Source organism: Patagioenas fasciata, chromosome 1 (assembly GCF_037038585.1).
Source record: "Patagioenas fasciata isolate bPatFas1 chromosome 1, bPatFas1.hap1, whole genome shotgun sequence".
NCBI classification, from domain to species: Eukaryota; Metazoa; Chordata; class Aves; order Columbiformes; family Columbidae; genus Patagioenas; species Patagioenas fasciata.
In genome coordinates, this window is record NC_092520.1 from 51,927,948 (window position 1) to 52,000,036 (window position 72,089).

The window sequence follows — 72,089 nt, forward strand, 5'->3', positions numbered from 1 at the left end:
CAGTAAATAAACACAGTTGTATGTTGGACAGCGAACATGTTTAGGTAATACTAAGGACATTTTTTAAAAGTAAACTTTACTTTTGAGAAAGAGAAACTAAACAGATTATAATAAGTGTAAGCCAGAACACATATATTTTCTTTTGTGGATTTATACTGATTTAAAGAAAATGGTTGAACTCATTTAGATTACTTCTACTCTGCACTTTGAGTATGAGTGTGTACTTCAGCCCTGTCTGTGTCAAATGTAATGTTCTTACTCTGCAAATTATTGTGAGTGGATTTATCATAGAATTACAGTAGATTGTGTTGGAAGGGACCTTCAAAGAATATCTGGTCCAACCTCCCTGCCGCAGGCAGAGATATCTTCCACTAGATCAAGTTGCTCAAAGCCCCATCTAACCTGTCCTTGAGCACTTCCAGTGAGGATGCATCCACAGCTTCTCTGGGAAACCTATTCCAGTGTCTCACCACCCTCAACATAAATAATTTATTCCTTATATTCAGTCTAAAACTATCGTTTTTCAGTTTAAAGCACTGTGTCCTTTCACTATAGACCCTCTTAATAAGCCTCCATCTTTCTTATAAGACGCCTCCAACTACTGAAAGGCTGCAAGATGGTCTCCCCAAAACTTTCTCTTCTCCAGGCTGAACAACCCCAACTTGCTCAGTCTTTCTCCATAGGAGGGATGTTTCAACTCTCTCATCATTTTCATGGCCCTCCTCCCGACCTGCTCTAACAGGCTAGTGTCATTCTTGTACTGTGGACCCTAGAACTGGATGCAGTATTCTGTGTTCAAGTATAGGTGTTAGAAAAATTACACAGCATCTGAAATAGAAAGTTAGCACTTATGTTTTTGTTTTAGGGAACCAAGAGCAGATTTACAAGCACTATGGATGAGTTGGGAACGGTCACAAATTGCCTGTGTAGCTTTAAGCCATGAACACATATTTTCATAGAATCATGGAACTGTTTCTGTCGGAACAGACACTCAGGATCATAGAGTCCAACCATAACCTAACTCTAGGACTAAACCACGTCCTTAAGAACCTAGTCTAAATGCTTTTTAATTGCGTCCAGGGATGGTGATTCAACCACTTCCCTGGGCAGACTGTTCCGATGCTGAAAATTTTTTTCCAAATATTGAGTCTAAACCTTTCCTGGCACAACTTGAGGCCATTTCCTCTTGTCCTATCCCTTGCTACTTGGGAGAAGAGACCAACACCCTCCATGCTACAGTCTCCTTTCAGATAGTTGGAGGTCTCCCCTCAACCTCTTTTTCTTAAGGCTAAACAGTTCCGGTTCCCTCAACCACTTCTCATAAAAATCGTATTTCCCTTGAAGAAGTGTTGTGTTACTGATGGAGGATGGACAAGCTTTTTTAGACTTTTTGGGCACAATATGTAGACTCAGAGTTATGGGTGTCATAAGGGCTCTATATGAACAGATGGAACAAAGGTCATGGAGCATGCTGTGTTTCAGCCTGCTTTTGAGCCATCCCACTGAGGACCTATAAATATATGTATAAATAAATGTATCTTCATTAACACAAATAAATCCCTGTTTTCCCTGTGCTACCTTCATCCCAATTCAATATTTACAATACAATGATATTAAGCAGAAAGCAATCTATGTGAACACAGAAAATAATGTATATGAAAAAAGCAATTTAGAAATTTTAATTTAAACTGTTCAGAACTACCGTAAAGACTGTTATGATAATTTTAGCCTATTTCTTTAGGTTTTGTTTAAAAATAAACAGATTATGTTAACTGTTTCTCACTGTACACACTAAACTATTTCTAAGATGATTGTCTTTCACAAAATTATTGGTAGTAAATTATGAGTGAATATATCATAAAAAACTTGATTGTAACTTAAATAATCATGATCTATGAAAATACCAACTTTTTCTAATGGAATTATTCTTGCAATTTTTTTTTTTTTTGATAAACAAAAACTAGAAGATGACTTTGATCTCCTAAAATATATATTCATATTCATTTTTACCTTGGTAAATTTACCCTTCCTTCATAGCCCTAAAACTCTCACTTCCTTTGTAATCAATTCTGAACCAGCAGGTGCCAGTGTACCCAATATAAATTTTGCTCAAACCCAAGACCACTCATTACTACATTAGAGAAAGCAGGGTCTAAAGAATTTTCATTGATACTACTACAGATTTTGATAGAAAATCCTTCACTGCAAATCTGACAACTTGACACTGAGGGTGAATGACAATATATTACTATTCTGCTGATACAGTCAGAGTTATTTTTGCTTCCCTACAGCCTGGTGTTTGTTTTTATATTCTTACTTGCTAACACCTGTTGCTGTTGTCATAACCTTAGGTTTCTGTATCTTTGCCTCCAGAAAAAAGTTTTCCTTGTTATACACTTTAATCGTACACTAGAAAAAAATGCAATATCTTCCTTCAATAAATGTATTGAAGAACAATGTCTTTCTCCATGGGCCTAATTTTTTACAAGATAGACTATGACTATATGTCCATACTTGTACCTGAAACTTTTGTGAAATTCTTAACTGAAAAAAGCCAAAACCAAACAAATGGACACAATTCTTATAAACAAGCTTCCATTCCTGGAAACCTTATTAATTGATATATTGACAAAAGAGATCTGGATACAAAAGGCTTTTTATTCCCTCAAGTATTCTTTCCTCTTTGGTAAGACTTTCTGGCTTTTTTTCATATGTATGTTTGTCTCTATCACTGCATCTGCATCTGCGTCTGTATCTACAGCTACAACTACAGCTACATCTACGTCTACATCTACATCAATCTGCATCATCTATTGATAGATTAGTTGTGAGATTCTCTCATATCAGCCTTGAATGGACCAATAGAAGGGAAAATATTTTCTGTTGTTTGATAAAAAGTGCTGAATGGAATACTATCACGGCAGATATTCATAATCCCTAAAAATGTGGTGTCATTTCATCCTCAAGCTAGTCACCTAGCCAGATCACTTTTACTATTATAGATATACTGAAATTTCATATCTGATACTGCAACTCTTCTGACATTACAGATCCTCTGGTCTCAGATCAGATAAGAGAAAAGAGAGAAATTGGGAATATATTTATAGACAGTTATTTTCATTCTGTCCTTGAAGATCTGTTTATGGAGATCAAACTAGCATTCAAAATTCAATCATGCTGTGTTGCTCGAGGCTAACAGTTCTGCAGGTTTGTATCAAGGAAACACCAAATTTTTTGCTTGTTTCCTGCTAGCACATTGCCACTCTTGCTGGAACCCCTAAAGTCACCATCCCCACATTTCCTCTGGGCATTCAGTGGTTGACAGTAGCAGTTACTCATTCAGAAGTTACAGGCAGAGTCCTGGTAGCTCCTGTGTCTTGTTAATGAATCTGGATCATAAATAATGCCACTGCTGACAGATGTAATTACTCAGGAAAATCCACTTTACTGTACCCCTGTGTTTGCCTTATAAGTATCATAAATGGCCTCATCTCAAAAACCTGACATTCAAGGGAAATACAACCTTGGTTGGAAAGAGATATGAGAGCTGACAAGTGATGACAAATATCAGTAGTTCAGCTACACTGTTGACAAATATGGTCTTCTTAACATCAACAGTATTAGTAGAACGGTGAAATAACCTACTACTCACGTGCCAAGGTCTTACTGTTACTACTTCTCCTTCCCCTGTAACTCCCCCCACTTCCCTGCCAGATACTCAGCCAGCACCACTCCAACAGAGGCCTCTTGGATACAACATTCTACTTTTTTTTTCACTGAAATAAAAAGGTCAGTTAAAACATATCTATAGCTATCTCTTTCTAAAGGATTCACACATGTAAAGTTCCATCAAACATCTCATTTACAGAGGTAAATCTGTTTGTTAATGCACATATGAGAAACCTGTAGTTACTACTGACTATACCTGAAGCATGGATTAAGGAGAAGTTCCTCTTAAATGTGAATTCGTAGCTTGCTAGACAGTCATAGGGAAGTGTATATATTGATGAATATGTTCAGTGGCAAAAAAGGTAAGAAAACCAAAGAAAATATCTGAAACATCAAGAAGTCAAAGTGCTGAATGGAATAGTCTTACTCTGTTATTTAACATAAATTACTTCAAGACAAATTTTTTCTAAAAACTTGTGTGTAAAAGTTTACAGATTATTCAAAATTTGCACAGATTAAATGAAAAGGACCTATATATACTTGCAAATAAAGATTTTTCCCTGGAGTTGGATTTCAACATAGAAGCTTTCAGGATACTTCCCCCCCCACACCACTTAACCCTTCATGCCTAAGAATTAGCAAAAGGTAAAGGGAAAGGAGAAATGACAGTTAATCTTTTAAACATTTAATTTCATTATGTTCATTTAGGTAAGGTAGAAAAGTACATTTTATCAATGTTGTCAAAAATGCACAAAGTACATGTCATAAAATCTTCATGGACTGCATACAAATATCTGGCTTCGAAAGGCAAGAATCCTTCAGTTTGGTGAAGTACCTGAGCCCACCTTCTACAAAAATGTTTTAGACTGTCACTTATGCTACTGCTTACTGAAATAACTCTTCTTCTCTGCATGGCATATATACTTTTTCACATGTAAACATGTTGTATACCACTCAGATGGAGCACAAAGAGGAGCCTTGGCCTGTACAATCTAAATCAAACATGACATAAATAGTCAGGCTTATAAACAGACATAGTGCATGTGAAGTGAAAACAAGGCTGAAAAAAAAATGAACGATTGCACTGTTAGTCAGCCATTCACTCAGTTTGGTGGCTCAGTTTCTCCCACCCATACCTTTTTTCCATCTTTCACTGTCCCTCTTTCTTCCCCCCTGCAATTTTAAGAATTCAGAGGTTGAATGAACTGCCCCTTCTTTTGCTGAGCAGGCAGCGAGCAGACGGTAAACTTTTCACCTTTGTGAAAGTTAGGCCATAATCCCATTTAATATGATTACTTCTTAACACTGGCAGATCAGATCAGCCTAGCCCATATTACTTTTTAAGGTGTGTGTGGCTGGGGGGGAGTGGTGTTATTTTTGATACATTTTGCTTGTGTAAAATAACAATGGTCTCCTTAGGTGTAACTGTATCACAGGGCACTGGACTGACCTTGGCTGCCCGCCATGTCCCACTTCTGCTTGCTCTCAATGGAAAAGGCCCATGCCTTGGGTAAGAGCTGCAGTGCACTCCAGAAACACTTCACTGAAGCTGACCTCAAAACACACTGATGCACATAACTATATGTAAAGCCAGATGTCACTTAATGACCTGCCCAATGAAGCAAAGTCTGTGAAGATGGAGCACAGAAAGATTTTGTTATGTGTTTGTACAACCCTTGTGCAAACCCGCAGTGCTAGAGGCAGAGAAGCTGAAAATAGCTCAGAATTGGATAACACACATTAAAAAGACCCCAAAATGAACAAAGTATGAGGAAAAATGTGAAAAGCTGGAGGGATTTGAAAGGCTGAGTCAAAAACAAACAAAGGAAAGAACAGACATAAACAGAGGAAACCAATCCCTTGAGTTTAGCTATGGAAATACAGACCCAGAATTTGGTATCTGTATTATTCAGCAACCTGTACTGCCAAATAAGCAGGTGTTTTTCTCTTTCTGTGAAGGCTCAGGCACACTGACAGTGGAGAGGCAAGTACGCTCACTTGACTGCACTATTTGTTGCACTATAGAGAAGTTTGAATTAAACACCTGAAAACATGCCAGTTTAGATACTGTCTACCTACCCAAACCGGAAACTGTCGATGAATCACAAATCACACTTGAACTTCCATTACAGGAAAGACTTCCATTCTGTCAGATAAAACGGAAAGGTATAAAGATCCTCTTCCTCTCTGTGCCGCTGAGGAAGACAGAAGCTGAAATCTCCCATAGTAAAATTTTTAAAAAGGCTGTTAGGGACTAAGTTCTCCACCTTTTCCTAAGGGACAATCCTTATTCTATGGTCAGACATCATAATCAATCTTCTGAAATGGCATAAACTGAAAATAAATTAAAAAAAAAAAAAAAATTCTCACCAGTGTCAGTTTTAACACTGATCTGTACTAGCTCATCCTGTCCATTCTTGGGAAATTTTGGCTATATGACAAGATATGGTAGTAGATGTTGAGGTTACTGCGAACAAAAAATTACACTGCTGGCAGGCATTAGTTATCCCCATGTCTAAATTCAAGAAGCAGGAGTAATCAGGCTCACAACTAGGCTTTGGCTCTTAAATATTCACAGGTACAAACCTCTTTTTGAAGCTTTTTAAAAAATATATTGTTAATACCCAAAATAATCAAAACTGCATACAAAATTTACTACTTTGACTTCAGCATTTCCTTTTTAAAAAAAAAAAAAATATTATTACGTATGTTTATTACTGTATGATTTTATACTTTGAAAAGGCTTTGTATTTGAGTACCTAAGTCCTTACTTAGGTCTGGACTCCAATCTTTGAAACGACGAGTGGATCAATACAGAAGTAGCTTTAAACATTTTGGACTTTAGCTTTGTGATCTTCAGCTACTGCTGTTTGACTTTGTGCTGCTATATTTTATCATTGTCATATGTATTGAAAGTAGGAGGCTTATTTGGGATTTGATTAATTGGAATGTGTGGAGAGCAGTTCCTAGAACATTTTAAATACTTCATTTTTTATTTATTACTCAATACAATTAAAGCTTGAATTGAAAGGTACTTTTTTTTTTTTTTTAATCTAATTTGTTCTTATTCTCCACATAAATACTAACAGTATAACATTTATGGAAATCCCTACAGCTAATGTACCTGCAAAATACCTTCAGCTGTTAACACAATATGTCCGCCCATATACATTTGCAAAAATATTTATTTTTATACAAATTAATTTTCACAATCAAGTAACATGTTAGTACTAATGTTAACCTTGATCCACTTTGATGGATTCACTTTTGCATGCAATGGGACAGTTCTGCAGAGGAACTTTAGTAGATCTACAGGAATTTTATAGAAAACCGTCACCTCGGTGTTTCCATTCAACTTTTCATAACACAAGATCAGAAAACAATGTTAGACATCAAGTAAGGGTGACTAAACTACTTTCTTTTCTTTGGAAGTTTTTCGCAGATGTTAATAGTCAAAGGAAAGGAACTAGGCTATAGCAAGGGAGGTATCATTTCAGGTCTACAAAAACTCAATCATCCTTCTAAAATTGAAAACAGAAGCTTTGGCAACTCTTTTATAATCTGTATATTGAAACACCCCATTAATTATTTTTCTGCTTCATTTTGCCTCTATATGCAACAGAATGATTGACATTTAGGTAATCTTTTTATTTTCCCTTCTTTTCAACTCCAGAAGAAAATTCATGTATGAAATAATTTACATGAAAACGCAGTCTCAAAAATATTTGGGAGCTGAAAGCCTTAATGGTGTGGGTTGAACTTGACTGGCTACCATGCCACTCTCTCACTCCCTCTCTTTAGCAGGAAAGAAGAATGAAATAAGTCAAAAAGCTCATGGTTTCAGATAAAGGCTATTTAATAAATAAAATCAAAGGTCACACACAGAAGCAAAGAAAAGCAAGATTTGATGACTACTTCCCATCAGTTGGCAATGTCCAGCCACTTCCTAGGAGTCAGGGCTTAAGTATGCCTAGCAGTTGTGTTTATAAGAGAAAGGCTTTAATAATGAATGCCCTTTCCCCTCCTCCTTTCTCTTAGCTTTTACTGCTGACCACTACATCATACGGTATGTAATATCTCTTTGGTCAGCATGGATTAGCTGTCCCAGATGTGTCTTGTCCACCACCAGCCTACTGGTCCTTGGGGCAATAGGGGTGGTTGGAGAGACAACCTTGATGCCATGTGAGCCCGCTCAGCTGTTGCCAAAGTCCAAATGCAAAGCACAGGAGTATCAGGATTGCTGTGGGGAAAGTTAACTCCATCCTAGCTAGACCCAATACACATAATCATGAAACTGAAATCTTAAATATTTATCCTAATTCACCTTTAATTTATTAAAATGAAATATTATTCAGATTACACAACAAATATATATGAAATATTATGTGAACATGCAAGATTCTAGGAATTCTCTCTGTATTTATTTTGCTCACCACTCAGAATATATTATATTTCTCTGACCCTGACTTGTTTAAGGGATTACTGTAGTTTTGTAATCTCTTCCAAAAGTGTCTGTAAATAAATACTCATATTTTAATTCTTTCTTGGGAGCATCTTGTTTCTCAAATTTTTTTGACAGCTACCAAATTCCTTATTAGAAGCAACATTTGTGTTTTTCCAGATCCGTTATTCACAATAAATGAAGACCTTCATAGAATACATTCTACACAAAGCAAAATAAGCTTTCATGCAGCAATTTCAATTCTTGTTTGTCAAAGTGCTTTAAAATGTTCTAAGGAAAAAAAAAATGTTTGTTCAAAAGATGTTGAAATTATAGTGCAGAAAGGTGAAATGACATAAATACTGAAATACAGTATTTCTCTATGCTGTTATCAAAAATATGGCTCACATGAGCCGTGATTAATACTAAATATAACTTGGATCTCTAGTGAAAAAAGATACTAAGATTAGGATCTAACTTTGACTGGTGTAACTCAAGAGGATTTCTTTTGTCTTTAATCTGGATATATTCTTAGCAAGACATGAGTTCTCTGGTATTACTTGCAATAATGAAAAATACAGTTCTGGTCTTCTTAATGATCATTCCCAGGGAAATCTGAGCAAATATGTAATTTACAAGGTGAGCTGATGCCCAGTTATCAGATTCTAAAGTATCAGGAGTACATTTGGGAGTATTTTAATATTGGTTGAATGAGTTTTCAGTAAGAAGTAAGTATTTCAGTCAGAACACTATAAATTATACAACTATATTCAAATACTTCATGCTTTCAGTTATCACACAATCCAGTCAAGGTGAGTAGAGTTATAGGCAAATATTTCCTTCTTTTTGATTTCTTCTGTACATAGAGAGTGAGTCAAAGCATGGGCTTGAGAGAAGAATCAAGTTTCCTGTATATTATGTTTCTTGTTTTTCCCCTCTGCATTGCTACTTGTAGAAGAAACACTTCCCACCCTAAAGAGTACATATATTTGACCCACACTGTAGAAGTCGTACCTTTCTGTGAGTATAGATCTCCCAAAATGCTTACTAATATACCTCTCCATATGTTTCACAGTGTATTTGCAAAGGATATCAATATATCTTATGGGCATGAAGTAGGTTCAACCTGTTAAACTTTTACATACAAAGTATGTAAAAACAGTACCAATCTATTACAGTATAATTGAACATGTAAGAAATCAAACTTTCAGACACTGTCAGCTAAAGACTGCCTTGACTGTTAGAAACGTTAAAAGCAGCGTATCTAGTCAGAATTTGTTTTTAAAATGCATAAGCGACAATCCAATCATGCTCACAGAAAACCAATCTTCATGGAGCTAAGTAAATATAAATAGAGTATTTTTCTAATTACTTTCAGTCAAATAGTATAATTCTGTTTTCAAATCATGGTAGTTACTGTCTGTTGTGTAAATATACATAAAGATAACATACTTAGCATTTTGAAATTATGTATAAAAAAAAGTCTTATGGAAACTGGCTATTTTATGAAAGATCTACTGACCCAGGATATGTCAACCGTTTTATGTTCATAAGAAAACACATTTGTATTGCTATAACCCATCCTGGAAGTAACATAGTATTTTAAACAAACTATATTGAAGTGATTTCAGTGCAATACTGGGTGGTTTCTTAGTTGACTTGAATCAATATACCTCTACTAATGCCAGAAATATGGCAATTTACACATTTCAGTGAATATATGATTTATACTAGCTGAGAACCAGGTCTTTAAAAGATTGTAAATTTGTGTAAAGGTTTATTCATAATCTTGGATAATAGGAAGAAAAGTTAGGAGGATTATTTCAGCCCAATATATAGATTTTTTAAAATGTCTCTCAACAGAGGATTGCTATTTTTAAATGACCATTGTTTATTGCAGGAAGAAATATAATATAATGTAATGTAATGTAATGTAATGTAACGTAACGTAACGTAACGTAGCGTAGCGTAGCGTAACGTAACGCAACGCAGCGTAGCGTAACGTAACGTAATACAGCGTAACGTAACATAACGTAACGTAACTTAACGTAACGTAACGTAGTATGCTATGCTATGCTATGCTATGCTATGCTATGCTATGCTATGCTATGCTATGCTATGCTATGCTATGCTATGCTATGCTATGCTATGCTATAAATTCACCTCACAAGGAACAATTTAGCTACTACTTTACTGTTAAAAATATTCCAGCACACAGGTAGACAGCAACCCAGGTTTCCTATCATGTATACTGATATGTACATTTAAGTCACTATGAGAAGCTAAAAAAGTTCTCAATCACCATTAATTCTTCAAGTTTAATAAGATCTAAGTTCATATTAATAGGATGTCAAGCCAGCTTAGCCCTTGCATTTCTCCATAGTTACTCTTATATCATGTGAAAGTTCTAGCTGTCTTAAAGATTTCTACACATTAGAAGGCATCTTCAGATGTTTTAGACTACCTGAAACTTAAAGTGACATAAAACTTGCTAAGAAAGGAAAAAAATAGTGTGCCTTCTCACAGTTTTTAGTCTTTGCAAGTGGAATATGAAAGATGTGGATCTATGTACCTGCTAACATTTTGTTTATGACACAGCACTTTGGGACCAGAGTTCCCATTTTCAGTGATAGTTTCCTAATGCTAAGAATTTTGAGCACTTCCATTGTTATTTTGCATAAGACCTGACAAAATTAGTTACAAAAGACCAACAGGCATGTCACTAACTCCTTCTATGTGTATAAATTTTTAAAGTTGTAAAAGTACACATATTCATATTTAGAGGACAGATTGTAAGCATTTGTCTTCAAGAGAGATTTCCGGTCCATAGATTTCCTGTTGTCATAAGTACTTTCTTACAATCCTGAGTTAAAGAAGTGATTTAAAATGTAACTCTGACCTCTACATTTGTAATTATCTAGCAGTATGTAACTCCATGATAAGGGCAGCTCTTTGTTCATCAGTCTGTTTTGATCTTAGTTTTGAAGCACCAATTATTTTTACACATTGAAGAGAGAGGAAAATATGTCATATTCAATGTCTGTCTGTGTTTCAGCAGCTGGGTATCTAAGCTTTATAATCAGGTCAGGTTGGGTTTGTCTTCTCCTGAACTTGGGCTTTAATTTCACTTGTATTTCTAATATGTGTCTAAACACTGACACTGAATTTTACGAGAGAAGTAGCCTGGAGCATACAGCAGGAGAAATGCAGGAAAGGCAAACAGCATATCAAATCTCCTCTATAAAGGTTTTTGTTTTATTCTCAGTATCTTACAAGCATTAGTACTTTATAGTAAAGGTCAGCAAGCCAAACATGCACACAAAATGCAACTGTGAAAGTGCTTAAACTAAATTTCCCAGTTCTCCTCACTGTTAAGAAAACCAAATCTGATTGTCCTCAGGGCACTGGGGATTCCTCCTTCTCAGCTGGCTAGAGCTGGATTTGGTACAGTCTCATACTGCAGACAATTCCAATCTGGTAGCTGTAGCTGCTGCTGTTTCCTTCAGTAGATTGAGCCAGTAAACAGGTGTTCCCAAAAGACATATGCATGTGTGTGTGCACACACAGAGCCCAGCACATTCAATTACAGCAGCATGCACATGAACATGGGCAATGGTGAATCCTGTTCCTCTCCTCCAGCTGATAAGGACTGAAGTTTTTTGTTGACAGATAAACACCCCTTACTCCCTAATCCACAGCCATAACCACATTCATAGATCTCTTGAGTATTAGTCCAGGCTTTAAGTTCACCTAGCAATTATGCTTGGATCCTAGGTCCTCAGTGCATTCACTAACTCAGACCCTGGATCTTTCTTAGGCTCCTCCTACCCACTGGCTGGTCCAGCTTGAAGTAAAGCAGAGCACACAAGCAAACACACAAAAAATCCAGACCTATCCAGCAGTTGACAACAGTTCGAGACCTCAGTCTCTCCAGTTGCTGGCTCCTATATTTTTATCTGGCCTAAAGTTCACTAGCAGTTCACACACATGGTCTCAGAGTATGGAGTGCATTCACACAGAAAAAAAGTGAGAAACAAAGTTTAATAAGAAGGTTGGGCAGACTGAAGTAATCAGGTAAAGTCATCAGCAGAAAAGGAAAATGGCCTAAAGTTTTTTTTACATGTTATCAGCCACTTGTATCTTCCCATCTCTCCACTTTGCCACATTTTTTACTCTGCTATCCACACTGGTCTCTACCACTTTCTTCCCTTTTCCTCACTAGATAGTTCACATCTAACTGCTTTTTCCCTTTTAATCTCAGGTCTGCTGCACCTGTACCTGAATTTGGTATTTCTGAGAGTTACTGAGGCACTACTAGCCTTGCAAGGCCCAAGGCCCCAGCAGTTCCTCAATATTCCCCTCAAATTATTCAAGACATTTGTCCCACTGTCATGTAACTTCCCATAACCACACGCAAAATCCTGCCATTTTTCATGGTGTTGTCCGAAACGTTGGTCAGGTTATTACTTTTTTTTTATTTGTTACGTTCAGCCTTTTCTCATGCTAAGTTTATGTTCTCATGCTTTTCATGTTCTGTTCAGTTAGCTTAACATCAGATGAGGGCCCAGTCATCTGTCAGCACACCTTAACACCAGTATTATACATATAAATGTATGTGTATGAGTGTGTTTATTTTGTTTTAATAATCCTGTTTGCTTTGCTTTAATCATCCTGTTTGGGCAGAAACATGAAAGACATTGATGTATATTGGTATTGTACAAGAATAGACATGGTAAAGCTGCTAAGCACTTCTTGAAACAAGCTGTACATGCTCAGCATAAAAGAAGCAGCTGCTCCCAATAATATATACTGCAAGACTTCACTAGCCTCTCTTTCCACATGTGTATGGTGGAATTTTGGTTATAAAGAAAATATAAGAATGACTGAATATCCTTTCTTGTAAACACAATCAGAATTCATTCTTTTATACAGAAAAAAGCACAGAAACTAGCCATCTTATGCAAAAAAAGATCAAGTGACTGTGACTTGAAGCACTACAAAATAATGTTTCTGCTCCTAAGACATGATTTAGGAACTTTGTCCAGAAGAAGGATGCAAAGCCTCCATAAAGAAATTGTGGAGATTTAAGGGATTTTCTTAAGGTTGTTGTGTGGATGGGTTTCTGTTAGATAGAGATTTATTTCTGAACTAGACAAAGCAACTCCAAGGTCGGCGTGAAGGCTGAAAAACAACACCTGTTATGAGAGTGAGGTAATTCTATAATAACAAGACCTGAACGCGGACAATATCCAATCAGCCAATGCATGTTTGGAACGTGGACGCGTGATCAAGAAATAACTGCGTATATAAGGAGGCTTGTCTCTGTAATAAATGGTTTCGCTTGAATTCATATTGGATTGTGTGGAGTCCCTGAGTTTTCGCCCTCACAAGAAATTCTTTTGTGAAGTTTTGTTGAACTCAGGTTGTGAATTAAACATTTTCAGTGGCCAAGTCTAGCAAGACAGAGAGGTGGTTGTATTCCACTTGCAATTTCAATATAAGGGATGGGATGGCAGTTATCTAAGTGAGAAGATAAGACAGAATCTGGGTTGTGGTGATTATGGTTTTATCTTTTTCTAGTACTGTCATGACTATGCAAGTATAGTAGATGCAGTTCTACCTTATAAAACTCCAATAACACTTATTCTGAGAAAAAGTGTATGATACTTGTGAGAAATAAACACATTGATGGATATGGTCCACTCCACAAGATCAAATATTAATTTATAAGTATCTACATACAAATCAAAATAGACACAGATAGACCAACGATTATTAGAATGAGCATAGAGCACTTATGCAGTGCAATTACACTCCTTGTACTCCACTTGTGTCAATATATAGCCATGAATAGTAAGGCTAGACTTATGATGAATTTGAAGACTTCAAGAATCTTCAGTCCCTTCCACTATTATTATTATTATTATTATTATTATTATTATTATTATTATTATTATTATTATTACTAAGTTGTATAATACTTATAGGCATATAATGATATTTGTTTCTATATTAAAAATTTCTTCTTATGTGCATGTGTAAATGTAGGAAAAATGTACCAACTAATATGTCTGAAGGAAAAAAAATCAGTGCAACAGAAGAGGAATAAATGATAGCAGTGCTTGTTTCCAGTCCCTTAGTTCAGTGGTTTGAGGACTCAGTAGTTTATGGAAAGTCTCAATTCCCTTCTCTGCCAAAGGGATTTGAACCAGTATCTCTACTTTTGGGGATTCTAGATAAACTGTTACAGTAAAAAGTGTAGTTACTTCTTTTCTCTTCTTGCAGTGAATACAAATTTATTTCAGAAATACTCCAATACTCTCTTCAAAAGGTCTTTCTCTTTGGGGTGGTGGGCAGAACAATAATATAGACAGCAAAAGGGGAATGCTGCACTACAGCCCTGCCTAAATCCATTATTTAATTATTTGTATAAAGTGGAAAAGCTCCAGCAGTAGTGTTTATGCCAGACTAAGTAAGTATTGATGCCTGTGGTATTGAATTTCTAGCTTAACTGTGTAACCTAAATCAAGGGTCTGTTATGTACAATATCATCTATTCAACAGTAAATATTCTCAGTCATTCTCATTGCAAAACAAGTACAACCTTAAAACAAAAAAAAAAAAAGTGTTTTTTAAATAATTAGTTTAGGTCTTAAATTATATGGCAACCTATTTAAACTGCTTGAATTCACACTCTGTGACATTTTGTGTTGCCTTCAAAGGAATCTGTAAAAAAATTATGCTCACTCTTTCCTTTTTAATATCTACATTTTCTTTGAAGTGTATTTGCTGGGTCTACATGCTTGTCATAGCTGAGGAATATTTTAATCTTACTTGATGAGTAAGATCTTTACCTTTTGCTGATCTAGTACAACTATTGTGCAGGTTTAAAAGTCAAGGTCTTTCATCTGCTTCTGTCATGGTAAGAAAGCTTTGTGAGAGGGTGTGGAAAAAATGTCAATTATTATTATTGCTATAATTAAAACAGATTGAAGGAAGATAGTCCTGAGGAGAATAGTCACCTATCATTACTTTATATCTTACTGACAAGTTAACTTACACCACCTAGATTTGTCTGTAGGATGTGCTTATATTCTTTGTGTTTGAACATTAAAAAGGCACAAGTTATTGTATCCACATTCATGTACATACATGTATACACACACATGTGTATACTAACGTATACCATTTGCCTCAAAAGTCCTGAAGTTAGAAAGGTGAAGATGTAATTAACTGTCTTCAGATATATGTCTCATAAACAAAAACATTTTACTGTTTTAGCATGAGAATTCCATTGCTGGATCACATCTTGATTGCTCCTTGTCACAATCTTTTATGATAAATATATTCACTGGAGAAACATAATTGCTCCTTCACAGTCACATGTTTGTGAGCACAAATTTTGTTCCTTAGACCTCCCTCTCTGACCTTGTTTCTTCCTCCTTAATTCTAGTCACTTATTCAAAACGTATAATTGGGATCCTATACATCATGAACTCACTCTGTCATTAGTTGCAAAGGAAAAAAAAAAGAGATTTTAAAAGGCAATTCAGTCTTAGATATATCAACATCTGAAGAGGACTATCTCTTCCTACTAGTTAGGGAGGAAGCTCAGATAACCATATTCCTGCTCTGTGAATATCAGCTAGGTGATTTTTGCTTGGTGGAAAGACCTTCTATTTATTTTTTTTATTGTTTTTTAATTTTTTTTTAATATACTCCAGCCAATTTATGTTTTATCAGCCAAATACCTTTCATGCTCCTCTAATTATGACATCATAAACATAGCAACCACTCTTTATATTTGGCTTTTGAAAGAGAGAAGCACCATATTCCTATTTTACATGGATAAACAATCATTGTAAATGAAATATATTTCCCAAGATAACAGAGAACACAAATGAGAACTTCAGTACACGTTTTTGCATGTTAATTGAGGGAGAAAAAAAAACAAGGTAAAAAAAGACAAATTGACCACTATACCTACGTACTGTATTTACCTGTTTCGGATTTGTCTCACCTAAATCTCATACAGGAGTTGCCAAGTTGTTTCCCACTTAGGAAATACCTATTTTCTCTCTATGATAGCAGAGGGAATTTTGCTGGGTGGATTATACTAGATGTCTAACTCATATGTAGCTAAAGTTAAGTGAGAATAACACTTCCTCTGATGAATTCACAGTTTTCTTACAGTTGCACATGATGAAAATTTCTTGGTTTTGAGAGCAGGACACTAAGGGTCAACTGTCTGATTTTAGAAATCTTAAGGACAGACATCTGCAGCTGAGGTAGTTATGAGAGGAGCTCTTTACATGATTTGGAAATAACTATTTCTGGAGAGTAAACCACAACAACCCCATATAGATATCAAACTATATTAACTGCACTAATTAGATATTCATTGTAAAATGCAAATTAAGATGACTAGCTCACACATATTAACCTTTCTCTACAGAAAGAGGCAGACAGAAATCGCCAGGTGAAGTAAATTCTATCCTGAAGTCTTATATTAAAATTAGTATAAGAATATTTAGAAGTGTAGAAGATCACTGAAGCAGAATACAGGATCAGGTAACTCACAGTCTTCGCATATATTTCTCAAGCAATTAAGTGTAGGATTCAATCTAGTCTTAGATGTAAAAATGTAGATGTCTAAATCTGATTAAACATGCTAGACTGCCTTTACAGTCAAAGGCAAGAAACAGACACTTCCAGAGAATGGTGCATCTAATTTATGTCATCTTCTCACAAAACAAGATCAATCACTTCGGGAAGGTGCTTATTTCTCTATATTAAAAATAAGACAAGTCTAAGGTGACTTACTTAGGATTAGCCATCTGATGTTCAGACAACCAGGTTAGAGCAGATCAATCCTACCTATAACCCTGAGAAATAAATTTTTAAAATATCTGATATCACCATTATAAAACTCGTCCATATAGTTATGAATGTGTATTTGATGGGGATTCTGAGAGATAATCAAGAAAATAAGAACATTAAGATAACAGTCATAAGCGTCTGTTAGATCTCTGGTACTTCTTACATGTGACTTAGTTCCTCCATTATAACGTCTCAGCACTTCATTTTCCCTGTGAATAAATATTGTCTTGATTTCCACAGCTAGCAAGTGCACTGGATGAGTCTCCTGTAGAAAAATTTCAGATGTAGAAAAGTCATACAGCTGTTTTCTTGCTATCTTGAAGTTCACAAGAACAGAGAAGCGTTTTGCCTTTCCACCATGGCTTGTCAATTTCTCCATTAACAAATTGTTCTGCATAAAGTCCATGAATCAGTGAACAACTTGTAGGTAAGTCACGATCAAGTCAGCTTTACTAATAATACTAATCAAGAGAGAAATAATGCAAAATACACAAAACCAATATTAAGTCTCCTGGATGATCATGGAACGGCATGCCAGGGGAGCTGGTGCTGTGCCAGCAGCTGCAGGGCAGACAGTCAGAAATCCTGGACTGGATTCAGCAGTAGATGGGAACTGGATTCAGGAATGCATGGATTCAAATCAGAGTCAGGAGAACAATGGGCAGGGTCTTCCTCATATACCAACCATGAAAGAAAAGAACAAGAGTCTTGTGATCCCTCAGCTTTAAACTGATGTATATGGGATGAAATACCTCTTTGGTCAGTTTTGCATCATGTGTTGTGTCCTCTCCTCCTGCTGATACAACCCTTTTTACGACCCTTTAGTTGTGTAACATAGGAGGTCTATCAGCGAATTTATCTGCTATGGTAGTAAGTATAAAAATGAGTCTCTTTTGCATACCATTTCTACCATTAGTCCAGTAGAACTGTAAACAGCAAGTGTTATCAGTTCTGGAAGCAAATACTATCTGAAAAACATGTAGCCAGCTTAAAAAAATGCAATACTTAAAAGAAACTTTTGGAGTGAATGCAAATTCTTGCAACCATTTTGAATTGTTTTCATTCTGTAACCGTTTAAGGAAACAAAGATTTCTGCATTCAGTCTTAGAAAAATTGCCATCATAGGTTTTGAATATTTCCTGTGAATATTTTTTTATTCAAATAAACAGACATTATTTCATTTTTCAATAATCAGCCAGCTCTATTACTGAGTTACTAAATGACTGATTTGTTACCTTTTTGTAACAAAACTGAATTTAAAAAAAAAAAAAAGATACAGTTGAAGTTTTGCGACTGTTACTGATTTGAAATTGGCTTGATAGAACACGTTGAGTTTTTTTTGATACAGGTATCTGATCTAGCTTCAGTAAATAAATATCACGCAGAAAAAGTTCACAAGCAATATATCAAAAGCACAACATCAAACGGGACCTCTTGCAGAGGTGTTCTTGTTAAGTGTCAGTCTAATTAATGATTACTGAGAATTTAACAGTTACTGAGCCCAGAATTTAAAGACTGCTACCCTTTATTTTAAAATTGCTATCTTAAAAATAGCTTTTGTCAGAAATTAGAGACAGAAATAGAAATTCATAGCTCACTGAAGGGCATATCTTTTTATCAAATATGTGGTCAGTCACGATTGGTGCGTTGGTTTTTCTGTGTTTATATGTCAGACCAACATTGGATTAGTCACCATGGCGACTAATAGTGCTACTCTTTCAGGACGGATGAAGTCATCACATTGTGATCCTGGTGTCAGCAGGTGACCATGCTGATTTTATTTTTCTCTGTGTAGTTCATGTTCCCAAGTGAACTAGCATTACTACTGTGTATAATCCTACATTATTCTATTGTTCCCAACGGACATGTTCCTCAAAGAGTTTGTCCCCACCTGCAGAAGTGGTCTGTTTCTCAGTGGGCACAGCTCAGCAAGAGGCAGATGGTATGGTAAGTGTAGATGAACAAACACTGTTGATGTTCACCTGTAGTTATAAAATGGAACCTTCAAACAAAATTCTGACAGTCTGACTGTACTGAAATGACATAAACAGAAAGTGTACAAATCTAAATAGAGGAATAAAATTATTTTTGGTGTATATAGATCCTGAAATATCTTTTTAAAAATCATGTCTGCCTTTCAGTAACCACCGAATTAAGTGAAACACAGAGGTGGAGTAAAGGCAACCTTCTACCTCACACAGGTATTTTATTTTTAAAGACATAAAAAGGAAAAAAAATTAATACGTGAGATTTCTACCAACAACAGTGACAGACGCAGATTGCACAAATTACATTCTCCTCAGTGTGCAATTTCAGTGTTTCTTCAAACTCCAAACTTTTAATGTCTATGTCTTGCTGGTAATAACTTGGAACTCCCGTATGAACTTAGTGTGTAAATTAATACGTATCAGATGCAAAACAGTTTACTGTTGTTTGGTCTCATTTGTGGTAATTTGCAAGTTCATTTTAGCTTTTAGGTTCAGTATTTTTAAATTACTGTTTAATTTAATAATTCCTAACTGTGTAATTTTAGATACTAGTTATTTTCTGTCATCTTACATCTTACTTAGGGAATGTGTAAGAGAAAGATGCATATGTTTGCAACCTGCCTACTGTAGAACTAAATGTCGAGTATTCATTCACTTTTTTCAAGGATGCACAATGCAAATGAAGACTATTTTTCAAAAACAACCCTAAAATTAAATGAAATAACTTATGTATTCATTTATAAGAACATAATGTATGTTATGATGGAATGCTAATTGGATATCTGATTCAATTCATATTTTTCTTGAGTATCTGCTATTATTTCCCTTGGTTGACATTTTCTTGCTCTACTTTTTGATATTTACTATAGAGACATTTAAAGGTATGATGCAAACAATGAAATTAATTTGATTACATTTAGTAATACTTCATGATATATGCCAGATTGTCAGAATTTCTTCATTGCTTTTTTGCGATAAAATGGACATTGATCTGAAAGTTTGAGAATGTTAACTGCTTGCTTAGTCACACATGAGAAAAAAGAGGAACAGATACAAGCAGCTTGATATAATTGAATCAATACAGAAACACAAACACTCTGGAAGTAAAGGGTAAGAGAGAGAAAATGGACTGCTCTTCTGAGATTTCTGGGATAGGGTAGACAAATACAAGGTTTTTTCAAGTGTTGTCTCATCACAGATATAACAAAGTCTGAAAGACTATTGATCATCTTTTTTCTCATAGGTGTGTTCATTTTCTGTGCCTTTTTTTTTTTTTATTCTCTCATTCCACTCTTCAGAAGCTACTTTACTAGTAACGTATTTACTGAGCATTTTTTCCTTTTTTGTTGTTTTTTTTTTACTAGTTTTTTTCCCCTTTCCATCTCTCTCTCTTCTTTTTTTCTTTTCTTTTTTTTTTTTTTAGTTCCCCACACCATCTTTTCTGTTACTCTATTTGTTTGTATGCTACTTAAAAATTGAAAATACTTTATAGATAGCTATAACTCCAAAACCAGCTAACACATTCTCTTCTATTTTTCTATGTGTTGTGGTTTAACCCTGGTAGGAACCTAAACCTCCCACAGCTTCTCTCATTCCACCCAAGTAGAAGGGTGAAAGCTTACGGGTTGAGATAGAGACAGATTAATAGGTAAAGCAAAAGCTGCACATGCAAGCAAACTAAACAAGGAATTCATTCCCTGCTTCCCATCAACACGCAGGTGTTCAGTCATCTCCAGGAAAGCAGGGCTTCATGATGGATAACAGTTACTTGGGAAGACAAATAACTCCAAATATCCCCATTTCCTCTTTCTTCACCCCTCCAAGTCTTATTGCTGAGCATGATGCCAAATGGTATTGGATATCTCTTTGGCCAGTTAGGTTCCGCTGTCCCAACTGTATCCCTTACCAACCTTTTGCCCAGCACCAGATGGCTCTTTGGTGGAACAGTGTGATGAACGGAAAGGGCCTTGACATGGTATAAGCACTCCTCAGCAATGACTAAAACATGAGAGTGTTATCAACACTGTTGTCAGCACAGATCCAAACCACAGCATGATAGAAACTGCAATGATGAAAACTAACTCTGTACCAGCCCAAACCAGTACACTATGCAAAGGAATGTAACAACAAAGAATACTGAATTGTAAGAAACAAGTTAAGTACATGGGAACTCTTCACAAAATGTCAGAGATCCTCTAACAGCTCACTTTATCTGCATACTTTGCAAGTGCTTCTAACAACTTGAGTTAACAAAGATGAACTTCAAATGTGAAACTACAGTCTAACTACAGTCTTTCTGCTGATTTCCTCCTTCTTGCTCATGGATACTCTAATTCCTGGAAAAGTTTTTCTTTTGTGTTCATTGATACTTCTCCATATTTCTGCTGTGCTCTACTCTTCAGCTTGCCTGTCTTGATTGCTTACTGACTACTCTAAATGTTCTTTCAAAGGCATAAATGATTTCCCAGTACATATTCACAAATTACAACAATTTCATCTAAGCACACTACTTAATTTCACTGAGTTAATTAATATTTGGAATGAAAATGAAGTGTATAACAGTGTGTCAGTTATCTTTTTAATGTATGTGTGAAGTACTATGAATGATACATATTTTATAAATTCATACTTTTCCAAAATCGACCAATTTTTTTTTTTTTTAAGTTTAAAAGATCTTTACCCTACAGCCTGGATTCTAAACACGAAAGTTTTTTCTCGTACAGTGCTAAACAGATCAGTAAATGTATGCTGACGGTAGGAAGAATATACTTCCAGATCATGAATTCACACAAGGAAAAATGGACTTAAATATCCATATAGCTAATACTTTAATTGAAAACATTTGTTTAATACTATGATCCTTTTCCACAGCTACTTCCAAAATCGCTTTAACTGACAACTGTAGTGACTCAAAACAGTTTCTTAAAAAACCTTATATACATCTACGCATTCCAAGCCATATGACTGCAGCTGGGAACATTGTAGTCAAATTTTTTTTGATTGATTTTGTGCTTTTCAACAATTTACTATCTGAAATTCACTTCTTATCCTATTAAGTGATAATCACTAGAGGCCAGACTGTATCATGAGATTTTTGAGAAGGCTCATCATGCTTAAAAATTAGTGATCCTGCCTGTCCTTGATTGCTGAAAAATGTCTTCATGTTTTACATTGGTGGTATAATTATTATTGTTATTATTATTACTACTACTACTATTTGTTCTTGTTATTATTATTATTTTTGCATGTTTTCATTTTGAAACATTCATATCACTGGCTGGAAACATGGATACTGAAACAAAGAGTTGTTTTGAATTATGAGAAACTTTAAGATCTATAGAATATCCCACATTTGATAAAAACTCAGTGGCTGATATACAACAAAATATTCCATTTTTTATTTTAGAAAATTTTAACACTATTTTTTCCTCTACTGACAGATATGATTGTTGATTTTCCAGAAGAGAGGTAATTAGCTAAACCTTGGCTGAAAACTCACAGAAGAAATACTGTCCTTTATTTAATTTTTACTTTTCCTTCTATATAATGTTATGTTTTATTACTTTTATGCAAATGTATTAAGAAAAATCAAATTATTTAAAAACATAATAAATTTTGCAGGGTAACAAACTATACAATTTTAAGAAGACTTTTTCAACCTTTTTATTTCTTTTTGTAAATGGTAGATACCAAAGAAGCCTGATATTGTCTCTGGTCACACAGAAGCACTCAAACTGCACAGTAGATTGTGTTGAGAGTAGCACTTTTAGCAGACTGAAAAATATGTTCAAGGTTATTCCATTTAGTAAGCACATAACCAAATATATATTTATCACAAAGAGAAGATTTTAGCTGGAGGTAGAAGTGGTAAACTGTTGCGACATGTTTTATAAAGTATATTTGGATCTGATATTATTTCCTTATTTAAATGACTACATTAGAGAAATTCAGTGTGATGTGTAGACATTTTATGTAATAATAACTCTACCTCACTTTCAGATGCTTTCTGAATACTTTCATCATTTTCATATGCAGTTATCCTATTATTTTACAGCAGCAAAAATCAATCTACTGGTGTCATTGCAAAAGCTTCCTAGTAGAGGTCCTTGTCCTTTGAACTTCTTTGTGAAGAAAGAGACCTTGAAATTGGCCATAAAACTCTTCATTGCAGATTTTGTTTATTTGCTGATGGTTTGGCTTTTCCTTTGAGTTCAGTATTACGTATTATTAGATATCAGAAGGAGTTTTATGGTTTTAAAGACAGATTTTCTTTATCCTAGCACAGCTTTCCATGATCTGAAAACAGAAAGAAACCTTAAAATATGTTTATAATGAGATAAACAGGTATTAAAGCATGCAAAATTGAAAATAAACTCTGTAATATTGGGTAAAAAAGAAAATTCTCTAAATCTTCCTTTTAGTTCAGGAAGTATTGCTTTAGCTTCCAGCTGCTATTGCTTATATTAAGAATTTGAAAGTCAAGAGGGAATGGATATAGTGTTCATGTAAAGTCAGAAAGAGATTTTTTAAAGTATATAAGCAGCGAATTTTAAGATATCTGCTTTAAACATATATAAATATTTATAAATTAATTTGCTACTGAGCATAGACTTTATAACTGCAAAGCCTGCAGGGCTCACCAGAGACAGGAAGTATGACTCCAGGACCTGCAGAGTGAAAGAAAAAGTGTTTAGAAAAATATCTAAAATGAGTTTAGGGAAGTATATAGAGGAGATCACGGACATAACTGTGAAAAAAACCTTATGATTACATAGAAGGAATATGCCATATCAAGCTTCTTGACTTTTGCTATTGAGGCAAAAAAAAAGGGAAACAGGACACTGGGGAAAGTATAGTGTCATCTATGGTTCTAAGGGCTTGACAGAAGACAGAAGGAAATGTATCTGGAATTTAGGAAGGCAATACAAAGTTGGAAGTGGGAGTATAGTGCAAGATTGGATGGGATGCTGAAGTGAAGGTGTTTCAAGAGCAACAGAAATGGTAGTAGAGATGAAAATCACAATATTATCCTTGAGCAGTCATGAGAAAATGAAGAATAACTTAATAAAGCATAAATGAGCAAGAAATAGGCACAAACAAATTATTAGATGATACTTCAGCGATCATTCCCAAATATTCTATTTTGAGTTTAAACAGAAAAACGTATGCACAGCTTTTACAAAGCTGTTGGTAATCATGACAAAAAAGTCTGGAGACATGTAAAAGTAAATAAAATAAAGCTTCTTAGAGTATGAATGGAGGCTAGATGTAATTTAAGGTTTAATGTAAGCATATTTGATGGCAAAAGCTGAATATTTTTCGCCTGTTTGTTTCTATAAAATTACATTTAACTTTAAGGTCTTTCTTAGCAAAAAGGAAGAAAACAAACAAACAAACAACCCCCCCCAAAAAAAACCAAAAAGCAAAAAACAAAAAAACCTCCCAAACAAACAAACAAACATAGTCTAAAATTATATAGCTCTTCAAAAAAATCTATGAACATTTTTAATTGAGTAGCATTTATGAAATCTGTTTAATGATACGCTACTAGGTAAGATTCTGAGGACAGATTTTAATGATGACAGGTTATTGCAGTGTGATAGCATTCTACTTTCATCAGTCTCTCGTATCTTGAATAATGCCTTTTGATAGTGCCATATTAGCCAGCCTCACAAACACTTTTTGTGACTGGTGTTTGTGACTATGCCAGAAGCTTACAGGTATTAGATGTTGCTCATCCGTGTTCTCTGAAGGTTTTGTACATATTTTCTGTAACCTGGATTCATTATTATACTTTTACAGCAGTATTTTTAATCATTGTTTTTCAGCAAGCTTCCATGACGAAACTGTGTTTGCAAAGCAAAACATGTCTCACTTTTCAAACAACACACTCAAATGTATTCAGAAGTCTGAACTGAAAACAATTTATATAAAAGAAAAAATCTTCATGATAGATAACTTCAAATTTTATGAAACGTATCACACACACACACAAAAAATTGCTATATTGAGTACTGGAATCCTGTGCAAGTTCATTTACTGAAACAACCCTTCAAACAAAACCACACATATTTTATCATACTTCGTTTGTGTCTAAATGCCTTTGGGTACGCTTCTCAGACTGATCCACCAATTGCTCACAATAGGGATTTGTTGGGTAGTACACTAACTTCTAAAGAGCTTGCATATTTTATTTTTCCTATATTGAAAACAAGTAATGAGAAAATGGGAAGGAACTGACATGTGATTGAGCTATTCCTGTCATGAAGCTAGGATGTATATGCAGATCAAAGATCTGACCTCATACAGAAAGAGAATTTTTGCTTATGTTAACAAAGTGCATATATATCTTATGACTTTGTCCCGACACTACTTCTGTTAACTCGATGAAAAGTAATGGTTGGTATGATCCCTCAGCTTGTTTCCAGTGAAAAAGAACCTGTGATTTTTAAGTATATATCTTAAGTGTGTGTATGAATGTGCATGTGTGTGTGCTCACATGCATCCGTCTTTCTAGCTGTCTCTATGTGCGTGTACGTGTGTGAACATAAATAAATAAATTCGTATAAAATTACATAGGAGGAGGAGGAGTTACAGGTAACATCTAGAAAAATATTTCCCAAAAATCTAAATTCTTACATCAATATCCTGCATCTACAAAGATATTTCAATTGTAGTAAATAAAATCTAAAATAGGTTTGCATCTATCTGATATAGTTTCCCTCTTTATCAAAAAAAAAACCAAAAACAAAAACCAAACCAAACCAAACCAAAAAAAGGCAGGGGAGAATTCTGTGAATGTAAAGAAATAGTTAACAATACTCAATTTCTTGAAGGATAAAAACCTCGTCTCACACTACTGAATAGGACACCACAAAAAGCATGATCTCTGGACAAAAGAAAATGAAAGGCTGAAAGACTGGTTTTCACAAAGATCCAGTTTAGAGTCCTTGTCTGCCTTAAAGATGTTCTGACTTCTTAAAGTAAAAAAAAAAACTAGTCTATGGTAGCTTCCCAAATAGAAAGATAACCAGATCACTCCTGTTAAAGTCAGTTTTTAGTGGAATATCTGATTTGCAGTGTCCACATAATTTGACAAGAAACCTGTCAAAATAGCTGCTGACATTTTTAGTATACTAAATGGGCTTAGACAATTTTGCAGAAATAGAGACTCTTACTACTATTTCTTTATGTAAAAAATATGTTATCTTTTTGGATGAAAAGGACAAAATGTTTAATCTTTTTAGTTTTGAGACCAATATTTTGAATTCTCCTTCCACTTTTCTTATACATATTTTTATGTTGTCTTCCCTCAGAAGTATCAGAAATCAATAAGAAATACTCTCCTCATTTGCTGTACTATCAATGCAATGTTTTGTAATACATTGCCAAAGGCTTTCTTTGATTGCTATCTGAACCAGATTTTATCATCTTCTAGGCACTTGGACCACGTCTACACTTTTTTATTAATATACATCACAGTGCTCCACAGGGCTCTGATCTGTGATCATACTGCTGAGCAGCTGCTTGGAGCATGCCCTTATCACTATCTCAGCTGTTTCCCTGGATTTCATTTCACCTCATTTTAGATTTATACAATACAAAAATCTACTGCTAGAATGAGTTTTCTAGATGTGAAATTCTACTACCAAGACATCACTGGTGTCTACAAAGGATAGATCGAGTTTCTAGGGTCACTAATAAATATTGGCTCAAGAGACCACTCAGAAACCTGGGAAAACAAACTCTCTTGATACTCAATATTTTATAACTCTCAGTTTGAAAAGAAGTAAAAAAATATATATATATATATACTGTATGGAGGGAAAGAATAAGTACACAGTAAGAAAGAAAATAAATTGAGTAATATATAATAACCACACAACTAATTTTTAGTATAAAATAATGATCAGATTAATATTAAATTCTTGATAAACCATTTGCTAGAACAGCTCCTTAACTTTTACATTTTTCAGTAAAGCTATTGTTGTTACCAAAGCACAGAGCTCAATCACCTGTCTTGCTGAGTAGCAAAGGCTCATGCAGTCTACTGCTGATAAGTACTGTTAAACTGCTTGCTATCCAACCCAGAGTTGCATTTGGGTTTTAGTGTTTTGGTTTTTAAGTTGAAGCAAGTAATTACATATAGTGTTTGCTGTACAAAGTCTTCTAAAATAGATTTTTTTATATCATCTTTATACTTCTGCACTCTGAAACTGCAGGTTTCTCTTTGTAAACAAATTTAGACATATCTACTCTGTCCTGACTTTTCGTATAAAATGTTTTCAACATGATCACACTGATGATTCTTCTGAAAAAAACAAAAACAAAAACAAACAAAAAACAACTGAACAGTATTTATTTATTTATTTATCTATCTATCTATCTATCTATTTATTTATTTATTTATTCAGTCATTCATTCGTTCATTCATTTATTTATTTATTTATTTATTTATATTTTTTGCCTTTTTCCTTTCCCTTCTGGTTTACATTACAGTATTGTTCCCCTTCTGGGTCTCCAATATTCTTGAACTCTAAAATTCATTTTTTATATCTCAGCAACTAGACTTCCACAGGGGAAGTGCAATTCCTAGCCCAGAGTTTTTCTGTTTTATATACTTATTATAGAACAAGGTTAATTGCACAAGAGAACTGTTTGCTACTTTCTACAGACTGCAAAAGGAGTCTGTCTGATGAGAACAAATGCTAGTGCCCTCAACTTGATAATCTAAAATTGCATAATATGAATTGAATCCAGATGACAATGAAATATCTTTCTTTAATTTGCTCGGGTAAAACATATAAACAAAAAATATTCCAAGACTATCAGATACAGATGTAAAACTGTAACAAGGAAGAAATGCGCTGAATTAGAAGTCCTGTTATCCTGACATCTGAGATTAGTACTATTGTGGTTTTTTTTTTTCTTGTCTTCTACCCTGTATTTCCTTTCCATTTACACATAAGGTCTTATGTATTTTATTGTACATTGTGTAGAATGGAAACTTGTGGATCTCTTACTACTCCAGCAAGAATACGTTATAAAAACCCTCAAAATTATATTACCAATGAAAGCAGTAAGGTGTTCTTTCTTTTTTCTGGCAGCAACTATAACACATTTAACTTACAATACCAATGAAAAAAATAAAAAAAAGCAAGTATCATGACATCACTATGAATTCCATATAATTGTACTTTTAAAGCAAAGAGATATAGAGTTTGGGAGATATTTTAAGTGGAAACAGTTATCTTTTTTTTCTCTTGCTTATACTCTACTTGTTATTAAGTTCAATCTCTCTAATAATGCAAGAACTTGACCGATGCAACAGGGCACAGAGTTGTGCAAATGCTGAGTACTGGGATTTTCTTTCCCATACTTGCACCCAGACAAGTTCCTCCTTCCCATGAAACTTGTAGCTCTGCTCAGACACATTTGAGTGGTTAGGGAGTAAAACTGCTAGCTAGAAAAGAGAACACTGGAAACAAGGGAGATTACTTCTTGTCTTCAGTTCTTTGTCTTCCCCATCACAGGGTGGCAATGTCTTGCAAGAAGCACTAACTAGGGTGTATCTAAGTAGGGTTGAGGCAGGAAAAAATTCAACAAATTTGGTCTCTGTTATTGAAACATTACAAATATGTATGTCTTATCTAGTGGAGGAGTAATAATTCATATACGTAATAACGAAGACCTTGTTCAGAACAAAATTAAGTACTTCATTAAAAAAGTCTGCAATATTCCATCTATTTTCCCCAATCTCTTGCAGAAATCAATAACTTTTAAGAGGTAAGTTGTTAACTTACATAAGACGAGACTTTTATAATGATTTATGTAAACACTGTTGAATTTGTTACAAATACATATATTTATATATTTATGTATTAAAAAAAACAAACAACAAAACGCAACAGAACAAAAACTATTGTGTTTGGTTGTTCATTTGACTGCACCTGAGGTGATACAAAGCAGTTTTCAATCTTTAATTTTTAACTTGAAATTGCATTGGATTACATATTTGAGATTTTTTTCCTAACTCATCTTCTGGTTTTGGTGTGTCAATCAATCGATTTTTTTTTAATCAGTGAAAACACACCTGAAACTCAGAAATATAATGATCTGAGGCACAAGAATCTTTCAGGAAAGTATTTTTATGCAGTTAATCTGTAAATCTATTTAATCTATAAACACAGAGATATTACAGTTCCCTGCTCTAATACTTAGAAATTTAGCCTACTTTCCTCCCTCATATTCACTATTAATCCTGCACAATGTTAATTGTTAGAGTCAATCTTTTAACTTTGTCAAAATCAGTAGGTTTTTTTTTCTCCTTACATTTTACTTTTCTCTTATAGTCAAAAATAATAAAGCAAAAGTACAATAAATCTTTAGGCTATTACAATCAGAAGAAAATGCACATCACTTATAGTAGTTGATTGTTAAAAAATACATGCATATGCTATTTGATTTTCTGTTCACTAGAATGAATTTGTTTTTCCCTTAACAAAAAAAAAAAAAAAAAAAAAAAAAATCTTATTTTGATCTTATTCAGAAAGGCAATAAGAGTCTTTTTTTAGGAACACTTGAAACCCTCAATAGATGCTGATTTTTCTACAACATCTGCCATGTTTCTATTTTTCCGTGCTGAACAGACATTTTTAATGGTAAATGCAGAGCAAAACAGATTTTGCTAAACCTTAATTAGCATTTTTGTAAAATACTTCACCCACAGAATTTAATATGAGAAGATTCTGTGATTCTGTAACTCTTTATGCCATGACTGGTTTAGCCCAACAGTAAAAGCTATATTATCATCTTATTTGTCTACTGGGTAGAAACTGTAGCCCTGATTTAACATTTCATATGCTTTAAAGCTAAGTTTTAAACCACAGCTATTGTTATTGTTCTTTGAATTGTATCAGTACTCATTTAACTTTTTACAAAACCAAGACAGTGAAAGCCTCTTACTGTCATGCACTTGTTACAAGAAATACTCAATAATGAATACATCATGCAGTATATTATGGAGGCTTTGTAAGTCAAGGGGAAGGTTTGCAGTGAGGTACACTGAAACAGATAACTAATGTTCATATTAAAAAAAAAATTGTCCCAAAAATGTATCATGTAAATTATTTAGACAGAAGATTATACTAACAGTAAAACTTTTTTGCTTCAAAAAGTAACACCTTTCTAAGAATCATTTCTCTGTTAATATTAATAACAAAAGCTCCCTAAATCTTCACAAATACAGTACTCAGATAAACTTTTTTCCCAATTGAAGCTGCTGTAATAATTTGAAATATGTTTCTTGATCTTCACTTTTTTTTCTCACTGTTGCATGTTCCCACATTCCTCAAAAAGTTATTATGGTGACCGAGCTTCACCTATCATAGTATGAGAAAGGCAGATATTAGGTCTCGCTTCTCATTAAAACAAAAAAGTTAATGGGGGTGTCATCTCAGGTCAGACTCTTTTCTAATGGCAAATATGAAATATAAAAGAGCTCAATGGTGCTCAAATGAGTTACCACTGAAGTATTCTTTAAAATGCAGAGGTATATTGTTGATATGATTGTTGGGTGGAGGTGGAAATTACAAGGCACTCATGCTGAGGGAATATTTTCATGTTGATGCCTCTTGCAGATTATATTGGTTTTACTTGGTTATTTTGAAGATCAAAATAATATTTCAATTCTCTACAAAAACACAATTTCCTTAATGAATCATCCATTGGAATATCTTTGTGATTTATTTTAGTTGTTGTAGAGACTAGTGATCTTACGCTGGATTAAAGAAGCCAAAAATATAGTTTTCTTAATGTTATTTGAGAAAATATAAATAACACCAGACATTAAGAGGATAACTCAAAGCCAGCGAAAAAAACTTATAATAGATATGTTTTCAATATTTCAGTTTTATTACCCCTTAATCTCTGATCAATTGCTAGAAGAGGGGGAAAGTTTTGTTTCTACTATTATGATGATGTTAGCCATTTTAACTGACACAGTTTAAAATAACACAAAGATAAGGAAAAGAGAAATCTTTACATTCAGTTGATGAATTCTCATCAAATTGCATTGTTCCTGACAGTGAATGAATATTAAGCATATTCTAGCAGTTCTATTATTTTTTTTTACTTATTTAGCATACACTTACCTAGCATAAAAATACGCTAGAATGTAAATTTCATAATGATGATTAAAAGTTATATTTAGTGTTGCCTCAGCTTCCATAATTTCTACTTGCATTAATATTTACTTTTATAAAGGTGTCTTAAACATGGGCCTTTTTTGGTATTTTCTTTTCCTGGCAGTCTTTTTGTATTGATATTATATTATTGAAAGGAGGCATCCCAATCCTGAATCTTTCAGAAGAGGTAACATTTTTAATGTTTCTTCATATCTGCATCTCTAAAAGATATTCTCACCAAGTTAATTCAATTTCTCTACTGCAGAATAACTGCATTCATTTTCTTCCATCAGTTAGACTTTGGCCAAAAGTTGCTTTTTATCTCTAAATTATTACTGTTCCTCCCAGTTCATTTCTTTTTCCTTATAGAAGCTGTCTCAATATACATCATATAACTTCTAGCTAGCTGATTTGGTATTCAGTTCTTAAGCACTCATAGATCCTTATCTGTTCCTAAATTCCTACAGATCAGGTCTGCTTTACTATACTTATTGAGATTTTCAGGACAGCTAAGGGATGTGCTTCCGTCAGCATGTCCATAATATCTAGTACAGCCAATGTTATGGCTGTGGGTTACCGGACTACAAGACCTTTTTCATAGTTTATAGTCGTTAGTAATTGCTTTTGGTTGATTTGGGTTTTTCAGTGTTTGATTTTTTTTTCACTTTGTTTTGTTTTTTCCCACAAAGATTTTCACCTGATCTCACATGGAGACCATGAAAAAATAAATATTACTCTTTTTCCTATCTCCCTGGAACCACTGGGGAGTCACTGGGGAAGGAATTAGAGTTCCCTACATTGGGAAATACCTTATTCAGTTGAACGTTATTCAGAAATGTCTCATTAAACAAGTTTGCTCTCTCCACAGCTCAGCACAAAACACAGGTATTTATTTGCAGTTCATAGAATAGTTTGGGTTGGAAGGGACATTCAAAGGTCGTCTAGTCCAAACCCACTGCAATGAGCAGGGACATCTTCAACTAGATCAGGTTGGTCAGAACCCCATCCAGTCTGGTCCTGAATGTCTCCAGGGATGAAGCAGAAGCATCTACCACCTCTCTGAGCAAATAGTTCCAGTGTTTCACCACTCATTGTAAAAAATTTCTTCCTTATATGTAGTCTAAATCTACGCTCTTTTAGTTTAAGACCGTTACCTCTTGTTCTGTCACAATAGGCCTTACTTATTCTCTGTCCTCATCTTTCTTATTATCTCAGAATTTTTTACTTATTTTTCAGAACTATCCACATGTATTCTATATTTTGTCTTTTCCTCATCTCCAGATCCACCTGCCCTCTTTTCAATTGTATCAGGGGTTTGCCACACCTACATCTAACACAGTAAATATGCAAACATTGTAAGATACTTCGGTAAACAATGTTTCTTAAATATTTAGTTGGTCCACTTTGTTAACATGCTTAGGACTGAAGTGATCAAAAAATGATTCATTCACTTTTTCACCTGAGTGAAAAAGGCCGTTTTGTGAGCTTTCTTCCTTTATTTGCAAACATCACCCTGTCTGCCTTCTGAAAAATAAGGAAGCAACTAATTACCAAAATAGTAACAATTAAACATTCAATAATTACAGGCCTTTATGAAGACTTAAATATCTAGCAATCTATTATATTTAGAATTACAGAATAATAGAATAGTTTCAGTTGAAAGTGACCTTTAAAGGTCATCTAGTTCACCCCCACTGTGATGAACAGGGACATTGTCAAGCAAAACAGGTTGCTCAGAGCCCAGCCCAGCCTGGCCTCGAATGTTTCCAGGGATGAGGCATGTACCACCTCTCTGGGTAAGCTGTTCTAGTGTTTTGCCAACCTCATCGCAATTTTTTTTTTCCTTACATTGATCTATGTAAGTTTATCTGCTTTTATAAATAGGGATTTAACTGTAAAATCTATCATTTAATACCATTATTTACTTAGGCAGGGAAAAATTGTCTCTATAGTTGTTCAGATGCAAACATCTAAAATGTACATGTCTACCATGGAAAGAGAGGAATCTCATCCTTAAAGATTAAAACTGTTAATCTAATCACAGACTTAGTCGTAATAGAAGGATATCCAAATTAAACATAATCATAGCATCATATCTTTATGTGGAGAGTTACTGGCTGTGTGCTGTGAACAAGCCAGGGCTTGATGCGGCTGTGCTACACGGAAGGATTTCCCTGAGACACCAGAGACAAAAGGACAGTAAACAGAAGCCGGTCTGCTCTCGACCCAGGCTGCAGGAGGGGCGTTGCCGCTGCGCATGAACAGTCTGTGAACAGTGCCCTGCAGCCAATCACCATAGTGGGGGGGGATGAGTGACTGTGAGTGTAACCAATTGTAGCCTGCACTTGCCGCATGGCCTTTTGGTAGAGAGTATATAAGGCTTGGAAAAACGTGGTCTCGGGGACATTGATATTCAGTGTTGTTTAAGAGTTCATTAAAGAGTACGGATGGTAAATTCACATTGAATTAGACTCCTTACTCTCGCCCGGCCCGCCCGTTCGATCAAAGAGCTTATGCCGGCGTCTGGATTCGTCGAATTTGCTACCGCCACATTTGGTAGCAGAGGATGGTTCGTTAGCAGAGCATCACGCTTCAGATCTACATATGGTAGCAGATGGATGGATCGTTAGCAAAGCATAATCGCTCCGGATCGAAATTACTGCGGTGAGCAGCGTTCATAAAAACGGAGCCAAGCCGGGGTGTGGGATAGTGTGCTTAGTCCGGTATCAAAAGACGGGCACCAGTCGAGCTGGCCACTCGCATCCTACGTTAAGACCGCGCTGATAAGATAATGGATATTGAAACAGCCGCGGCACTGCTGACGACTATTCTCTCTAAGAGAGGTATTGAATCGTCACAGGAAAAGCTAATCACATTGATTTTTTTTGCTCAGAAGTGGGGGACACTATGTGGGACAAAACTATCAGAGGGGAAGAAGAGAAAGAAATTAAAGCTGTGAGAGAATTGTGGAAAACCGTATTAGAATCATTAGAAGTTTTGAAATCGGAACAACGTGCCGCCTTAAGAGCCGCGGAGGCGCTTGTCCCAGAACAAACCTGGACTGATAAAACTTGTCGTCCAAAAGAAAAGAGGGGCCTGTGGGCTACTCTGTGGGGTCTGCCTGCCGTTCGGGGTGGTCGCGGGGTCCCGGCTCAGCCAATACTTTCACAATCCGATCTGCAACGCGGATTAGAAACTGCGCGGCTCGTAAACAAAGAACCGGAAGTTTCCCCCTCCGAGTCTCTGGGGCAATGTCCCAAGAAGGCGGAAGTGCAACTAGTCGACTGTCCGGATGTGGGAGGCCCTGAGTGCCGCCCTCCTCCTACCGCTCCGCCTCTGCCCTGCCCCGAGCCGGACGCCCCCCCCTGCCTCCGAGAAAAGCGTGGAGGCCGGGCCGGCGCCGCCGCCGGGGCCGGGGCCGCCTCAAACTTTGCCTCCGCAAGCACCCGCGGAAGTTTTTTGTGAGCCTCCTCCTACATCATTGGGCTCACCCCAAGCAGTAGAGCAGTTACTGCAAGTCATTACCAACAAGCTTGAACAACTTAACTTAAGAGTGTCAAATGTAGAGAAAAATAAGGAACAAATTGAGTTTCAAAAACCAGCTTGCCCTTCACAAACAATGCAGTCAAAGGTGCCTATAGATTCTACTGACCAGCCACAGCCCCAACGTGGCAGATGGTCAGGGGTCATCAAAGATGCCATCCTAGAAGGTGATTGGTCTCCAGCAAAATTAGCCCTACCGGTAATTCAAAATATGAACACTCAGACAGCGGTATGGGAACCACACGATTGGAAAATTTCGCAACAAGCAAAACAAATAATCACAAGCTATGGTATACGTTCAGCAGCTACCGGACACAAAGAACATCTCCGAACCTGTATCCCAATCAGCGACCAACTGTGAACCAGGCTTCTTTCACCTCAACAAGCCAAGCACCGCAGGAAGCCTCGGAGTTGATGTGGAGACAGCAGTAGATATAACATTGACCAATACTGCAATTCATAGAATACCAACTAATGCTAAAGGACCTTTATTTAGACAAGATAGTCTCATTGGAGGCCTATTGATTGGCCGTTCTTCTGCTAGTATCAAAGGTCTTATAGTAATACCAGGTATAATTGATGCAGATTTCACAGGAACTGTTCAAATCCTGGCCTACACTCTGCATCCGCCAATTTTTATTCCTTCTGGGAGTAGAATAGCTCAGGTAGTAGCACTGGAAAACTGCCTACCAATGCTTCCAGGAGTTCCTCCAGCATCCTCAACAGAAAGGCGTGATAAAGGATTTGGATCGACAGGTCCTGCAGTTTGCTTCACCTCATCAATGACTCAGCGTCCCATGTTACGTGTGCAACTATTTCAATCTGATTCTACTGTTGTTGTAGAGGTAAATGCAATGCTTGATACTGGAGCTGATGTCTCCATCATTAGTCAATTCAAATGGCCACGAAATTGGAAACTTCAAAAATCAATCTCTTCCACTGTAGCTGGAGTAGGGGGTCAAACTACTCCAAATATAAGTGTTGATCCCATTTCGATTAGTTTCCCTGAAGGTCAATGTGTTACCCTTAGGGTGTATGTAATGGAATTGCCAAGCAGCCTTGAGGCGCTTATTGGCCGTGACGTCTTGGGGCAACTTGGTGCTGTGTTAACTACTTCACCTTTTCCTTAGTGGTCACTGGAAAGCAGTTGCCCAACCCTCCATTGACCTGGTTAACAGATAGCCCAGTTTGGGTTGACCAGTGGCCATTAACAGAAGAGCGACTGCAAAGGGCACGTGAATTAGTAGAAGAGCAATTAATTGCAGGCCATATCAAGCCTTCTACTAGTCCATGGAATACCCCAATTTTTGTAATACCAAAAAAGAGTGGAAAGTGGCGATTATTACATGACTTGCGAAAGGTAAATGATCAAATGCAAGCCATGGGTGCTTTGCAGCCTGGATTACCATCACCTGTAATGTTACCAGAAAATTGGCATATTCTAATTATAGATTTAAAGGATTGTTTCTTTACCATTCCTTTACATGAGCAAGATACACAGCGTTTTGCATTTACACTGCCTTCAGTAAACAAAGCGGAGCCAGCTAAAAGGTATGAGTGGGTAGTGCTACCGCAAGGTATGAAAAATTCTCCTACACTGTGCCAAATGTATGTTGCATGGGCACTTCAACCTATTCGTGCATCATGGAAACAAACTATTATTTATCATTATATGGATGATATTCTGTTCTGTCAACAAGCTGAGTTCACAGAAAGTTCCATAGTCCAAATTACAATCAAACTCAAAGAAAAGGGGTTGGTTATAGCTCCAGAGAAAGTTCAAAAGTCTGCACCTTGGAAATACCTTGGTTGGTCCATTTGTGATGCACAGATTCGTCCACAAAAAATTGAATTACATACTGATTTACAGACATTGAATTATGTCCAAAAATTGTTAGGGGACATACAATGGATTAGAAATTGCGTAGGCATTACTAACAATGATATAGCACCTCTTACTTCACTTCTAAAAGGAGGTGATCCAGCTAAGAAAATAAGCTTAGAGTCCGTGCATCTCAAATGTCTTTCTGATATTATACAAAAAGTACAGACAAATTGGTCTAGCCAAAGACTTTCTGATCGACCAATTTCCCTCCTTATTAGCAATCTAGAACATCCGTGTGCAATCATCTGCCAGTGGCAAAACAAAAACGGGGAATTCCCCATAGATGTTGCTACAGATTCTTCCTTTTGTGCCACTGTCAGATTGAAAACAGAAAATGATTTACGATTATTAGAGTGGATTTTTCTCAGTGTCCAACCAAAATTCAGTATTCAAACGAGACCAGAAGCAATTGGAGAATTGATTCGAAAAGGAAGATCTCGAATATTAGAAATTAGCGGTCAGGAACCAGATGACATCAGTATTCCGATAAATGGAGCCGATTTAGAATGGTGGCTGAGACATTCGATGCCTATACAGAATGCATTATTAGGATTTATAGGCAAGGTACATTCACGACAACCAAAAGGTAAACTATGGCAATTCCTTAGAACAAATCAGTGGTTAGAGAGAAGCAAAGTAAAAGCAAAACCTGTTGAAGGCCTTACAGTATATACAGATGCAGGAAAACGAAGACACCAGGCAGCATGTGTCTGGCAAGAGAATAGTCAATGGAAACAGCATTTAATTGAAGGTTCAAAAGAGGATTCATTGCAGACTTTAGAGCTCACGGCAGTAATATGGGCCTTAAATAATTGGCTGAAATCTGCTTTAAATGTTGTCACAGATTCTTTGTATGTAGCAGGTGTAATACCCAGAATGGAAAATGCCCTGTTAAGACAATCGAATAATCCTCGATTAGGAAAATTGTTTGTACAATTGAGAGCTATTTTAAATCAAAGAAAAGAACCCTGTTGTGTGATTCACATCCGCAGTCATCAATGGAATCTTGGTCTAGGTGAAGGAAATCAAATTGCAGATAGTTTAGTAAGTTCAGTACAGCACATGCCTCCAACAGATAAATTCCAACAAGCGAGACAAAGTCATGAGAGCTTTCATCAAAATGCCAGAGGTCTCCAAAGACAATTTGATTTAACTTTAAATGAAGCAAGAAGTATTGTACAGGCATGTCCTCAGTGTGGAAGCCAGATGTTAGGTATAGGAATCGGTGTCAATCCTCGAGGTTTAAAAGCCTTAGAAGTATGGCAAATGGATGTGACACATGTGCCAGAATTTGGAAGACTTAAATATGTGCATGTCACAATTGATACTTTTTCAAAAATGATATGGGCTACTGCTTTACCAGGAGAAAAAGCACTACATGTATGTAAACATCTCACAGCTTGTTTTGCTGTAATGGGTGTCCCAGAAAAGATTAAGACAGACAATGGCCCTGCCTATGTTAGCCAGAAAGTTAGAACTTTTCTAATGAAATGGGGAGTGAAACACATTACAGGTATACCTCATTCCCCAACAGGCCAAGGAATCATCGAGAGAGCACATCAAATGATTAAAGGGTATTTGAGCAAACAGAAGCAGGAAGAGTTAGATTGTCAACAGCGTTTAGCAAAGGTGTTGTTTACCTTGAATTATTTATGTCTAACTGGAGACCATGAGGAGCCTCCTGTGATCATTCATCATTATCAGATCAGACTAGGAAGGAAAAACACTTTACCGGAATTCATGGTGAGATATCGTGATCCCACCACTGGATTGTGGAAGGGACCAGTACCTGTTATTTTTAATGGTAGAGGGTATATGTGTCTCTCCACAGATCAAGGTCCATTGTGGGTTCCAAGCCGAGCAGTAAAGCCGGAGTTGAAACAAACTCAACCAAGTCAACTCCCTGCAGCAGAACCTTCGGAGGTCACAGAGTGAGGTGTAACCTTTGCATTGATTTAGCTGTGACATGTATGCGTACTATAGTTATATAAGTAGATCTTTAAACACCACTAGCTCTTGAGTAAGTTTATCAACACCCAGCACATCGTTTGTTATAAGTTGAGTATCTTTAAACCAAAGTTCTTGGAATTTGTTTAATCAATCCATTGCGATATTTAAACGGCAATGGAATACCTCAGGTTTATTGCAAAGTGCACTGTTTACGTTGATTGTTGTTGTTATTTATATGTTATGTATAAGTTGTTTTTTATCACATATCAAAAAAGGATTAGAACACACAGCTAATCAATCCTGGCTTGTCCAAAAAGAAAAAAAAAAAAGGAGGAATTGTGGAGAGTTACTGGCTGTGTGCTGTGAACAAGCCAGGGCTTGATGCGGCTGTGCTACACGGAAGGATTTCCCTGAGACACCAGAGACAAAAGGACAGTAAACAGAAGCCGGTCTGCTCTCGACCCAGGCTGCAGGAGGGGCGTTGCCGCTGCGCATGAACAGTCTGTGAACAGTGCCCTGCAGCCAATCACCATAGTGGGGGGGGATGAGTGACTGTGAGTGTAACCAATTGTAGCCTGCACTTGCCGCATGGCCTTTTGGTAGAGAGTATATAAGGCTTGGAAAAACGTGGTCTCGGGGACATTGATATTCAGTGTTGTTTAAGAGTTCATTAAAGAGTACGGATGGTAAATTCACATTGAATTAGACTCCTTACTCTCGCCCGGCCCGCCCGTTCGATCAAAGAGCTTATGCCGGCGTCTGGATTCGTCGAATTTGCTACCGCCACATCTTTACAGAACGGTTTAGCTTGAGTAGGGCCTCTGGAGGTCACGTGGTTCAAACTTGTACTCAAAGTGGGACTAGTGCCAGGGTGAATGCCTCAGAGCCATCTCCCAGGAAATTTCTAAGATCTCTAAAGATGGAGTTTCTACATTGTCTTGGAACAGCCCATGCAATTTTTTATTACACTCACTCTGAAGAATTTTTCTTGTCTAAATAGAATCTTCCTTGCTGTAAATTGCAACTGCTGCTACTTTCCTTCCTCTGTGCACTTCCAGGAAGAGTCCAGATCTTTCTTGTTATTCTAAGAACAGTCACTCTACTACCTTCCCATTAGCTGAAGACAGGCATTAATACTTCCCTTCAGCCTTCTCTTCATCAGGCTGAGAAAACAAACTCTCCTAGCCTCTCCTTATGTCACCTGCTCCAGTCCATGACCACTTTGCCATCGTTCTGTATTTATCCTAGTTTGTTCAGGTTTGTTTGTTTGTTTGTTTGTTTTTTCTGAAGACCCCAAAACTGGACACAACACTCTGGATGCAGTCTCACAAATATCAAACAGAGAAGCATAATCAGTTTTCTCAACATCCTAGCTTCGACCTTACAAATGCAGCGGAGTAGGTGACTATTCTTTGTCATCACAAGGACTTTCTGCTGAACTGCATTCACCCTGTTATTCACATTGACTCCCTGGCTCTTTTCTGCAAAGCTGCTTTCTAGCCAATTAGCAGCTTTCAGCTTCAACTTTCACAGGGGATAATCCTGCACCAGGAGCAAGACTTCCTATCTGACTTTGGTGAACTTCTCACCAGCCCATTTCTGTAGCCTGTTGAGAACCCCCTAAATGACAGCCCTGTCCTCCAGCATGCAGACTACTCACTCAGCTGAGCAGAGCTAATGTTATGTCAAATTGCCCAGGGCCTTCTGACAGAAGCTAGAATATGTCACACACAGTAAAGAAAGCTTTTTGTTTATTTTGTTTTATCTTTTAGTGAGTTTAATACTTGAAAACACAGCTTGCAGGTCAGATAAGTCTTTGGAGGGTTCATATCAAATCTTGCCTTAGTCCACACTTATTCCAGTTTCATTTTCACTGAATAATTCTGTTTTATTATGTATCTACTAACTGGTATCAAAACATCTTTCAACAGATACCATCTGGGCCCAGATGTGGGAAGCCTGAGAATGAAACGCCTCCCTTTCCTAGCTTCCAGAATTATAGATTCTTCACGAAAGCACTTCCACCTATTAAAATATGTTACCCAACAAAAGCTCGTTATAAGCAGGATGACATAACTCCCTTTATTGCGGGGAAAAGGACTGAAGAAGGCAAAAGCCTAAGGAGCCAAGTACCCATTACCCATCTTGTAACTGGGAATCCAACTTGTTCTGTTTGTGCCTAGAACTGCCTAGAATGTCCAAGCAGAAAACTGTAAGCGCTTTGTAGCTGCTGATTTGATTTCCCTTTGATTCAGGTCACACTGTTTCAGGAGTCTGCAGGCATTTTTCTTTCTCATTATTCATGTTTGATGTTGTGTTAGTTGCATTTAAGTAAAAAAAGGGGATCAAAGAGGAAACAAAATATAAATAACTTTTAGGTATGAATAACATATTAATATAGGTATAATTGATGATTCATAGTATGAGACTTCACCCACTTTCACCAGTTCCTTTATTTCATTTTTTTGTTCTATGACGGTGTCTCTTTCGGTCCTAGTTCTATATATCTTTATTTTCTTCTGTATTTTTCTCATCCCCAAGTGTAATTGTTATATTTATTACATTAATTTCTCTCATACATAAAACTCATAATCATAGTTTTTTTCTATCACTCAGTCTCTTTGATGTCTGAAAGCATATATAGACCTGATTTGGAACATTTTAGAAGTCAGCAACAATCATTCATTGCCAAGTTAACAAAAAAACCTACTTACTCTGAATTTCCATGTACTCACTTATTAAAGAGTGTTGACAGAATTCTTATCTTGCATTATAAATTCCAAGGACTGTGTTTCTTAGCTGTCCTTTCAGTTCTTCTTGCAGTTCCACATGACATGCAGGACAAGTTTCTCAAGGTTATAAATTTGTTACCTGCATAACAACAATAATGCAGGTAGACAGCAGAAGAGATTTTTCACATTTTAGAAATATAGAAATTCAGCTGCAATTCTGATAGAAGTGGATAACAAGGTTGTGCTGTGTGCACACTCACTGGGGTGGTTCAAGACCTCATCAGCCAGTTATCTGCAGACATGAGCTAAAGGACTGGCTTAAGACAATGGGCAGACTTGGAACTGGGTGACTGATTGGATCCTCCTATTGAGTATTTCAGTCATTGTTACAGCAGCTCTACAGGGGATAAAGTCAGGCAGCCCTAGAATTCACACACGCACAGTTCCTTCTGTGCCCAGCCCAATTTGCATGCTTAAACATCTTGATTAACATCCTAAATGGAGTGTCTCAAATAGTCATCATTCTTATTGTATTCTATTTCAGTCAATAAAGAAAGGCTTCAGCTCTCTAAAATCTGATTCTTGGCTTATCCAAAAGGATGAAAATTTTCTCTAAGTTCTGTTTCATATTCATCATTCCATGTAGATATCTTGGGTATCCAGAAACATCTGAAATAGTGATAATGTTTTGTTATCACTGTAAACCAGAGTGTGTGGAGCTTAACTGAGTTTCAAATGTTCAAGGTTAAAGAGTGCTATGTTCCTCCACTCATGACTTCTATCTTTAACTGTATAAATACTTCTTTTCCCATTATGTTGGAAAACATAGTGATAGTACATTCCTACGTATTCAGGGTTTTTAACAATATGAAAATTTTTTAGTATTCATATTTAAAAATCTCATAAATAAAAATAATTTTTTAAAAAACCTCAATTTGGCATTTATTCCCACCCTATTTGTTTTCCTTAAGACGTCTGGTCACAAAAGAGCACACACATAATGCATTAATCATCTATTACAGAAAATGTTTTGTAATGACAGAGTATTTATATGAAGGTTAGAAAATTACAGGTGATTTTATTTTTATTATATTAACTATCTTTTAATATTTAATCTTGTATGTATATTTAATACTAAAACTAAATCATCATGAAATAATGGTAGACTTGTGATTTAGTCTTGCAAGAATTATGTGTATTTCAAAGAGACGAAAGTGTGCTGGAGGCAGGTTCTGTCTAGTACTTACAACAGTATGAAGAAAGTGTCACGTGTTTAATTCCCTTCTCTATAATTAGGCTTGTGGAGTCATCTAAACCACTCTGGAGTTTTCAAGACATATGCCAGCGTCTGACAGTTATGATACAGAAACTATGGGAAACCAAGCCCTGCTGGATCAGCACCTAGTGGTGAGGAGGAATGCTTAAGGGCATGACATAAGATACCTCTCTGTGGTCAAATAAATACTTAAAAGGTTACAGATAAGCAACACATTCATATGAAACAAGGAAAATTCCTTCATCAAAGCTTTTTGTAAGTATTCAGTCAAATTTTGCAGGTATTTTTTGTTGCAGATCTCTCATTGCCTCTCTCCGTTATTGTCACAGAGAGATTTTAATTATATAATTATCTAAAAGGAGTGTTTAATAATGTGTATTGTTAAAATGTGTATATTATTTTACTGCTTTGTGTGACTGTATTACTCCTACACTACCAAGGATGCACTCTTCCAACAAGACATGAATGAGTTTTCCATCTCCTCTTTTTCACAGTAGATTTTTTCTGCCTGAGGGTACTACAAAGTTTTAAGCTATGATTAACCTTTCTGGTAACAATTACACTGTTTTCAGTGACAGGAGAATTTTAACCATATTTCATTGGTCCCAAAAGGAAATCTTGAGCAAATTTCTAAAACCAATCAAGCCTTCATACCCTGGCAGATGGAATTTTCAGTACAGGACTGATTGCTCTTTCAGTCTCTTTGCCGAGTTCATCAATAGATGGCAGCAAATAGCTCTTTTACCTCTAATCTTCATCTCAGAGGGTTACACGCATTTATTTATTTAGTGTTCTTTTCTATTTCTGCCTTTCTTTCTAAAACGGTCGTGTACCTGATTGTATGTGACAATGCGGTTACACTACAGAACATATATAACTTTAATAAGTAACTTCACCAGCTCATTGCTAGGGAGAATTCATAGGGTTTCCCTAGGACCTGTAAACAATTCTTGCCAAATCCAAGTTAGCAAGGACATGTGTACATACCTTGTACACAGAAATTCATTAAAATAGTGGAGTCACAGATAGAAATATCCCATACTTAAGTTAACCGTTATTAAAGAACCACAAAATTCAGGTCTAAAACTCAAGGTTCCAACATATCCTTCTGATAAGGTTTTTCTTTTGTTCTTCAGTTTCAGGTTTTGGAAAAGGTTTTGCTCTACTTAGATATTCCCAGTACTCCTTGTGCAGCTTGTCCTAGAAAAGCCCCTTGGGCCTAGTCAGACTGCATAGAAAGGATGTGCAGTTATCTCTGAGGCAAAAAAAAAAATGCTTTCTAAAGCTGCAGAAAATATTCGCAGATTCCACTGTATGTACTCAGGAACAATTTTTCACTTCTTACAACTATGTCCTCAAAAGATTTTGCTTTCAAACTTCAACACTTTCTGTCTCTAAAAAAAAAAAAAAAGAAAGAAGTGAAAGTAGACCCAAATGCCTCCTTGCCACCAGTACTTTATAGAGAAAATAGAAGATATGGTAGGGAAAGCTTCACTCAAGCACTGGTGAAATCGCCTTTGAGTTTGCAATATTTCAAATTTTCATATTTTAATAGTATTTTGCAAATTAAAATGAAAATATATCTATCTTTAAATGAAAGCAGATATCTCACCCAACGGACAGAGTAGTCCCTAAGAAAAGCCAACAAAATGAAAACGAATCAGTAGAATATGTGCAGAAAACTTTGCTGAGAATCTCTTCTGTAATCTGTTTGCTGATGCCTGAGTTAACAACACTCCATTTACCTCATACTGCAGTAAGAATACTCTTTGTCACAGTGTGTTGTCATGATGATCCCCTTGGTATATAAAAGGAAGATGGTAAAAAGAGATTAATAGATGGTTAAAAATATTTTGATGCAGTGTAAGTTGTAAAGTGAAAAGAAGAAGAAAAAACCAAATCAAAATGTCAGATTTCATGTCACCTCTATATAACAAAAGTAGTTAATTGCTTTCTACCGAGAAACATGGGCCAGACTTATCACTAATAAAAAAAGATAGCTGGAAGAAACGCTGAGTGTTCATCTGAGATCTCATCTGTTTTGAGGACTTCATTTCCTAACTTAATAAAACCTGGTACAGTGAAAGTTATAATTTTTTTTTCTTTCCCCTGACAGGTATGTTTTTAGTTGTTGTTGTTGTTTTTTCTTTTTTTTAATTTTCTGTTATGAATCTGAGTTCAGCTTAGATGGCTCTGCAAAAAATGTGTATGATTTTATCCCAAAGAAAGGCAGATATAATATCAGAAATGAAGAAAGAAAGTAATCAGAATATATGACATTTAAAATAGTCTGCAAATGATAGATGTTATAAGTGCATTTAAAAAATCACTGATGTGAAAAGAAATTAACACAGGTTGTGTAATTTATTAAGTCTAGCAGTGTTCAGTTACTTCAACCAATAAAATTATTGAAATTTGGAAAGCAAAATGAGATTTGTCTTCATTCACTCAAGATATCTGTATTTGTTATTAAGGTTTTAATTTACACATAATGCAGTTTTTATAAAATTGCTTTGCTACATTAGTTACAATTTTCACTTTTAAGATTTAACACATCATATGTGAAATGAATTACAAAAGGTCACATTTCAGTGCCGCATCTTGAGCTGATGTTGTGATGGAATTGAAAAACACTGTTTTCAAGGTTCAAGTCACTAGAGTTTCTGTCCTTCCTACATTACCTGTGTTGCCAGCAAGGATGTTACCAGCATAACAAGGACTCTTGTATGAAATTAATGAGGTTGAATTGCCCGTGACCAGTCCACCACTGCCAGGTAAGTTTGTTTGTTTATTTAAATTGTCATGCTTGAATTATTTTTGGTGAAAATATTATGTGAAAATCCATCACCTGGATATTACCATGCAAAAAAAAAAAAAAAATTCATTGTTACAAAGTTCAAGGATACTGGCATAGGCATTATATAAAGCATGGACAACTTTATTTTAATATTTCTGTGTAGTGCCATCCATTGCAAAAATAAAAGACCTTAACATCTGTTCACAGAAATGATAAATATATTGCTTTATTTTCTTTTTCCCCTTAAGAAAGAACTTTGTTCTATTTGGGGCTCAGCTATATAATTAGCATTGTACTGTAAAACATTTATAATGTGTGAAAAGTCAGAGATGAAGATTTAGTATAAGGTATATAACTTAGCTGGAATATTCAGTAGTTGTTAATTTCATTTTTTATATTGGCAGCCGATGAATACTACATGTATTTTCAGCTGAAGGAGCTGTGTTGCTATACTTTTAAATAAAACCAAGGAAGAAATATAAGCTCTATTATACTTAGATACTTTCTGTGATTCGGGAAGGAAAATGCAAAAATTACTTCATGAGGACTTTATGCTTACCCATATTTGGGATTCATGACTTAGTATGAGATAAAACAATTGGAAACTTAATTTGTGTTGTTTGGCCACAGCCTCAGGAGACAGAATGGAGGACCACAAAGCAGTAGCAGAGCTCTGTTTTCCCTGGGTACACCTGTATACATGATACTTCAGCTACTGCTTAGCAAGATATGGAGGAGAGAGGCCTTACTACAGCACTTTACTTCCGTTTTAAAACTACGACACTTGAAGGTGTTCTCCTCCATGGCACTGTGATTCCTGTGGTGTCACAGATCTGGCAGGGGCAGGAGTGGTCTCTCTCATGGGACAAGGATTGACTTGGCTGGTTGGAGGTACCTTGGAGTCATTTGGAGCCCTTTGGAGCCATTCCCTCCCCTCCCCTTCACTCATAACACTCTCACTCATTACTTTATTACCTGCTTCTAGTAAATTATTCCCTGTTCTTGAGGCTTCTGGAAGTATTTGTGATGTGATGGTCTCTATATGATGGTTCTCCTTGTTAAAAAGAAGCAGAGGATGGTGAATTTCAGGACCCAGGGCCATTCTCCTTTCTGATCTGTTAGAATAAGGCTGCTGTGATCCCCTGACACTGGGTCTAGGCAATGGCAAGGCTGAGCAGGTATCCCTAGGGTACACACACACATGGTCAGCCATTGATAGATAAATGCAAACACAAGCACGATGCCTTTACAAGTATCACACACAAAACCATCATTAAAATAATCACAGACAATATAAATGACCTTACCTTGTTCTTACTTGCTGTTTTCAGCATAAAGTAGGACAAAATAAAAGTAACAAGGGAACAAGGCAGGGAACCCAAGGAGATAAGGTGTGAATAAAAAGGAACCAAGGAAAGGTCATATCTGAACAGAGATGAGGCCAAAGCAGAATTGAAGCAGAAGCATCACAATAGGAGAAGGTCTGAAAAGACAGGTCATAGTAAAAACAGGAAATCTCCTTAAACAAGTATCCTGTTGCTTCCTCAGCTAGATGATCTACTCAGTCATTGAGACTCTACAAATGGTGATTCAATTGGCCCTTTCAAATATTGTGATTGTGTGGTCATATCACAGTAGGAACAACTTTAAACTCTGTGTTTTAGTTTTCAGAAGTGTGTACCTTTCTGCATGTACCTATTTTCCCTTTCTAAAGCCAGTTTCCCTCTTTAAATAATTTTCTCTTTTCACAAGAGGCTTTGTCCTTACTATTTGTGTTCCAATGTGTCAGGATTACATCTTCATCACAAATAACTGTCCGGGAAACTAATAAAAAAAAATTTGTGCAGCATGATGCTCATTGAAGGTGGCCCACTTCCAAGAGCACCATAAGCTTTAGCAGATGTTGGTCAGACTGTGCTAAATATGTGTTTGCCACTTTAGGAATCTCCAAACTCTTCAGTTAATGACCATGGACTACTGTATTCAGATTTCTGGTTTTTTTGAGGTTCGTTATTTTATTTGAATGTCAGAGAGAATATGTAAACCCACTGTAATAAGCAGGAACTCAAAGTAATTGTTAACAACAGTACAAAGTATCAGTAAGTAGAGAGGGGCACCTGCTCCCTAATGGATGGGTATTAGAGTGCAGTGACATGCCAACAGAGTGGGGGCCTTGACAGTCAGGATCCTGTCCTACAGTACATGAGCAGAGGGAGAGCAGAGCATAGTCAGGGGTAAAAGTCAGGTTCAACCAAGAGTCCAGATCATAAGGTAAATTCATAGTGACAGGACGGATCTGAGGTCAAGCCACAAGATGAGTCAAACCAGGGTCAGAATCAGTCACACCCCACTGATAAGAAGGCAGGTCAACAGTGAAAAGACAGATATGAGTTCCAAAGATATTAAGGGATTGGAACATCTTTAATGCGAGGAGAGGCAGAGAAAGCTGAGATTATGTAGCTGGGAAAGGAGGGCTCTGGAGGATCTCATCAATGCATGTAAAAGCCCGATAGGAAGGAATGAAGAGAGTGACAGACTCTTCTTAACAGTGCCCAGATAAAAGACAATAAGCAATGGGCACAAATTAACATGAAATTCCTCCTAAACACAAGAAAGCACTTTTTTACTGTGAGGTCAGACAGACACTGGAGTAGGTTGCCCAGAAGTATTGTCAAATCTTGTTCTAGCTGACCCTCCTTGAGCAGGGGAGTTGCCCTTTCTGACCTCAATGATTCTATGATTCTGATGCAAAGCCAAGAAATCAGTCTGCAGGTCAGGAGTCAGAACAGTTGGGCCCGTGTCTGGTAGGGACACAACTGTTGGCTAAGGTGAAGACTGGCACTCATACAGTGTAGGTGAGGCAGGGACAAATAATGATACAGTATGTAACCAGGCACCCAGCATGTGACAGGATTGTCACCAGATACAGGAGACACTAATGTAACATCTACTGCAAATAAGTGAAGATGTGAGATTTGATCTAATTTGAAGTGTCACCAGTGAGGAATCCAGGGTCTTGGGTTACAGTAGAATAGTTCCATTTGGAAGAGACCTACAATGATCACCTCTTCCAACTACCTGTCCACTTCAGAGCTGACCAAAAGTTAAAGCATATTATTAAGGGCATTGTCCAAATGCCTCTTAAATACTGACAGGTTTGGGGCATCAACCACCTGTCTAGGGGGTGGCTCTAGGAATCCTGTTTGACCACCCTCGCAGTAAAGAAATGTGTCTCAGTAAAGAAGTGTCTTTATCAAGTCCAAGTCTTGTCCCTTCATTTTTAATTTTTTTATGTTGTTCCTCCACTGCTACCAGGCATCATACAGGTTCCTAGGTACCATGCAGAGCTAATTCCTTCCACAATCTCCTCAACTAAAAAAAAGTCTCACTTCACATATTTTCTGATTCATTGTGCTCTTCAAAATGCTTCACTATAGTTAGCAGTAAGTCAGGTCAATACGCAAGTAATACATCTTTTGTTATAACACCAGCCTTTCCTCACTTCCTTGACCGACTCCTCTTCAATGGGTTGTTTTGGAACCTCTAATTCTTTGGATAAAAATGCCTTCCATTGATTATGTAAAGCCTGTTTGTGGCTTGTGAGCTGCTGGAAAGATTTTCAAGAATTTCTTCTCTCAACTTCTGTATCCACAAAACACTTTAAGCATATTTGCCTAACATTTATTTTATAAATAGTTTTGCAAATGCAGAAAGAATAAAGTTGCAACTCATTCCTGTAATATATACAGCAATATACTTCCTCTGACTCTGACATACAAAACTTCTCATTATAGTTATGGGTGGATTTTATTTAAACACAAAGTTTCTTTGGAACTGGTGGCAAATTTTTGGCTGCAGCCTAACCTGCAATTTAACTGCCTGAATAGTAATAAGAAACATGTGTTACATTTAGTTCCAGAGTATTAACTTTCTTACTGATTTTATTAACAGATATCTACAGAAACTTCTGAGTTCAGTGCACAAATGTTTATCACAGATGCACCATTGTCATCTTGTCTGCACCTTCTTGTCCTTATGTTGAAGGCTGCTATAGGTACCATAATCCTGTAGACTAGATTAACATTGGAAAAAAGGCAGACTTTTGCAATATGATCCTGGGTTTCCATCTCCTCCTTAACTTAAATGTCAGGTTTTGAAATTCTTATATTCTAAACCCAGAGGTACTGAACATCCTTATTTATATTACCAACATGGCTCCTTATCACTGTCATGGTGTCAGTAACTCAGGCTTCATTGAAGTGTATGAAGCTATGTTATAAGGAACACACTACAGATCTGCTAAGAAAATAGACTGAAAAGCAGTAGAATGTGGAAGACTTCTTAATGATGTAAGTGATAGCTAGCAGTTTAAAGTTTATATTACTGTGATTCTAACCACTCAAGCCAGCAGCTCAAAATCAATGAAATATTTTCTCTATGTTTAGTATCTATCTCCTAATATGAACTTTTTTTTTCTAATTACTAATATAAAATTCATTATAGCAGTATATTAAATTTGAAAAGGTTTTACAATTATAACAAAGTACTATTTAGACAAAATACTTTTAGTAGTCAGAAATTATGACCCCTTGGATAACAGGTCAGAGGAGACATGAGAGGGATTGTAGCATTGAGATACCAAGAAATAATGGCATATAACCTTATATTTTTTATATTTAAAAAAATAATTCTAATTTATTAGATTCTGGGTATAATTTGGACCACTAGATTCAAGATAATCCATGCATAATTAAAAAAAATGCCCTGTTCATCAAATATTTTAATTGTTCATTAAATGTTAGCTGACTATATAACCAGGTAATGATTTAAATGATAGAATGAGTGCAAATGTGTAAATCTATGCAATTACTTCTTACACTTCATATTTTGTTCCAGTGAAATTAGTTCTTTAGTGTCTTTAAAGAAAGTCACTAGTACTTTGGGTTATCTTGTCTTGGGTTTCTAAAAGTGAGCTGTCTGAACCTTTGGTAGTCACACGCTTACTTTTAGTTAGTGAAGAGAAACAGATGTCTCCAGCAGAATATTCTTCTTATTGTAATCCAACACATATGAATAACTCTCTATGTGCATGCATTTCTCCTCTGATTGCAAAGGGTGGCTATGAGGATAGCTTAGATTCAGACATACAGTTTTTCCTTTTGTGAAGCTAAGGAAACAGACCAAAATGTACTCTCAATAAAAGAAAATAAGAAACAATACAGTTGTGCATGTGTGTAATTCCCCCTGATAACGGGAAGAAGGGAAATATCACACCCATTTTTAAAAAGGGTAGAAAGCAGGACCCTGGGAACTACTGACCTGTCAGCCTTACATCTGTGTTTGGGAAGGTCATGAAACAGATCCTCCTAGCAGCTGTGTTAAGGCACATGGAGGACAGGGAGGTGATTAGAGACAGCCAGCATGGCTTCACCAAGTGCAAGTCTTACCTGACCAAAATACTGGCTTTCTATGATGGAGTGACTACAACAGTGGATAAAGGAGGGGCTATGGGTGCCATCTATCTGGACTTCTGTAAAGCCTTTCACAAGGAACCCCACAACATCCTTCTCTCTAAATTGGAGATATGGATTTGACAGGTGGACTATTCAGTGGATGAGGAACTGGTTCTGAATGGTTGCACCCAGAGAGTAGTGGTCAATGGCACTGGATGGACACTAATAACAAGTTGTGTCCCTCAAGGGTCCATACTGGGACCAGTACTGTTTAATATCTTGATCAATGACATAGTGAGATCAAGTGCATCCTTAGTAAGCTTGAGGATGACACCAAGTGGTGCAGTTGACACACCTGAGGGATGGGATGACATCCAGAGGGACAAGCTTAAGAAGTGGGCACATGCAAACCTCATGAGGCCACGTACAAAGTCCTGCACCCGGGCCAGGCAACTCCAGGTATAAAAACAGGCTGAGGGAGTAAGGGATTGAAAGCAGCCCTGAGGAGAAGGACTTGGGGGTATTGGTGGATGAAAAATCAGGCATAAGCTGGCAATGTATGCGTGCAAACCAGAAGGCAAATCGTATCTTCCATTGCATCAAAAGGAGCATGGCCAGCAGGTTGAGAGAGGTAATTGTGCTCTGCTCTGGTGAGACCCCACCTGGAGTCATGCATCCAGCTCTGAAGTCCTCAGTACAGCAAAGACATGGACCTGTCAGAGAGGGTCACCAAGATGATCAGAGGGTTGGAACACCTCTTCTACAAGTACAGGCTGAGAGAGCTGGGGTTGCTAAGCCCGGAGAAGGGTCTGGGTAGACATTATTGCAGCTTTCCAATATTTAAAGGGGCCCTATAAGACAGATGAGGACAGACTTTTAACAGAGACTGTTACAATAGGTCAAAGGGTAATGGTGTTAGACTAAAGGAGGACACGAGGCTGGACACGAGGAATAAATTTTTTGCAATAAGGGTGGTAAAGTAGTGGAACAGGTTGCCCAGACAGGTAGTAGATGCCCCACCCTGGAGACACTGAAGGTCAGGTTGGACAGGGCTCTGAGCAACATGATCTGGTTGAAGATGTCCCTGCTTATTGCAGTGGGGTTCGACTAGATGACCTTTGAAGGTCCTTTTCAACCCAAACAATTCTATGATTCTAAGACTCAAAGAAATGTGTTTGTCTGTAACAGGAACTGTTTTTCAGAGGAAACCAAGGCATTTTCAGAGGAAACCAAGACATTTGCCAGAATAATATGTATGAGTGCCATATTTATCTTTGAGCAAAAAGAATTTATTAGAAATTATAAGAAGGATATTACCCTTATGAATGCTGGAGCGACCTCACAATAAATTTAACATATATGTTAAACATATGTATCTTTCTAGGAGAGATAAAGACATATATCTTTATTGTTCATAATAAGGGGCTGAAACCACTGTTTGGATACTTTTTCCTGGCCTATTTCCTATGCCTCCAGTGAGCTGCCCTGACATTTTAAGCTGTATTTCCAATTATGTCAATAAAAATTTCAGTCTTCAACTGCTGAGCAGGTAGGCAGCTCAATCCTACACAAAACCTTTCCTCATTCACATATTACTTATTCTCTCACTTCTCACCAATAGCCCTATGGTAGGCTACATTTTTAGAAGGGAATTATTAGGTGGGTTTCCTCAGTAAAACTTCTTTAGGGAAAGGTGTCCTTTCATCTCTCTGATTAGTAACCTCATGCAAATTGCAAGCAACCTGACTGAAAGTTTTACATCTCTGTGAAGAGAGTTTCCAAGCTTCTAAATTGTAATGAAATATGTTGATGGACAAAAATTCTCTAAGACAATAATGTGCAGCAGTTGTAAAAAAGTGTACTTAAGGTACTGCAAGGAGAACTGTCTGCATAAGACAGGTTTTACTGACTTAGTCCATGTACTTGTACTTCTAATTAAAGTACAGAACAGGATCATTGAAAGCAAGACATCAGAATGTTGTGTTTGTGACCCTTTATTATAAATAATACCTTGAATGATCTGTGAGCTTTACTTACAAACAATATGAGTATGATTTTACAACAATTTATTTAATTATGTCTTTTTGAATGTTGGTAGAAACCTTGGACAGAAATTTTGTACTAAATGCTACTAAGCATTTAGTAAAATGCCAAATGCCTTTTTTTTATTTTTATTTTTTTAATTATTTTTTCTAATTAAATTTGTTGCTTCAGAAAACAAAAATGGAGTAATTTTACCTGAAATATAGCTGAAGGTCAAAATTAAGCAGTTTTCACAGGGAGTTTTAATTAGATAAGTTTAAAACCCCACAGAGGTTCTCTGTCTTCTATCTTTAATTCCCACTCTGTGGGAACCTTCTGAACTTGCCCTGCTGCTTTATTCAGATGTGATCAACACCCTTCAATGAAACTCTAATTTAAGGATAATTTATTATAGTAGGTGACTTATTTAAACAGACAAAAATGAATGTCTCTGAGTATAGAACTGCGTGTTCTAAAATGAAGGTGAAGTCTTACAGGTAAGCTACAACAACACTTCTCCCAGTTGAACACAATTTATGTCTGTAGGTAGATATACATATATATAAAGAAATATATAGATGCATATATAAATAAAAGTTATGATAAAGTCTCTCAAAGTGTTTTACAGTCGCATTAGAAGTGTCCCTTGAATACTGGAAGGTAAGTGAATATTATTTCACTTTATTAAACTTCCTTTTCTAGATGAGTATTAAATATAAGAAACCCAGGAAAGTCTAAGTTGCTTATAGTCATATAGTGACTCAAAAATAGGTATCAAAAAAAAATAAACTGGGTTTCTTATTTCATACTCTGTGGCTGCAATTAACAGGATGCAACAGAACTGATTGTCGATTATTTTACACTTGATGTAGTCATGCATTCATGCACTGTAGCTGTAACCCTCTAGCTTCTTTTTTTTTTTTTTTATTTGATGACATTCTAAAGCGTATTTTTTCTCATCCAGGTCAATATATCAGTGACTAAAGATATCGAACACCCTGAATAAAGAGACTGAAGCACAGTATCAAAACTTAGTGGTGAAATACATTTAAATTTAAAGCTCTAGGACAGTGGAAAATCAATCCTTCTGTCTCCACTGGGTGTATCAGTATTGTAGTATATAAAATGAGACAATGTTTGTAGGAAAATATATACTCCTTCGTTAGACCAGTGTATTCAGAAAAGCTGAGAAGTTTTCAGTTCAGTTCAGTTCAGTAAAACATCCATTCTTTGAGCTGAAATAGAAGGAATAAATTTGAAATTACATGAGAGTTGAGAACAATTTGTTCTGAGTTTGATTTAAAAATATGTTAATCATTGAGGTAGTTTGAGAGAAGAGTTCATCCATAGCCATGCAAGGGAAAGAAAGCGTTTTTAATAGAAAAGATGAGGATATCATTATCTCTCATGAGACACTATCTGAATAATATAATAGTAGATGTTGGCATCTGTGGCACACGGGGCATACTGTAAAATATAAACCTAGTGTCACTGAGACTTCATTTACCCATTTGTTTTATGAATATAGTTTCTGGTCTGTCTTTGTGCCTCTTGAACATGGTTACTGAGGTCCAATACTGAGTGGGTGCTTTATGAAAAACAGTCTTAAATTTCTAACTACATGCTTGGGGTCTTCCTATTTTCTTAGACTTAATTATGCTGGGTAAATGATTTCTACTCCATATTACACAGTACTTTGTGGAGTCGTATGAAGATTCTGTAGAATATATTGCCCCAGTCATAAGAAAAAAACAAGATATCTGTCTTTTTCTGAATGCACTTCTTTACAGAACTGAACTGCCTCGCCAACTCCAAGACTACAGCAGTGAGAGAAGCACCACGAGGTAAACGAAGATCATGGTTGGATAAAAGAACCATAATGAAGTTTATTTAGATACTGAAGTATGTGGAATGTGAAAACGTTTGAGTTTTTATTTTTGAACTGGCAGGATAGGGAAAGGGATGGAGACAAACACACAGAGACATAAAATGTGACCAATGATCATTAACAAACTGTAACCAGAAGAAAAACTGGTCTGTCATTATATTGGGTAGGCTATCAAGAAACTGTAGGCAAACTGGGACTTTGAAATTGACAAGGATGGAAACCTGAGGGTCATGTATTTTGGAGGAGATCAGTAGGACTGTGCCAATTGATGAGGTTCAGGGGAAGGGAGAACAGAGAGGGGGAGAGGCATAAGGGGGTACAAAAGGTGCCAGTTGTGTGTAAAACAGGACTAGTCAGTACAATTGTGTGTCTTGAACTCTGTACCTCACCACTACAGTCTGTCCGGTCTTCTTATATCTTATTAAATCTCTTCTTAAGAGATCTCTTAGGAGCTGTTGACACTGTGGAGGGCAGACAGGCCCTGCAGAGGGATGAAAACAAATTAGAGGATGGGGCAATCACCAACTGCATGAAGTTTAACAAGGGCAAGTGTCAGATTTTGCACTTGGGACATGGCAACACTGGCTGTACATACAGACTGAGGGACAGGATGCGGGAGAGCAGCTCCATGGAGAGTGATCTGGGGGTTCTGGTTGACGGCAAGTTGAATATGAGCCAACAGTGTGCCCTGGCAACCAAGGCGGCCAACTGTGTCCTGGGATGCATCAAGCACAGCATTGCCACCCAGGCGAGGGAGGTGATTGTCCTGCTCCCCTCTGCACTGGTGCGGCCTCACCTGGAGCACTGTGTGCAGTTCTGGGTCCCACAGTATGAAAAGAATATAATACTGCTGGAGAGTGCCCAGAGACGGGCCACAAATTTGGTGAAGGATTTGAAAGGGAAGCCATATGAGGGGCAGCTAAAGTCACTAGTTTTTTTTCATCCTGGAGAAAAGGAGACTGAGGGGATACCTCATTGAGATTTACAGTTTCCTCACAAGGGGAGGAAGAGGGTCAGGCATTGATATCTTCTCTCTGGTAACCAGCAATAAGACCCAAGGGAATGGCAGGAAGGTGTGCCAGGGGAGGTTTAGGTTGGACCTAAGGAAGAGGTTCTTCCATCCAGAGGGTTTTGGAGCACTGAAACAGGCTCCCCACGGAGGCAGTCACTTCCCCAAGCCTGTCAGTATTCAAGAAGTGATTGGAGAATGCCCTCAGACACATGGTGTGAATTTTGGGGCTGTCATATGCAGTGATAGGAGTTGGATTCAATGATCCTCGTAGGTCCCTTCCCACGCAGGACATTCTATAATTCTATGATCAATTTGCTGTGTAATCTCACTCCCTGTCCTCTGTGTGTGTGTGTGTGTGTGTGTGTGTGTGTGTGTGTGCTGCAGGGACTAACTGCAAGCTGCTGATGAGACAAATGCATGTTGTGAGTGACTTCTGGTGTCAGCTACTGGAGTCAGACCAGGGGCATGGGTATTCCTGGTCCATGATGTCAGCTAATGGAGTTGGTGGTGTCTCAATGTCAGCAACTGGGGTGAGTAGGGGTCTTTAACCCTTAACCACTGGGTCAGGAATAATAACTACTGGGGGGAGCTAGGTGAGTGAGGCTGTGGTGGATTGACTGTGGCTGGCTGCCAGGTACCCTATCACCCTTCTCAGCTGGGAGAGAACATTTAATAAAAGCCTTGTGGGCTAAGATAAGTACAGGGAGATCATTCAACAGTTACCATCATGGGCAAAACAGACTCAGCTTGAGAAAAACTAATTTATTTTTTTACCAATCAAATCAGACTAGGAAAAAGAGAAATAAAAACTAAATCATAAAACACCTTCTCCCAAGCCCTCCCTTCTTCTTGGGCTTAACTTGACCCCCAGATTCTCTACCTCCTTCCCCCTAGCGGCACAGGGGAATAGGGAATGGGGATTGTGGTCAGTTCAACACATGTTGTCTCTGCCACTCCTTCTACCTCAGGGGGAGGACTCCTCACACTCTTCCCCTTCTCCAGATCAGGGTCCATCCTATGGAAGACAGTCCTCCATGAACTTCTCACGTGCGAATCCTTCCCACAGGACTGCTCCAACATGGGTCCTTTTCATGGGGTGTAGTCTTTCAGGTGCAGATTGCTCCAGCATGGGTCATCTGTGGAGCCATAAGTCCTGTCATCTGATCTGCTCCATCATGGGCTTCTCTCTTCATGGGTCCGCAGGTCCGACCAGGAGCCTGTTCCAGCATAGGCTTCCCATGGGGTCACAGCCTCCTTCGGGCACGTTCACCTGCTATGGCATGAGGTCCTCCATGGGCTGCAGGTGGATATCTGCTCCACCATTAGTCTCCATGGTCTGCAGGGGGGCAGCCTGCTTCACCATCGTGTTCACTATGGGCTGCAGGGGACTGGTGCAGCTCCTGCCCCTCTTTCTTCACTGACTTTGGTGTCTGCATAGTTTTTTCTCTCACATATTCTCCGTCCTCTTCTGACTGCAATTGTCTTTGCTTAATTTTTTTCCCCCTTAAATACATTCTCTCAGAGGTGCTACCACCGTTGCTGATGGGCTCAGCTTTGCCCAGCAGTGGGTTCATCTTGGAGCTAGATGGCATTGGCCTATTTGACATAGGGGAAGCTTCTAGCGGCTTCTCACAGAAGAACTCCTGTATCCCTTCTGCTACCAAAATCTTGCCAGGTAACCCTAATATAGACCAGGACCACGGCTAACAGCCCACGTGCCTGGTGTTGGCTGCTGGAGAGCATCTGTATCTTCCCCAAGCTGAGTGTGTGTGGGGCACGTATTCACTAGTAAACTCTAGGCTATAGTTGTTAGCAAGTATGGGAGCCTGAAGTCTCAAACAGGGGGATTAAGTGGGTATGGGGTCTATGCTGCTATTTGAGGGGACACCCACAAGTATGGGGTGCCCATGCGGTGATTGTGTGAGGGTAAGATCCAGGCAGGGGTGCCAAGCAGATAGTCTATTCTGGTATTCTGAGATATACAAGTGGGTGTGTGTTTGTGAACCTGGAGATGTCACTACTGGTTGAACCTGTAAACAGTAAAGTGGCAGCTGTGTCCCTCAGCCTGGACAGAGACCCTGAGCTGGGCTCCAACAGTCAGGCAAAGAGAATCCTGGCACAAGCAACTGGAGGAGATGGCCACTCCTAACATCCCTTAAGAGGAAGTATCCCTTCATGTGTGAAAACCTATAAAGAACTTAGCCAAATTAATAACTTTACGGATCTTAAAATTGAGGTTTACCAAAGAATATTTTGTTTCATGAGACACAGTTTGTTTGAGAATACATTTTCAGTTTGAATAAAAATAATTTTTTTTAAAGATGCTTCAGTGGAGAAAAATCACAACTGGCTCTATCTACAATCTGATCCTGAGTCATCTGTGTGGATCAGAGCACAGTTACTGCATAGCAACCATGCTAGGAAAATTTGGGAAATGTACTTTGTTTTCAATATAGTGGGGAAGATTTGATAATCAGCCTTATAAAGTGACAGCAAAGCTTGAGGCACGTATATGTTTCTTGAGTTTTTCTATCCATAAGTCCTTTGAGCCTAGGAATACGTAACCTACCTCCAGCTGAGGCTATGCATTGCTGTTTACACATGCATAATAGTTAACATCTGTTCCATAGTTCTATTTACATATTATGGAATTCTTGTGTTGAAATTATTGACTTTTTTGACATTTTAAAATAGATTTTATAAAATACAATATTGGATACAGTACTGAGGGAAGAATGCAGTTTATCTACTTACAGATACTGTAAATTAGACAGGACTTCACTGAAAGCATCAAGCTTGTTTAAAGGATTCACAAGTTGTTTTTATTTAAAAACCAAACCAAAACAAAACAAAACACTTTCTCTATCTGAAATATACAATTAGAATTTCTCCACAAGGGAAATAAGTCATTTGTTTTAGAGATCATTCATTTAGAATGCATGGTGATTTTTGTGGGCTTTGAGTATATTCTATGTACTCACTCACAGAAAATATAATAAACATCAAGCCAGTGAACTGGAAAATCAGAATAACTACAGTATATAGAGTATAATATAACTGTCCAGTGGGATTTTTATTAGCCACTAGCTGTAACAAAAACTACTGCAATATGACTTCTAGCATTTATGATTTTAAGCGTTCAGTAGTATTCTATAACCATTAAGAAAAAGGTCATAAATTTTGCATGGCTGCACATTGGCACTCAAAATTTCTTTCTATAAAAAAAAAACGAAAAAAAAAAACTAATAGAATGGAAATTAGTCTTGACGGATTGCAAATGGTTAATTCAGAAATTGATTCATACAAGTCAGGGACATAAACATTCAAATTTGTTTAATCAAACATTTAATCAATAATAAACAAAGCTGAATGTATATCCAACACCAGGTGATTCAAATGAGCATTGCTACAGGAGATACAACAATATCAATGATCTGACATTTGAGACACAATCTACAAATCATTCTGAATCAAAGTCAGACAAGACTTTACGCATTTTTTCTCTTGATGGTTGCAGAACTGCTACTTAATTTCTTCACTCACTGCATACTTACTGATATTAAAGCTTAATTCAGATTAAATGTTGGTCTCCCTGAGTACTATTTTCTCATAGTACTTCTAGAAGAATACAGATACACTGTTTTAAATGCTGGCAAATAATCTGTTTCATGAATACAGAGCTCCACACTAAAGCATATTCAGCAATATAAATCTCTTGGGTCTAAATTCCTACACCTCACTTGTACATTTGTAAAGCCCCATTCTGCTGTTCTCTTTGCATACTGCTGTTAAAATAAGCTTCAAACCATTGGCAGATTCTTTGAATTAAAGCTTTTAAATACCAATTAACTTCTGACCATGTGGGATTACATGACACCATCACGTTCCATCATCTCACAGATTCTGAAATACTGAAATAAGCCTAGAGTAGAATACCAAGAGAATAGAATGGTAAAAGTAGGATTAGCCTTTTCAGAGTACTGTTATATATTTCATGTAATGTTAATCTGTGTTCTTAAGTGGAAAATGTGTTGCGAACGATGCCTTTAAGCAATCAAAGACAACTACAAATAAATAAGACCCAGAAAATTATTGTGCAAAAACATTGTCATTTGCATATCGTCAATCAATCTTAGATATATCTTTCAATTTAGATACATCTCTCATCACCAGAACCCTGTACCTGCTCTCCACATTAATGTTTGCAACTGTGAGGAAAAAACAAACAAACAAACAAACAAAAAAAGCAAAAAGCAAAAACAAAACAAAACAAAAAAAAACCCAAACCCCAACTTCTAGTTTTGTCTTTTTTTTCTGCAGATGAAAAATACAAGAGTCCACTCTTTCTGCTCACCAAGGAACTGAGAGACAGTGACGGCCAAGACAGGCAGCTGACTGCTGACTGAGAGATAGTTGACTGCCAAGCAGGAACACTCTCAGAATAGAACAAAACTATTTATGCTCAGTTTTTTATTGAAAATTGATAATGGGAAATGCAAGCAAAACAAAAGTTCTATAAATACATTGTGTGAAAGAGAGTTAGGTATTCCATACAACTGTTGGTGTAAATAGAGTAACACCAAATGCCCACAATGCTGCTTGAGGCTACCAGTCAGCTCAGCACAGTGATACAGGAGGTCACAGTCCAATTCATGTGAAGTGTAGATTAACAGAGGCAGTGATCTAAAAGGGACTTCCAAGGGTCAGGTAATCATTGAGTCTTGGGCTACAGGTTGAACTTGATGCTCTTTTTTAAGGTGAAAACCGGGTGTGATGGCGATTTTACCTGCAAGAGGTATGCTCTGGTCAAGCTGCTAAACCACAAAAGGAAGGAGACAGCAGATTCTACAGCATCAGGAAAGATGTGTGGAAAGTGAAAGATTTTTGCAGAGAACTGGGAGAGTCCAGAGCCTAAGCCCCATGTCACACAGAAGGAGGAACATAAAGAGCTTTGCTTGAGCAGGGATAAGACAAAGATTCCCAGGACCACAGGAGTGGGAAGTTCTGGACTCTTAGGGTTGGATGAGGTTGGATGAAAGGGGCAAGACCCAGGTAGTGATATCCTTAATCATACTGCTAAAGGAAAAGGAAAAACAAACATATGCATCCTACAGGTCAACTCTTGGCTGTACAGTTGTTGTAATGTTCAGGGCTTTGTCTCCTATAATCATGAACCCACTGAAAGGAATAAGAGCTCCTAAGGAGTGACAGGATTCACCTCTTGAAGTGAAGCAACACAGTTGCATCTTGCTAACTCAGAGCGGAGAGCTTTAAGCAAAGTTAATCAAAGAAAGAGATCAATTGCTGAAGATAAGTAAGAGAACATGGGTGAGAAAGGGAAATGGGGAGATGCTCATGTTCTCCTTGAAAGAATGAAGTGAGCAGACGTTAATTTGAAATGCCTTTGCTCTACTGTGTGCAGTATGGGAAAGAAACAAGGAACCAGATGTCAATAAGAAATCACAAAGAATTTTGAATATATAGTAGGATAGCAAAAATAACTGGAGTATTGTGATATATGGATAGTAGGTCTTTAGAAAAGATAGGCAGAGGAGGTGATGAGGGGTGTAAGTAGCAGCTGAATACAGGTCCTAGATGAGCCAACTTCAGGTGCTTCTGTGCTTGTCCCACAGCTGATTAACAAAAAAATAGTTGGCTTATCATGATGATAGCAAATGGCAGCTCTGACTACAGTAACCATGAGATTATAGAGTCTGAAGATGCTAAGGGAAGAAAAGAAGGCAAATATGAAAGAATTTGGACTTGAGGAGAACAGGCTTTTTCAGGGATCTGGTAAGCAAAGTTTTGGTTTCCCAAACAATCTGATGGTAGACTTTTTTCTGATTTGGCTTTCTCAATGAGTATACTGCCTGTATGTCTGTAACAAGCTGTTTTGGCTTATACTCATGGTTTTATCTTTTATGGAACTCCAGTTTAGTACTCTTCATTTAGAAGACAAAGTGTTAAACTAGAGACCCCACCTTTTCAAGGGTATGTAGGCATCTATCTGCCAGTTTATATATCATCGCTATCCCTTATAAGTTCTGACATTCTATAAGCATACATAGTTAACCTTCCTGTATTAATTAGTTGGAGCATAAGTTCAAGTTGAAGCCTTACTAACAGACCATAGCTAAGACAACCTAGGCAACAATAGCGTGTGAAAAATGCCTACTATTTAGGGAATTGTGGTTTAGGTAGTTTTAAAATCTTTAGCCTAAAGTATCAGGATGGGTGCTCGGGTTAATCTCTAGTTTAGCTGCTTTTAAATCTATGGTCAATTTAAAGATATAAGTGCCTTAGAGGAACAATTTAGAGCACCGAAAAGAAACATCTACCTCTTTATGCATTGAGTTATTGAGTGTAATAGGCATTAACACCTCTGTAGGCAATTTAATGCTCTCTAATAATAGATCAAGAGCTACTTAGAATCAGTTATTAGGAATATAAGCTGTACAGATATGTCAAAAATCACTCCCCTCAGAGCTGAGTGATCTTCACATCTCTTCACCTGGGACTCGAAATGCAACATATTTTGTTGTGGCTCAGTTCCTCAAAAGGTAGAATGAAGAAGTTACACTGTAAGATTTTTTTCATAGCAGTATTTAAAAATAATTTTTTAAATAGTTCTTAGGTACTGACAGAAAAACAATTTGTTGGGAAACTGTCTCTTTAGCCTATTGATGAGACTATTTCTTTATGAGACTATTGATTTAGGAGACTGTTACCTGTCCTCTGGAGATCTAGTTCAACCTTCTGCCTCTTCTGTGTTCTCTTACCAAGTCCCCTGCCTGCTCAGCATCCAGTTTTGACTTCAGGGAGTCAAAGAAAGAGATTGACTGGTGCACTCACACTCTACCATCTCTGAAGCAGATGCAGAAGCCAACCATGGCACTAGAGACAGAAGACTCCCTACCATCTTGCCATCAGGCTGACAGAGGAGACCCAGGAGATGGGGGAGAATGAAATCAGGTTATTGCTCGCGCAGCAGGCAAATATACCTTTAGTCTGCCCCACCTTCTCAGGTTCCTGTACACAACAAGTATGTGGCCCTGAGATTCGATGGACAGACATATGATGTTGCGGATTGAGGCCCTTCTGTGATGGAGGGGCATCTAGGCAACCTGTGCCCCACATTAAACCCATTAAAACAACTCATGTTAAGACTAAAAGAAAGGTAGTTGTCATAGGTGATTCCCTCCTGAAGGAAACAGAGAGCCTGATATGCCAACTGGACACAATCCCCAGGGAAGTCTGCTGCCTCCTTGGGCTTAGGGTAGGAAATGTGGCTCAATAACTCCCTGAGATGGTAAAGGTCCTCATGCTATTAGTCAGTATTGGTTCTTCATGCTGGTAGTGAAGAGGTCACAAAGAGGAATCTAAAGGCAGTCAAAAGGGATTTCAGAGCCTCGGGGCAGTTGGTTGAAGAATCAGGTGCTCAGGTAGTATTTTCCTCAATCCTTTCAGTGGCAGGCGAAAACATATAATAGAACAGGCGAGACCAGCTGATCAACACGTGGCTCTGAGGCTGGTGTCGTCAGTGGAACTTTGGGTTTTTTGACCATGGGTTGGTCCATTCTTCACCAGGTCTACTGACATCTGACGGGTGCACCTCTCACAGAACAGGAAAAGGGTTTTTGCGCAAGGGCTAGCAGGGTTGATTGAAAGCGCTTTGAACTAGGTTGGAAGGGGGCAGCACCAGGCTACTCAGTGATGAGCAACCAGATGACACACCAAAGCTTGAGTAGCTGTGTGATAGTGAGATTCTTCAAACTGCACCACAAGGTGAAGGGCACAATGAACCACATTTAAAGTGCTTCTACACTAATGCATGCAGTATGTGGAAAAAGCAAGATGAGCTAGAAGCCTTGGCCCAGTCTCAGGGATATGACATCATTGGCATTAGAGAAACCTGGTGGGTTGACTTCTGTGACTGCTGTGTCATGATGGATGGTTACAATGTCTGCAGAAGGGATAGGCAGGGCAGGAGAGGCGGGGAAGTAGCATTGTATGTAGCAGAGGGGCTGGAATGCATGGAACTGGCAGTTGATGATAGCGAAGTTGAGAACCTCTGGGTAAGGATTAAGGATCATACAAATACAACAGATGTCACTGTGGGAGTCTGCTATAGGCCACCCAGCCAGGATGATGACACTGATGAGTCATTCTTTAAGGAACTAAGTGAAGCTTACAAATCATCTGCCCTTGTCTTTATGGGGGACTGCAGGTTCCCAGGTGTCAACTGGGAATATCACACAGCTGGCACCAACAGGTCCAGAAGATTCTTAAACCATCTGGATGATAGCTTCTTGGTACAGTTACTAAGGGAACTGACCAGGAAAGGTGCCTTGCTGGATTTACTCCTAACTAACAGAGTGTGAAATGGTGATTGGTGGCTGCCTTGGCCATAACAACCATAAAAGAGTCAGGTTCAAAATCTATTCAAACAGGAGGAAAACTGCCAGCAAGACCTCATCTCTGCATATGAGGAGAGAAGATTTCTGGCTGCTCGGAGAACTACTTAGTAAGGTTCCCTGGCAAGAAGTTTTTGAAGGTGCTGTGGTTCATGAGTGTTGGTCACTTTTCAAGTGCCACCTCTTAAAAGCACAGGACCAGGCAATTTCAAAAAGTGAAAAGTCAAACAAGTGGGGCAAAAAGCCGGCCTGGCTGAGCAGGGATCTTCTTGACCTATGGTGAAAAAACAAAGTACATGGTCAGTGGAAGCAAGGTTAGGCATCATGGGAGCACTACAGAGATGCTGCTCACCACTGCAGGCACGAAGTTTGTGTGGCCAAAGCTCAATTAGAGTTGAAGCTGGCCAGTACTGTGGGGGACAATAAAAAGGGCTTTTAAAATATGTTAATGGCAAAAGGCAAGCCAGAAATAACAGTGTCCCTTTACTTGATAAGCATAGTCACCTCATTAACAGGGACATAGACAAAACTGAGACATTTAATACTTTCCTCACCTTGGTCTTCAACACCAAAGGTGGACTCAGGGGCCTCCACAGCCCTGGGCTAGAGAACCTTGTCTGCAAGAATGATAAACTCCCAATCAATCCAGAACCTGTATGGAATCTACTACTTCAGCTAGATCCCTACAAGTCAATAGGGCCTGATGTGTTTCATCCAAGGGTGTTTAAAGAGCTGGCTGATGTCATAGTGAGGCCTCTCTCCATGATTTTTCAGTGCTTCTGGGAATCTGGAGAGATCCCAGTTGACTGGAAGCTGGCAAACATTGTTCCAATCTTCAAGAAGGACAAGAGGGATGGCCCTGGCAACTACAGGTCTGTCAGTCTTATTTTCATGTCTGGCAAAATTAGGGAGAAGATTGTTCTGGGAATTACTGAAAAACACCTGAATGACAACACAGTCATTGGTTCCAGCCAATACAGGATCATGAGGGGAAAATTTAGCTTGAAAAACTAAATTTCTTTCTACAACAAGGTTACCCACCTAGTTGACTGAGGGAAGCCTGTCAATATGATCATTTTAAATTTCAGTAAAGCCTTTCATACTGTCTCTCACAGTATCTTGCTGAACAAGATGTCCAACATACAGCTGGATAAACACAATGCACTGTGTGCAGATTTGGGTGTCACAGGATAAAAAGGATATAAAGCTGCTGGACAGTGTCCAGGCAAGGGCGACAAAGTTGGTAAGGGGTTTGGAGAGGAAGCCGTATGAGGAATGGCTAAAGTCACTAGGTTTGCTCAGCCTGCAGGAGACTGAGGAGACCTCATCATGGCTACAGCTTCCTCACAAGGAGAGGAAGAGGGGCAGACACTGATCTCTTCTCTCTGGTGACAAACAGTAGAACCTGAGGAAATGACAGGAAGATGTACCAGGGGAGGTTGGACATTAGGAAGTGGTTCTTCAACCCAGAAGGTGGCAGAGCACTGAAACAGGCTCCCCGTTGAGGTAGTCACAGAGCCAAGCCTGTCAGTATTCAAGAAGTGATTGGACAACACCCTCAGACATATGGTGTGAATTTTGGAGTTGTCATATGCAGTGACAGGACTTGGACTTGGTGATCCTTGTAGGTCCCTTATAACTGAGGACATTCTATGATTCTGTGATTCTATTGTCTCAAGTAAACTGTGCAACCTATAATTATTCCTATGAATCAGTGACTTGGTTCTTTCTGTGGGCCACAGAGGTAGGAATCTTTCTAACATATTGACATATCTTCTTTGCTTCAACAGGAAGGATGAAAAATAAATATCCCCAAATACATTCTATGGTTTGGCTAAGATACCCTTTAACAAGTGAAATCATGAATTTAAATATCCATGGATGGAAGAGGAACTGTTACAGTTCTGTTTCATATGGGAGTACCTAAACTGTTCAGCAGCTACATATAAATTTCGGACAGTTTCATGAGCTGAATTTAATACTATCATTTATTTAAGGCATGGTTTAAGCATATATAATGGATTAGTTTTTCCAGGAATTAAAGCTGAATTTTGTCTCTTCTAGCCTGTCTTTGAATCAAATTGCTCTCAGTCATCCACTGGCTTAAAAAAAGAATGTTTATGAGCATGTCTAGGAAGCTGCGATTAGGTGCCTAGAGAACTTTGACTAGGAAGACTGAAAAATAATATATGCATCAGAGATCAGGAAACCACAGATAACAGAAAACCTAAGACAAAGTATTTTGCCTAAATTGGAGTGAAATAAAAAGTGGGCTGAATTCTTCCCATAATGTCTTTCTAGTTCAATTCATAATAAGTTATTTACATAAAATGGAAGAAATGTGTCTTCCCCAGGAGACCTGGAGGAAAGTAATTTCTGGATGATCAGTATGGTGTGGTCTATAATAGTATCTTTCAGTAGAAACTGAGTTTCTAATCTGAATAAAACAGAGAAAGGATTTGAAATCATCCCACTGAAATCATCCCACCAAATTCATTAGCTTTAATCCATTAGTTGCCCTCCCTTCTTTTATCTTGTCTTGTCTTTCTGTTTCTCCTGTTTCTTCTCCTGCTTCCTCTTCTTTCTTCTCTCCTCCATTTTACACAGATTTCTAAATAATTTTTGCAGCACATCACAAGTCACAAATGGTCTTTACATAATTAATGGGAAGCATTGTAAGTAAAAGCTATTACAAGCTCCAAAACAACCTAGTGAAGAACTGTCAGGCAAGAAACTGAGACAAGGCTGACCTTGTAACACAGAAATCAGTACTTGAGAAGCAAAACAGAAGCCTGGATTCCCCACTTATGATGCCTCTAATTGGATGAAATTTCACATCTTTGCTTATCTTCAGCAAATGTTATGTTAATGTATCCTATATTAGTGAAAATTACACATTGTGGTCCTGGTAACATAATTTGTCACTATTTGAAATTTTAAATATCATGGTGAGCTAAGCTGGCTGTTTGCTCTCTCCATGGTGATTTCCTTGCTGTCCCATCCCAACAGATGGGATGAGGGATGAGTTGACTCTGAATGTGACACACACCCTGACTCAATAGATGAGATCAGGTGTAAGTTAACTCTGGGTAATTCTGCACAGCAATGCAAAGTGAATGGCAGACAATCACTCTGGGTGCCCAATTATGAATTTACTAAAAGCGTGGTGGAATACAAATTACAGCGATTAGTGACTTGGCAAAAGTATGTTATAATAACACAAAACTTATGAATACTTTGATGGCAAAAACCCTTCTAAAAATGATGGATTGGCAACAATTAATAACTGTAATGCAAAACTTAACAAGACTTTAGCAGCAGAACTTGCAATGATATTGCTTTTATATGTTCAAGAAAAAGGAGAGAGAGAGGGGAAGAAAACCAAGATATCAGAAAGAGAGAGGAAGAGAGAGAGAGAGAGAGAGAAAGTGTAAGATATCACCACTCCACTGGTACGTCGGTCCTGCGACCTCTGGATAGGGGGGGCATGTGTTGAAGACTTACACGCTGCCCACTCATATCATGCGTGAGGTCGTTTTATAACCCAGTTCATTTACATGCGAGATAGGAAAGGGCAGTTCATCTCCCTCTGCTCGCTCTTCATGCTAATTAGGAAGACTCCTCTGGAAATGCATCTGGGGTCTTCAAACTAGGGGAAAGTTGAAAGTACTGACCGGAGATGAGTTGTCTTGCCCGTCAGGGGTAGCTGTTGGTTCGTTGTTTCTTCTGGTAGCTGTTTGTCTGACAGATGGTTCATCTCTATCATCCTAATTAAGCCATGAGGCCTTTCACAGCAACGTTGTTAATTGCTCTTATCTTACGAGGTGTCTGCCTCCATGGCCAGTAAACCTTGGGAAAGATAAGATGAGGAGTCATCTATCTTTTCCTCCCAAAGTAACAAGAACTAGACGTTTCAGGCATCACATAGCCCTTTGTTCTGCTGAGGATGGGGGAGGGAAGAACTTCAAGGTTGTCACACTTGTCCACATCTCTGAGAGTCAATTTTTGAGCTGACCAGAAGTATTCCCTCAAACATCTAGCAGTGAACCTCCCTTGGTATGTAACAAATGCTGTTTTAATACAGTAGAAAGGAAAAAAAAAATCTATATTATTTTTGTGAAAAGTATCCTTTATTTAAGTAAAATTATAACCTATGGATTTCAACATAACGTATTTCTAAATAGGAGCAAAATGTCCTACATGCACGTCTAATATATTCAGTGCTTCTGAAATTTATCCTAGATTTTGTTGCCAGCTGTGAAAATGATATGAAGTTTTGTGTGTTATCTGACAACAATGGCAGACTAGTGTAGGAAATGAAACAATGTAGATTCAGAATTAGTCTAAATAAATTATGTTGCTCACAGAGAACAAATTATCTGATAATCTATGATTTACAAGAAAGAAAAAAAACCAAATGCAAGAAACATGGAACAATACTGATATCACCTTGAAAGAAAAAAGGTAGTAAAATCCCTTTTTGATTCTCATGTCAAATTAGTTACTAATTGTGCTCCCTTGCAGAGCAGGACAGGCAGTTAATGCTTTAATGATTTAAGCCACTGCAGAGGTGAACAGCAGGATGTAAATGAACCAAAATCCACAGGAACATGCAGTATGTGTTCCTCGTTATCTAGGATATAGCGGATGAGTCTCTAAGTAACTGCTGCAATACAATGGCTTCCTTGACCTGTTTGGGTGAACAAAGACTTGGCAACTGGTGTTAAGCTTTATACCGTCAAAGAATACCCAGCAGTAGAAACTATACCTAAAATTCTAGACAAACATGCCTAAAAATATTACCCCTGAAATAAAGAAATGTAGCATTTCTTTAAAAGCAATCATGTCTTGTGATTAAAGGAACAGTTCTGTGTGGGAACAGCAGTTCCAGCTAAAGGGCCTTGGACAGATTATAGAGAAGTATGTTTTTTGTGAGTGTAAGAAGTGATCGCCCAGGTCAGTGAGAATGATATCTTGGGTTGGAAAACTGCCCCTATATGTATGACGTGTGAATGTCCTTGGGCCTGGTCTGTGAATGAGTGGGAACATAACTGAAATAAAGATAACATCAGTGTGGTGTGTTTTTAATAACAATTATTGGAAAAACATCATATGTAACATCTTAGTCCAGGTCTGTATCTGTAAATCCTATAAATTGTCACTGACTAATAAAGAAGGCCTCAGCCTGGTTCAGCTCTCTGTTCTGCCTGGCTCTGCACTCCTTCCTGAACAAGATCTCTGTCTGTGCATGAATCTCTGTCTGTGTCCTGGTGTGCATCATTTCTAGTTGCTGCAGTTCTGTTGCATAAATATAGATATCTAGTGCCACTTGCAGTATCCTGAGATCTCAAAACATTCAGAGAACATTGACAAGAGTCTCACAGGAATTTAAGACTACCTCTACCCTTTTGGTTTGCAACCAGAGTTAGTGAAAAGATCTAGAATAGGTCAGTTTTCACCAGTCACCTGTTCTTGGTAAACCAAAATGAACCCTAAGGACAAGAATTAACTGTAGATCTCTTCCATAGAGTTGTATCTGTTTGTCATGTAGGCTTCCTTGTAGATAGTGAATAGAGGTGGCGATTTCTGCAATACAACTCCTCTACAATTCACTATGTCTAGAAGTATCTCTGAGTTGATACATTTATATTTAAAGGTGGGATTCAAATCCAGATTATATAAATCAAATTTAGGCACCAAAATATAAGGATATATCTGTGAGCTAAATTCCCATTGTATTCTAAGGTAATCCAATAGGGCTTTTTAATACCGAGTTTACAATTAAGCCTCATGTTACAGATATCTAATTTTAAATGTCTACTTATTTGCTAAATGAATAAGCTTCAATAGTTGACAATGAGAAAGTAGTGAGTACACTCAGCGGATCTTGTCTTAGTTGTTCATAAAGTTGTGTCATGCTATTAGAGATGTCCTGCAACATCTTCCAGGCATCCAGTTGCTAATTTTGAAGGATGAAGGTACTCTGTAGATCCTCTGTCACATCTTACAGCCCCATGCAAACACTCTGCATATCTTACAAGGTATCAAATGGTGCTCAGGCCTATTTTTAGCCTGCTGAACTGAGCCCTATTGGTTGTATTGACTGTGCCTCCACTGAATATCGTAACTCATCAGTACGTACCTGCTTAAATACCTAATTCTGTTTAGATATCTAGAATCTGGGACTCAATCCCAGTCCAAGTGATTAAAGTTCAGATTTTGCTTATCTGAGCACATTCATACATAGTTTATCAACATACTATTAGGTGATACATGGGGAAGAATTTTTTTACAATGAGGGTGGTAAAACACAGAAACAGGTCGCCCAGAGAAGTGGTGGATGCCCCATCTCTGGAAACATTCAAGGCCCGGCTGGACGTGGCTCTGCACAACCTGATCTAGTGGAAGATGTTCCTACTCATTGCAGGGGGGTTGGACTAGATGGCCTTTGAAAGTTCCTTCTAACTGAAAACATTCTATGGTTCTGTTTATTGCTACCACACTCGTGAAATCCATGCATTCTGTCAAAAAGTAAACCTCTAACATTGTTCTTTGTTTACTCCAACCTTATAATTGACAAATTGGATAAGTATCTCAGCTTTCTCATAGCTTTCTGCTTATATTTTATAATTACTAAATTCTTGGATACCATCTGAAACCAAATAAGACAGAACTAAATTTGTATTTCTTGATCTGTAAAGTGTGTCATCTGCCAGAAATATATACATTCCTCATTATATACCAATTTTCACACTAATTTTTATTTCATAATAAAGAAAACCAAAATATCCTCTCTTAAACTCTTAACTGCATCAGACCTCACAGTCTATATCTTCATCAGGTTTTGTGCAGGTAGACATTTTCAAAGATAGGTTGTCAATTAAAAATAAAAAAGGAAGGAATTCAAACGTAACACATTTTTCAAACGTTCCTTATGTGCTATAAATTTAGAGACATTTCAAAAGAAAAGCTAGGTTTAAAAAGCTATTTTAGATACTCTAAGCATCTTTTTAAAATTTTCTGAAATTTCACATCAGTACATCACTTAATTAAACCCACTACAAACATGGTTTTGCAACCTGGTTGAAATTTTTGGATAACCAACAAACCTGTTCACAGGAATGAGGTTCTTGTTGTTCTGTTGTTGTTGTTTTGTTGGGCTTTTGTTGTTTCTCTGGGTTTTTTGTTTTGTTTGGGGTTTTTTTTGGTTTTGTTTTGTTAGGTTTTAATATTTTGTAAGATGAAGCAAAAATAAGTCAGTGCTTACTGTTCTTACCAGGACTATATAATTTTCCTTCTCACCATCTCATGGCAGTGTACATGAAAATACTCCATTTCACAGTTCACGTAAAAAGACTCCCTATATCTGTGTCTAAACTCTGTATTTATTTGCCAGAATTTTCCTCTGTTGCATATTTCTCTTACAGTCTCTCTTTCTACATTTTTTACTGACATAGTAAAGCATCCTTGCACATATTCTTGCCAAGACAGGCAAGTTCTGTTTCATTCTACTTATTTTCCTATTGTGTGTATTAATTGTACTAAATATATTGAAACTATACACATTTGTGACAACCCAAGAGACCTCTTACAAAGGTGATTGTGGAAAGTTTTTATAAGTTTCAGACTTAAGTAAACAGAGGAATCCTTTAACATTTTTGTAAGTAGAGAGAGGACAATGCTGTAATTTCTGTTCTGTGACACTGCAATGCTTCACACTCTGAGGTGTAAGAAAAATGTCATTTGGGAGGCATGAAACAAAAGGTTTTATGGTAAAAAGAGAGTGTCTTTGGCCATACCTCAAAAACATTTCTAATTGAATCAAACATTTAAATATGAATTTGATATCTGAACTTTATTCATCAGTGCTATCATTGCTTCACAATAAAAAACTAAGCACACTGCATCAATTTGAAATCAAGAGTAGTGTTAACAGTTTAAAACTGGGTATAGTT